Below are 72089 nucleotides of genomic sequence, written 5' to 3' on the forward strand. Positions count from 1 at the left end.
TTGATATTATGAATTTGTATTGATGCAAAGCTCAGTGCATGAACTCAAAAAGTTGAGATAGGGACTCATAATTCATTAAAAATCATCAGGTGCCAGGAAACGTGATGAATAATACACTCCCCAAATAAACATGAATTATCATTTGCAACCCCTATACTGAAACTTCTGTGGAATCCACATAAATATTCCTTAAGAGACTGTCGAGGAAATTTTTGGAAGACTGATATAGTCCAGATATACTCAGACACTAATTAACTTTACACAACATAATTTTTGCATGGATCCAATTATTACGATAATATTTCTATAACACCAAAAGCTGGAAATAGTAGCTAAATTTAGTTTAATAATTCTATATTTTATCCTACCACAAAGTCTATCTGTAATGAATCAAAAAAAAAAAAAAAAATGCTATGAATCTACCTCGATAGGTAGAGGTACTATAATAGATCTCTTCCTGAGTTTCCCAGTGTTTGAGAAAACAACAGTGTAGCTTGCTTGTTCTAGAGGTAACACCTCTAGAAATGAATCAATCTACCAAATATCATATTGTTGGAATTAGAACTTGGCATTTATACATAAATTGTTAAAAGTTTCATGTAGTAAGTGATTACGGTAGATTGATTTTTTTTCTTTTTTTGCACTAGCAGAATCTGGGAGAGAAAAGAAACCTTATAAACAGTAATTTATGGACCACTGATAATAATTAACTTTACACAATTTTTAAATTTTATGTGGACCCAAATATAAAAAATACTTCTATAACAACAATAGCTGGAAATGATCTAAATTTCTAAAATTTGGTGAAATATATATATATATATATATATATATATATATATATATAAAGCTATAGAAGCTATATTTCAAAATATTCATCCATAGAAGATCATGTTCAAAAATATTTAATATTTAGGAAAAAATCAATGTCTATATAGTTTAAAATCAATTATTTCTTGGGGAAACTACATAATTGCAGTTATATGTACTTAGAGAGGTAGAAGATGAGGTATCACTTTTGCTTTCTATGTAATTTTCTAGAGTTCTTTTCATTTTTAAAATAAACGTGTGCATATATATATATATATATATATATATATATATATATATGGTATATATAGCAACAAAATAATAAAATATACCTAAGTTACAAGAGATTTATTAAGTGAAATTTGAAATAAAAATGATTCAATTTAAAATAGATATGTGGCTAGAAATCAATTAAGATAATGTCTAAAATGGCAGTGGGGAAGTATAAAAGTTAAAAACAAAAAATAAATATTTAAAAATAAATTTAGAAAATGAATAATAATAACATGTTTCTTTGTATTAACAGGTAATTCTTAGAGAAGCAGTAATAAAATTTAGAATAAAAACATATGAAATACAATATGTTTAATAAATAATTAAAACATTTTTAAGTAAAACAGAAATAAAACTAAAATTATTAACATATATCACAGAAATAACAATTTGAACATAGCATTGTTATTGTAAACAAGAACCTACAGTGATATCAGGTTCCCGTTAGCAAGCCCATTTACAGGACGTGATAAGCTTATTCTAGTACTAGGTTTACTTATGAAGAATGCAGGACAGGAAACGCAGCATCTACAGTGTTAAGATACAGTGCACAAGCACAATGAGCGTAGACAGTTATATTGTACTGTAATTACGTAATGTGATAAATATCATTACACCAACCATATTGCAATATATATGTATCTAAGTAACAAGTTGTACACTTTAACTTACATGTCAAATTTGTTTTAAAAAGAAAAAGAAAAATCTTCACTGAGTGTCCCAGCCCCAGTTCACTGGAAGCCCAGCTTCCAGTTCACACCCCTGAGAGGTACCCTTGGTTACAAAAAGTGAGGCTCACGTGCAGGGAGGCACGTCAGGATAGGGAAATTGTACCTGTGCCATTACAAGTACTCCCAAATAAATTGTAGATGTGATTTGAATCCACCTGTTAGGAGGGAAGGGGGTTCCTTGACCCTCTCAGGATAGTAATCGATAGTAGGCGGAACAACTTTGCAGAAAGATTTATTAAATCAAATGCTTGATGCACCAAGGGAGCACACACCAAAAGAGAATGTGGATTGGAGTAACAGCATTTTTATGTGGCCTTGAGGTTTGGGGCTACTCTCCGATTTTCCTGGGCGCGCCCCTCCTCACATGTTGAGGTGGGTTTATACGCTTGCGCAGTGCGACTGTATGGTACTTCATCCCTTGCATGTCTTACTAGCATCTTAAATCTCTACCAGGGGTGTGTTTTTTGCTATGATAACGAAGACAGGTCAACTAAAGGACAACATTTTTACCTGGTCTGCACGTGCTATTTCAGGGACTTTCCCTAAATCCGATTAGATCTTAATGAGGTTATTGTTCCAACAGTCCTTCCTATCCTATTGGTGGGGGGAGGTGATTCAAGGTTATTTTTTCCCAGATTCTAGTTCTGGCTATGGTTGGCTGTAGACCACACACTAATGCTTAGGTGAATAAGAAAATATGATGTAAATTAGGGTGTTAAATTTAATTTCATTTATTTAAGCAGACAAAACAAAAAATGATCTTATTGAAGGCAGAGGTTTTCTTGCCTGACCACCACCAAGGCCTCATGCCATTTTTAAAGTTGAGAAGATTGGAGGTGACAGACTAAAGCCCTTAGAGATTACAGGATGTTGAAAAGAACAGGACAACATTTGTTTATGGTCAATACGACAATTTAAGAGTTCTAGCAATACTGTGGTAGCTGGAAGGAGAGTAACCATAAACTGAAAATACTCAAGGGGGAAAGTACTAGAATGATTTGAAGGAATAATTCATGATTAGAAACTCCTCTCATTATTGGCTTATAGCCAAAAACCAGGCTCTTTGTCTAGTTATGTAAGTAACTTTCCAAACCCTCTTCTGCAGTAAATATAAATCAAGTCCCACAAAAATAGCTGGGTCTTCCCTGTGGAAATGGTAGAAGCAAAGGGATTACTTTCCACTAATTCTTCCTTAGAAGTTGCATCAGGCGGTCATAACAAAATGGATGCCCGTTGGAACATGAGTTTGCTTTACTTGTATTTTCACTTAAATAAGTTAGTATACCTCTCACAAGTCAAGTCAGTGTGAGATGGCTCCAGAACACTTGTAATGATAGATATATTTTCCTCAAAATAAACATTATGGGAAAAAAAAGTATACTCCATGCTGTAATGGGTTTGGAAGAGACTGCGATGTTTCAGAGTTTAAAAAAAAAATTGGCGAAGCTGTTATGTGTTATATTTCTTATTCTGTATCCATTTGAAATTCCAAGTATACTTTCTACTTGACTAAAGTACATTGTTTTGGAAATTTAATGTTTAATCTAAACCTGAAGCCAGTTCTTTTGGGTCCCTGGACCCATTTCAGTGTGTGTGTGTGTGTGTGTGTGTGTGTGTGTGTACTTCCCATAGCAACAAGCAATTCGTGGACACCAGCAGGGTGTCCCAGAATTCAACTCAATTCAGACACTATCTACCAGAAGGTAGCATCAATACCACAGGACAACCCTACAATTCTGATGACAGTCACAAGCCCAGGTTGTTACCTACTGGCTATAAATCAGAAGTTCCCATGACTCTCTCCCTGGGTTTGGTTAATTTGTTACAACAGCTCATAGAACCCAGGAAACCAGTTAAATAACTAGATAATCAATTTATTACAAAGGATACTAAAGGATATAAATGGACAGCCAGATGAAGAGATTCATAGGGTGAATTACTGAACAAAGTAGCTTTTGTTGTGGAGCTTGGGGCACACAGAAGCCTTCTGGTTTCCCAAGCCAGCTCTCTGAATTCCCTCCTTTTGGGTTTTGATGAAAGCTTCCTTCCATAGCCATAATTGATTAAATCATTGGCCAGTGGTGACTGACTCAACTTCAAGCCTAGCTCCTCTTCCTGGAAATCAGGGGTGAGAGGAAAGTTCCATTCCTCTATTCAGGTTGGTTCCCCTGGCAACCAGCTTCCATTCTTATGTGCTTTCCAAAAGTCACCTTAATTAACATAAACTCAATTGTGGTGGAAAGGATCTTATTATGAATAACAGGGCACCCACTTCACCTTTAGGGCTCTGAAGAATTTTTAGGACCTGAGGACAGACACCGAATATATGTGCGAAATATATTTTGGTCATCTGAATGACTATATATATATATATCTTATAAACCACAAAATTGTACGAGTATTGGTGGCCATGAATATAATAACACACATAGAATGTGCCCACAATTAATGAAGAAATGGAAAAACTGTATATCCCAACGCTAGACATACAAATAATACACTAATAAAAAATATAGACATACAAATAATATAATAATCTGGTAAAATCCTCATTCTACACTATGCTTTATGAATTAGATAATGGCTATTACTAAAACAAATCTCTTGTACAGTATAAATTTATTCAGTTTTAAAAAAAACATATACTTATTCCTGTGTTCATGTTCCAGTTAAGTCCAAGTCCTTTGGTTCCGTGTATGTGTGTGTGTGCATGTGAGTGTGTGTGTGTGTGTGTGTGTGTTTGTGTGTGTGTGTGTGTGTGTGTGTGTGTGTGAAGACGGTTCTGGGTGCAGCTGGAGGTCAAAGTACCCTCCTTTATGCATGCTTCAGCTGCATGACTTGCCGTTTTGGTCTGTTGACTCTGAAAAGCAACTTGATATTGCGTTAAGCAGGGTAGAACCATTGTGAGCTGGTTCTAGGTTTACAAGCACTGTGCATGCTCACCCAAGAGTAAGGATGCCACTGTGGCTAAAGCAGATGGATCAAAGAAAAATTAGAAGGATGGAAAGTAGGGCTCAACCTTAACGAACAGGAACCCACTAGAAATTTTAAGCAAACAGATGATATGATCCAGCTTACATTAAAATACAATTGATCAAAATATGGGTCTGTATTAGCTATTAGAGGCCCAGGTGGAAGAACAGGGACGAGTTAGGAGGCTACTTAAAAGCTCAGGTGAGACGATGGTGTCTTCAGCAAAAATTAAAGTAATACAGACTGTAAGAAATGATCACATGCTGGTTATATTTGGAAAGTACACTCAATAAGACCAGCACAAAGATACAATGAAGAGTATGAGAAAAATGAGATGAATGTCTTAGGATTCTACCATTGTTTGCGATGGAGAGAAGAGTGGGTGGAAGAGATTTTGAAGGTGCTTTGGAGCTCACATTTTCCAATTTGGACATATTGATCTTGAAATTTTTGTTAGCATCCAAGTGGGAAAGTCAAGTAGGCTGCTGATAGATACGTGAGTCCACTGTTCAGAGGTGATATTCAGGGAGAAGATACAAATTTGGAAGTTTTCAGCATATAAATAGTATTTAAAAGCATAACAATGGATGAGATCACTATACTATAAAAGTAAATGTGGAGAGAGACATAAAGAGATATAAGTATGTGCTCTAGGATACAACATATTTTACAGTGTGAAAAAGAATAATAGCAAAGAAAGCTAGAAAGAGTGGTGGTAGGAAGGAGAAAGAGATAGGAGACAGGCAGTAGGAGGAAAGCCCAGAAAATCTGGCATTTTTTTGGAATCTATATTAAGTATATTTGAAAAAAACTATATTAAGAGAAACTGGTAGCTGTGTTAATTGCTGCTAACATAAAGAGATAATGTGAGGATCTCAAAATATGGAGCATTTCCTGGAACATCTGGTGGGCTCAATGTAATCATAGGGATCTTTAAAAGCAGAAGAGGTAGGTAGATGAGAAGGTCAGAGTGCAGTGATGTGAGGACTCTATCCAGTGTATCTGGCATTGGAGATGGAAAAAGGAGACCGTGAGCCAAAGGATGTGGGTTGCTTCTAGAAGCTGGAAGAATCAAAGAAATGGATTATTCCCTAGAACCTCCAGGAAGGAATGCAGCCCTGCTGTTACTTTGATTTTAGCACACTGAGACGTGTGTAGACTTCTAACCTACACAACTGTAACATAATAAATATGTGTTATTTTTTAAGCCACTAAGTTCGTGGTAATTTGTTACAGCAGCTAAAAAGAAAACTAATATGACACACTAATCAATAATGACCAGCTGAGTTGTTTAGGACTTAGTAGTTAGCTGTGCCTTCTTAGGTTTGAAACTTTTTTTTGATTGGACTTTTTCTAACCCTTTAATAGATTTCCAAGTCATACGAGGCTCTGGTTCACAGAAGAGAGTTTGATTATGTGCATCCCTAGTCATTTTCCAAAAAGGAGGCTTCTTTGTAAGCCCTTGATATTTATATTCTTTTATTTCTATTTTTTATTTGAGCCTTGTCTGGTATGATCTAACTTGAGTTCCCTGGTCAGTTTATTCTACTGCAATTCCATCTTTTTTCTCCCAATAAACATTTAGATCTATGAAAATTACATTGAGTGCGTATTGTTAATTCAAATTTCAGCTCCATTAACAAGACTGCTTCTCTTCTTCTCGGAGACTACATGTGAGTGTAAGGGAAATTTGATGGTCATCATAGTATTTGGATGAAGAGAAACCTAGTACTGTACAGCCTTTGCAGCAGAGCATCTTGGTTTGATACTAAGCTCATGGATCTCCACTGAATTCCTAAGTTTTGATTGGTTCTGCTCAAATATAACATTCTAGTGTCTGCTGCTGTTGTCCAGTGTTAGTTAATGATATGTTCTCTTGACAAGGTCTTCATTGGTTGTTTTTGGTCTCTCCAGGAATTGTAGATTCCCTTCCCATCCCTACACCCAATATCTGCCAATAATTCTCATTTAATCTCTGGATCCAGGGTTGGATTTAGGTTGTATGGCTCTAGAACCTGTGCAATATTAGGTGTTTTTTAGAGAAAAAGAACAAAATAATTTGGAATATAAAAAACAGGGCCTTTAAAGGAGCCTATACAATGAGGAATCCTTCCGTTTCAGCTTTATTAGCTTCATGGTAAATTCACTTCCTCCAGTGCCATTCACATCACCTAGCCCATTCAAAGTTCAAAAATTCTTTATCCTAATGCAACTCTTATATCAAACTAATTAGAAAGTGAGTTCAGTCAGACGAGACTCAACTACCACCTGCATCCTCCATCGGGACATGGAAGAACTTCTAAGTCCCTTCCATATCACATCCAGGTTGTAGGTTCCCAGGAGAACTGCCTTAGGGTATTCTATTTAACCAGACTATGTCACTGCTTACCTGTCGCCACTAATTTCGGTGTGGTTTTCAAACCAATATTCTAAAAGAGAGAAGGCAAAAAGTCCCTCTGAGAACTTTCTCCAGGACTTATCTAACCTCAGCACTGCTAGGATTAGGGCCCACAGAAGGGGAATGAGATCAAACACACATTTAAGAACTTGCCACTTTTCCTGCCAAAAATGTATTTAAGATGGACTTGATAGCATATCCATTTTATTCCTGTGGCACAAGCTTTATTTAATATATATTGCCTCCTTTTCCTTATCAAGGTAGTAATAATTCTTCTTTCATTCCTGTTGCAGTAAAAGTGGAGGAAGTAAGAAAGGGCGCTTAGTCTTCACCCTAATGTTGGAAAACCCCATAAGAGGTATTGCAAAAATATCTCTCTCATTATACATTACAAAAGAAAGAAGTAAAATTATGAGGACTCAGAATTGATTGAAGATATTCTGTGTCTTTTTAATATGTGATAAACTTACATATGTAGAGAGGGGTGGACATGAAGCCAGTGAAGAAACAGCTGTTAAAGATAAAGGAATAAGAAGGAATAATAAAAAAAAAAAAAAAGAAAAAGAACAACAGAGGAAATTGGGCCAAGAAAAGAGATAACAAAATCAGTCTGTGAGCGAAAGAATTCCATCTTCTCCTCTAGATACAGTAATGAGATAAGCATGGGAGATCGTGAGGGTAAATGATGAGAGGGAGGAGAAATTGAGAGATTTCAAGATCAATGGACTATGTTTTCTCTATCTTTCCTAGGAATTAGATGTTATCTTCTGACAGAGTATATTTTTCATGAGGAAAAATGTTCTTTCACTGTGTTCAATTTGATTATAAAAATATAAAAGTTACATTTTTCACATTTTGGCCTTTTCTTGGAAGTTACAACAGCAGGAATGGAAGTCAAGAGAGAATTACTTTGCTTGTTGTACTTGCTCAAGTGATGGTAATAGCATGTAGGTTGGACAAGGGAGAAAGTAAGACCTGAACTGGCCAATACAGATAACATGAATTTTCAAAGAAGTCTAAATATGGTCAAAGATGAGTTTGTGTGGAAGTAACAAAATGGTATAGAGAAAAATTGGTCATTATGGTATTAGACTATTAGTATATTTTATTCTAGTTATCATAACATTTAGATTGTAGTCTGGAAGTATATTGCTCAGGCAAATAAAATTGAAAGTCATTATAATTGAGTCAGTCAATGTATGGAGGTAATTTTAAAGATGTTATCTTTGTAAGTACAAGTATCATATTTATGTTAATATCAAAATGTGGTATTATATTAATTTTGTATTGACACATGACAAATTATCACAAATTTAGTGGCTTAAAAGAAAAAGTCTTTGTAGTAGAATAAATCAGACAGAAAGACAACTACTGTATGATCTCACTTATATACATAATCATAAAAAAATAAACTCACAGATGCAATAGATCTCATTGATATATGAGTGCTAGCTCAGGGCACTCAATAAATATTAAGCTAATGTAAGTGCCTCCATCACAGTAGTGTTAGCCTTATCTGCCAGTGCATTGCTAATTATTTAAAGGGCCAAATATTGAATTATGACAATAATATTTACTATTAAATGGCAGTAGTGACACAATTAAAAGTCCCACCACTGCAGGAAAAAAAAAAGTGATCACAATCATATTTGTTGCATTATATATACTAATTAAAAAGACTATTTTGAATAAATAAATGTTTAATTTTGATGTACAAGTTTATATCACATTGTACTTTTTATCCATTATTTTACTTTGAAATATAACAAGTAAAAGAAGCTGCTATTTATAAGGATGGTTAAACACCAGAGTAGAATTTTTTATATTATCAATTTTGCCTACAAAATTATTTTAGTGACTAATAAGCAAGGCTGTAAATATTGAATAAATGTTCACGGTTAATAAAATGATCCACACTTCTAAGGGATACAAGGAAAATGGAATGTATTCAGACTCTAAAATGTTTCTTTACTTTTAGGTATTTTAATCTTCTTTCTGACAATCTGTTAGCAGAACTGATGTCAAGAAGCAAAATTAAGTGCTGAAACTTCTTTTCATATATGACTTAATGAGCTAAGACAAAATATAGGGTTTTCTTTTCTGCATTCAAACATAATTCATTTCAGATATGAGCCTTAAAAATATAGAAGAATAACAAATTGGTAAATGTTTAGGTGTCTAATGGATAGCATAAATTATGAAGTTGGCCTATGTTTTCTTTAAAAAAGCAGACGACTAGTTATAACAGGAAAAATAGGTTCACTCAAACAAAAAAACAGATGGAAAAACATATGAAGAGTGGGAAAAAAAAACTGATAGGATAGCACAATACCAATTATTTTAACAGAAAGTAATTTTGTTATTCTTAGTTTTGATTATGAAAGCAAAATATAGATTTCCTACATTTTGAGGAAAATTGGCTCTGTGGTTATGCACACAAATAATAATTGGACAGACACATAAGAAGATAATTTAGGGAACCAGCCACTTTAAAAATTATAATGATATTGTTCTTCAAGAAACTGGCTTAATAAGGGTATACAAGTCAAAAACACTGAAGGATGTCACTGAAGTGTTTTATACACAAGGACTTAAGAGTGGTGCTGCGTGGAAGTTTAAAATAGAACCTAATGAAGGTCTAAAGAAGGAGGAAGGTGATTTTAAGAGTCCGTAAAGGCAACCATTGATATTTGAGATTGTGTGTATCACGGTAGCCCCTCCTGATCCACACTTCCGCCCTCCATGGTTTCAGTTACCTGCCATCAACCGAGGTCCAAAAATATTAAATCTCCCCAACCATAAACATTGGCTGCTCCTGACACTCAGCCATTGATATCATCATGGTTTGATGATCCAGGGTCACCCGAGCAGGTGATCTTTCTACTGATCTAATGTCAGGAGGTCAACAGTAGCTTAACACTTGTCACAATGTCTATGAAGTCTGACAATTAAGTTTGCGAACTTGCCACTGTGTGCTTACATTTTCAGCACTCTACAAAAGCTCGATAAGGTTTCATAACCTTGGTGTACCAGTGTCTCACAGCTGTGTTTGTGTCGATGTGTGGCGGTGTCTTGCTGAGTGGCATTCATTATTGTTGTTGTGTGTTTTTGTGTGCCACCACGAGAATATTTGAGCTTGAATTAGAGCAAAAAACACATATTAAATTTCTTGTTAAACTTGGCAAGACTGGAAGTAAAGTCAGGGACATGTTAGTCTAAGTGTATGGGGATAATGCCATGAAGAAAATTACAATGTACAAATGGATAAAACATTTTTCTGAGGGGACAAAACACGTCAGAGCGGCCAATAATGAGCAGAACTGATGACAACATTGCAAAAATTCGTCGAATCGTGCATTAAAATTCTCAGCTGACTGTAGAAGCTTAGCGGACCAAGTAAACATTGATAGAGAAACAGGAAAAGCTTAACTGAAAATCTTGGCATGAGAAATGTGTGTGCAAAAATGGTCCCAAAGGAGCTTACCAATGAACAAACGCAAAGGAGAGTCAAAGTTTGCCAAGAACTTTTGAAGAGGCAAGATGACGTTTTGGGCCATGTTATCACTGGTGATGAAACATGGGTGTACCAATACGACCCTGAAACAACGTGTCAAAATGCTTAATGGAAGTCAGCCAATTCTCCATGACCAAAAACTTTCTGTCAGTCCAAATAAAGAGTCAAAACAATATTGCTAACCTTTTTTGATATCAGAGGGTTTACTCATTATGAATTTGTACCAATAGACAAATAGTTAACCAAGACTACTATTTGGAAGTGCTGAAAAGGATGCGTGAAAAAGTTAGACGAAAACGACCCAAACTTTTCTCCAACAATTCATGGCTCTTGCATCATGACCACGTACCAGCTCACACAACACTGTCTGTGAGGGAGTTTTTAACCAGTAAACAAACAACTATATTGGAATATCCTCTCTACTCACCTGATCTGGCCCCCAATGACTTCTTTCTTTACCTGAAGATAAAGGAAATATTGAAAGGAAGATATTTTGATGATATTCAGGACATCAAGGGTAATACGATGAGAGCTCTGATGGCCATTCCAGAAAAAAAGTTCCAAAATGGCTTTGAAGGATGAACAAGGTATTGGCATCAGTGCATAGCTTCCCAAGGGATTTCCCTTGGGAAGGTGAGTGCACTTTGAAGGTGACTGTAGTGATATTCAGCAATGAGATATGCAGCACTTTCTCTAGGATTAGTTCGCGAACCTAATTTCCAGAACTTGTATGTCATTCACCTCATTTTATCTTATAACATAGGCATTTCATCATCTCACATCATCACAAGAAGGGTGAGTAAAATACAATGGGATATTTTGATAGAGACAACGTTCACATCATTCACATAACTTTTATTACAGTATATCATTATAATTGTCCTATTTTATTATTATTATCAATCTCTTAGAGTGCCTAATTCATACATTAAATTTTATCATAGGTATATGTATAGGAAAAAAAAAAAAAAAACATAGTATGTGTAGGTTTTGGTACCATCTGTGGCTTCAGGCATCCACTGAGGGTCTTGAAATGTATCCCTCACAGATTAGGGCAGATTATTATACTACATTCTTATAGTTCACTGACCAAGTATAAATTATTCAAAGTTACAAGATTGAGTTGCTGTGAATCCTATATTACCAATGGGTATCTCTGCAATGGCTGCTCACTAGCAGAGCTTCTGAGTTAAGTCTGCATTACCTGACAAGGAAAGTTGGAAGTATCTGGTATAGGAGAGAAATAATGATCATCAACAATTACCACTGAGATTAACATAAACCTTCACATTTCACTTCCTCGTTCACAAACTCGATATTTTCTCCCATTGAAAACTAATGTGATTAGAGAATGCAGATTGTTACGTGAGGTAAAAACAAAAGAATGACTGAAAAAATATAATTCAATATTTAGATAAGCATATCTTTCAGTCAGATTTCCTGTCAAACAGAAAAACATTTCCTGTGAAAAATTACTTATAAACTCTCAACATGGAAACATAAAGGCTATGATCTACAAATAAAAAAATAAAATAAAAAATCATACAGAATCTAGATTTTTTTAAAAAATGGTAAATCCTTAAAGAGAGAGAACAATATTAGATTTAGAGGAAGATATTTTTCATGTGCATATTTTATAATTCCTGGTTACATCCCCTTGTCATTTGGTAGTATCAAAGCTAAAGAACCACTTACTACATGTGTAATCAACATAATAAATATAAGATGGTCAAAATATTAGCATAAACCAAAAATAATCAGAAAAAATAAAATGTAATCGTGGACTCCCACTTAAGAAGATATACTCCAAATTAAACAATAAATAATTTTGAATATTTTGATTTAAATTATGTATGTCATTAGCAAAACTATTTGAGATTTAACCATAAAAAGTTGGTCTCACTATGAATGCCAACTTCATTTTTAACCGCACGTTCTGAAAGTGTATAGTTTGATCCTACTTATTATAACTATTAATATTTCAATTTAATTGCATAGTATAGATCATAAGTGCTTAGCTTCCAATTAATCAATAAAAATGGAAACAATCAGTACATAAAACTATAGTCCTACTTAAAATTTTCCTTAAAGCATTTGATGTGTAATAACTATAAATATACAAGTACATGTTCTATGCTCCAAGATGTCTTATTTTAAGTAAACAAAAATACTTCTTCCTATGTTTTATAGTTACAAAAATCAGAAAGACCTCATGTGAGTTTGAACTATTCCAAATTTTGTTGGAATAAACAACCTGCAAAAGCTTCTGTAAACGTGCAGTCACAAGACAGCCATCTGGCTCCATGTAATTATACCCATCTTTCATCCAATTCTGAATTCTAAATGTAAAAGTAGGTCCAGGAATATCATACACATTTGTCATATACACTTGGGGACTGTCAATCCATAAACCAATTAACGGGTTTTATTCATATGGGTATGTTCCTGTCTTTATTTCCATTACACATCCAAGTAGAGTACAGATTCAAAGATCACCGAATGAGTTGCTGCTATTTTGAATTATTTCTGGTGAAGTGTCTCAGAATAAAATGAAACAGAAATTAAGATACAATAGGGTGCAAGACAAGAAGTAGAAGCTGCCTTACTCTCACTCTTTTTTCATATAAAGTCTTTGAATCAAGTTGATAGATGCCTTGCAGGTACATAAAAATATTTGTGGTCATTTGTTGTACAAAACTCTGACTTTTGAAAGCTCACTGAAAAGGATTGGATTTGTTGTTGGCATATTATAACCAGCTTTTCATTTATCAGTTTATATTTTGTCTAGATTACCTTTCTTTTCAATGCTACATTTCTGAGGTAGAGCAAACTGCTAACAAAATTTTAGCCCTAACACAGTAGCATTACAGTCATACATATTCTATTGTACAGATTACAAATTCTATCCTTATATGAATGTTGTCAATTGCTCTATTTGATACCTCTACATGTTGTACTATAACTCCTTTGTCTTTCTAGGTTATGTTTAATATCATCGATTTTAGGTTGATGTCTTGTTTATGTGTCATTAATTTTATTGCCAAATCTTATGGTAATTCATGGGTGCCTTAATAACAACTCCTACTTTCTGGCAAATATAAGATTACTTTTCATAACTTTTGCTTCATATAATCAAACAATTAAGTTAGAATGTTGCACGAGTAACTTGATCAAAGAAAATTATTTCACGATTATATCTTCATTATTTATTTCCTTAGCAGTGCCATAGTTTAAAATGTATATTTATTTATTTACTTACTATAAAAATGCCCTTAGGAAATAATTTGAAACATGTACAAAATGTCTGAATAAAAATATTTGTGTATGAAATCATCCTTTCTTATAGTTAAATATTATATAGACAAATTAAAACTAACTTAAAAGTCTAATAAATTCTGAAACATTAAGTGGATATTAAGATCCATTAAAATCATGAAGACATCACATTTATTGACATTGAAAAATAATAATGTTGAGTAAAATTGCACAATCAAAGTATGCATGGAATGTTCTAATTTCTACTGTACATTCTAATAAACAGATGTATGTGTGTTATTTTGCATGCATGAACATATGAAAAATAGATTATGTGAAAAATGGTGGAAAATAAAAGTTCTTTCAATAGTGAATTACAAAAAAATAAAATATAAAACTCAGAGGCTTTAAAATTTTAATAAAAATTAACAGTTATCTCATAAAATGAATTATTTCCCAAATGATTATCAACAATGAAACATTTTTTTCTGGCAACATAGTAAGGAGATTTTGTTTTATGCCAAAATATTGCAGATTCAGGAGCAGACTAAATGAAGAAAAAGATGAGGAAAGAGGGGAAGGAAAAATTGAGGAAAGGAAGAACTAGAAGCATCAACAGAGTGAAAGAAAAAAATTAAGAATCAGTGGTGAGAAAGACAATATGTGACCTATTTTCTCTCCCAAAAACATATCATAATAAAGGCAATTAAGTGTGTTGTGGGTTCTTGACTGGAGACCGCTCTTTAACCTGATATTTACCTAACGAAGCTATAAGAGTCAGCAAGGCCCTTTCTGGGACTGGGAGGAGAGAGATAATCCTTATGATGCATAGAGTCCATTTGGTTATTTTCCAGTGCAAAATATCTCATTCCTTTTCAAATCTCAGCCTGCCCACAATGAGAAAAAGAAGATCACTAACCTTTTGCTTTCTTAAAACTTTACAAATTACTAGTACTAACTAGAAAATATACCGGGAGGTGCCAAAAAATGTATATATACACGTGGACACTTTGGTCAACATTGCTCAAGCTGTAGTTCACCATAATCAGAGTGTCTGGACATGGATGGTAACCATTTTGAGCATCTCTTGTAATTGAAGAAGTCAAACGTGACTTATATTCATCTTTTGTTATCGGTATCTATTGAATATTATAATTTTAATATAGTTTTCCTTTCTTAAAATGTGTATACATTTTTGGCACTCTCTGTATATTATCTATAGATGATAAGTTAGGAAGAAAAATGGTGGCTTAGAGACTGATAGAGTTCAAGGTGTCAGTGGTCAAGGGTGTGATGATTGAATGTTGATATAGTAAACAAAGACAAGTCTTGAGGCATCCAGGAAGAGAAAATGTAGTATGCTCAATGGACAATTTGGTAAATTTCTTTGGTGAAATACTTATGCTAATATTTGAGCATCCTGGTTTGAAGTTGGAAATTATAGTTTTAGATATTAATGAAACATTACATGTTAGCTTTGTCAAAAACTAATATAATATCAAGACTTCTTATATAAGAATATAATTAGCCAGTTAAAAATAGCATTTAATTGACCCATTTTTTTCTAGTATATTAAATTTAAATTTTAATTATAAAGATATATGCAGCTCTCTATTCCTTACTAGTACTGATAAATTAAATACCTCCAACTTAGTAATGGCAGGCTAGGTTATTTTAATCTACTTACCTAGACAAACAATAATTATTAATAAAAAATATAAAAATCATTCATTCATCCATTCAATAAATATTGATTAAGCACGTATTATATTCCAAGCACTGATGTAGGTATATGGGATACATTTTAATCTAAGATCCATGTCCTTGTTGACTTTACAGTCTAGCAGAATAAAATAGACAGCATTTAATAGACACAGTAAAATAAGTCCAAGTAAATTCTTTAGTATGTTAGAAAAGTGGAAGCTGCCGTTGTCAAAAGGAAAATTTGTGTGGCATAAGATTAATCCAGAGAGCTAGAAATTTAATATGGACCAGCATTTTTTAAGTAAACTGGTCAAGATAGTCTTCTTTATGGAGAAGATGTAGCAATTTATCTTCTAATTTGAAGGACATATTCCCCTATGGTCCTGACCAATGTACCCCCAGAAACTTCACAGAAATAACAGGTCCCTCAATCCCCATAGTTATTTTCTCATCTCATGGCTGCATGAGACCTCCAGTGTACTTATCCCCTCTTGTTGGTTCTGTTCAATCAGCTTGATGTCACCAGTGTGATGTTATGTGGGATGTTCAGCTGACCCACTTCTGACAGAGAGCAAGAAATGTAACTTAATCTGAGAAAAAAATGTAAATGAATATTTTAAACATTCCAATATAAGCACAAGCTGTTCTGATAATTTTTCTAACGGGGATGGAAAATAATAAATTCACCAAATCAATGGCATAATAAGGACGTAAATCCTTATTAATTTGCTCTAGCAACAATATCAAGTCCAGCAAATCTTCTGCAGTCGGAACTGCTACTTACTCATCTGAGTCTGTGAAAGTCATTCTTCAGGCTCCATCTAGCTTCCGCAAATTGCTGACTGGTGAATTAAAACAGTATATGAGGTGTGACAATTAAGTTCGCTAACTTGTTGCAATGATGCTGCTAACCTTTTTTTGATATCAGAGTGATTATTCACTATGAATTTGTACCAACTGGACAAACAGTTAACCAAGCTTACTGTTTGGAAATGCTGAAAAGGCTGTGTGAAAATGTTGGATGACCTGAACATTTCACCAACAATTCATGGCTCTTGTATCACGATAATGCACCAGCTCACACAGCACTGTCTCTGAGGGAATTTTTAGCCAGTAAACAAATCACTGTATTGGAACATCCTCCCTACTCACCTGATCTGGCCCCCAGTGACTTCTTTCTTTACTTGAAAAAAAGGAAATATTGAAAGGAAGACATTTTGATGACATTCAGGACATCCAGCATAATACAAAAACAGCTCTGATGTCCATTCCAGAAAGAGTTCCAAAATTGCTTTTAAGGGTAGACTGGACACTGGCATTGGTGCATAGCTTCCCAAAGGGAGTACTTCAAAGGTGACCGTAGTGATATTCATCAATGAGGTAGGTAGAACTTTTTCTAGGATGAGTTCGATTTCACGAACTTAATTGTCCAACTTCATATACAAGAGACCTCCATGTATATCTTTTAGATTGGTGGCTGTAATCTGTATCATTCACCCATAGGAAGCAACATTATTGTTGATTTACTGTTTTGGCTAGGGTGGTGGGGCAAACAGTCGGAGGTTTTGGGCATTGTATAGAATCTGCACCAGTACCCAAAAAATCAAAATGGTGAGCATAGGTCTGACCAGATCTAATGGGAGGAAACAGAGATGCCACCTCTGGATAGAAAGAACATGCATCATATTGTAAGATCATCATGTAGCATGGGAAATATTGCTCTAGCCATTGTGAAATGTACAATCTTACAAAGTGAGTGGAAAAAAAGAAAAGAAAGAAAGAAAAAACAACTACTATGACCAGGACAGCACTCTGTAAAGATTTTGCTTTCTTTTTCCTATAAGTGATAAATGCCATTTAACTTTTGTCAGCAAAATTTGACATGGAGAGCAGAGGTTGTATTTGAGAAGACCAAAATATTCAATGTTGTCAAATCAAAGGGTGTTATAAGAAGTCATCTCTGTGAGAGTTGATGAGAGCTGTGATCTAGGGTAGTGAGAGCAGAGATGAAACTAATTAGACTTGAGAGATATTTAGGAGATAATGCGTGGGAAGAAATTGAATAGAGGAGGGATAGGAAACATAGACATCAGTGGTAACTCCGAGATCGCTGGCAGTGCAAACTGGTGAAGAATGCTAGTTGGATGAGGAACATGTTCGGATGACAAAGATCATAAGGTTTATTTTGCAGATTTTAAAACTGATGTGTCTTGTAAGCCTTCAACAGAAGACTGGATAGTCAAGTCTTTATTGTCGTAGAGAGGCTAAGATTGGAGATTCAAATACAGAGCATACCAAAATAATGTGTACACATTTTAAGAAAGGAAAAAAAGTGTTTTAAAATTGTAATACTCAATATATACAGATAACAAAAGATGAATACACGTCACGTGTGACTTCTGCAATTGGAATCTTTTGAGCAAATGTCATACTGTACATTGCTATCGTAATTCAATTCAACTTCGAAAAGTAATACATAGATAATCTTTTAAAATGTGCATATATTCTTTTGGCACCCCCAGTATGTTGGGCAGCTAGAGGTGTTTGAAGCTGTGGAGATTAAATCACTTAGGGAGAGATTGTGGAACGACAAGAGAAGGTGTTCCAAAGCAGAAACTTGCTATTTCATATTATTTCATTATCTGATACATTAGAATGAACCTGCAAGGACAGTGATAATGAGAGAACAAACAGGCGAAGAGATTTTGTTTTATTTTGTTTTTCACAGAAGTCTCTTGTTTCGTGTTAGTGTTAATACTATATTAAGCATAATGTAATTACTGAAATGAATTAATACAATGTAGGAAACTTCACCTATCATCTAAAAATCATGAAATAGGTAAATGTGCACTCATGGATACTACTTTTGGAAAGTATTAAAAGAAAATGTCAGTATTGGATTAACTAGAACCTCTAAAGTATTGCTGTAAAATGGGTACTAGATCTTCCCCCAACATTTTAAATCCTGAAGCATACTCTACACAAAAGCTTAACAATATGTAGGCAATATCTAGATAATAATATCTAAACTGTCCTCCATGGCCTAAGTACAAAAACTACTAAATGAGATCCTGGAAAACTTGTAAAAATATATGAGAAATTTGTTTCAATTGGTGCTATTTGGATATTTCTAGAAAACTGGTGGTAAGGCAAACCAAATTTGTTTAAATTGTAAACATTTTCCCCAAAGTCAACATTTTAAGGAGTATCATAAAGAATAATTTTAAAGTATCATAAACTATGTTGTTGTACTGATTTGTCACAAATTAACTGAATTAATAATAATTTTTCTGAAAGTTCCAGTGATTTCTTCTTGGTTGAAACAAAATTGTGTTCTTGTTTAATAACATAATAAGACATTATTATTAGTGTAGGTTTGTTCAGTTTCCCAAATTTTATTTTAGACTTTTATCTGACTATAGTCATTGTGTCATTAAAACTACTAAGATCTTTATGTAATTGGGCAATCAATAACAACGGAAGAGACAATGAAATTTTTTTATTAGGATGACTAGTTCTTTAATCCCATGTATGGCTTACATGGGTACTTTGAATTTTACCTTAAACAATGGTGGATTATTATTATTAATCACAAATTTAAAGAAGTTAGGTTAGTTGAATAAATAGAGGGAAAAAGGAAAAACATGTAAAAAAAGAAATATATACAAGGTACAAGATGAAAGAGAGACAGAGAGGACTAAGAAGGTGAAGTCACATTTTTGTTCATTTAGTGCAAAGATATTTTGGGGGTGATTATCAACAAGGAAATGAAACATCTGAGGTTCTAAATGATTGCTGGCATTTTCTAAAGCTTGCAGAATTAAATAATGGTTATTAATTCTGATATGCTCATGAGTGATGTTGTGGAAAGAAAACAGTCTGGGAGTCAGAAGTTTTGTTTCCTGTCTGGCTGACTCACTGGTTGTGTTTGCGGCCAAAAACTAGCTTCTGAAGATCAGATCCACACAACTAACCACCAAAACAGAACTTACCAGTCACTGCAGTATTTGAAATTTATGTCCAGCTGCAATTCTTTCCATTATTCCCGCAAATTCTAAGCTAGAGTAATGACAAAATTTAGGTTGTTCGAACATTTCAATGTATTGTATGATTTCAAGCTCGCCTGGTAAATGCCAAGCTTCATGAAAGTAAGGAATTTCTGTATCCTAATTAGCATTGTTTAGCCATCACCTAACAAACTCAGCACATACATGGCTCTGCATAGTTATAAGAGATTTGAGGTATATTTACAGTTTATCCTATACCTCATATCTGAGGTTCCAAAAATGTGATTCTTTTCTGTACCCTCATCCTTTCCTCTGAACTCTTTCCTCCCTTTTTCATCTGCTTAATTATATGTATTTTCACGTGTAAGATTCAGTGTCTTTCCCCGATTCTCCAGGCCTTTGCCGTGTGTGTGCGTGTGTGTGTGTGTGTGTGTGTGTGTGTGTCTGCTCATCAGGAATTTTTGTTGCAAGGGGCAGTGAACCAGACTAAATTGAGCCAGGGAGTATAAATGTTTTTGGGTGTTTTTTTTCTTTCTATTAATATAACTAAAATTTCAGAGCCAGAAATGGCTTAAAGCACAGCTGGATCCAATCCTTCTATAATGCTTCCAAGATCTAGTCTCTCTGTCCCTGTTATGCTCATCTTTCTTCTATGCTGTCCGATCACTCTCCACTGCCGATCTCTCAGTATTAAGGACTCTAGCAGTTCCAGCTTAGTATCCTCTTAATTTCTGGTCCAAAGGAAAAAAAATGAACTTTCCTTTCCTCCTGATTTTAGCAAAATCCAAAGATTATGTCTTGTTGGCTGACATGGCTTATACATCTGAACCAATCACTGAGACCAGAAAGATCAAGGTTCTAATTGGCCATGCATAGTTTATATGTTTATCCCTGATATTGGAGGGTAGGTGTGTTTGCTTTCAAACCATGTAGACTGAAAGTACCAAAGGGGTGATTCTCTTAAACAAAATAAGATATTGTTACTAAAAGAATGGAAATAGACACACTGAGTCAACAAAAACAAATGATTTCCCGTACAGTACATAGGTTAGTTTCTTGTTGGGTACATATACAATATTCTCTATTCCTGCTATCACACTATATTATAATTTCCTTACTATATAAGAACAATAGAACCCAAGTCAAATTTGCCCATATTTTTATCTGAGCTTACATCAAAGTAGCTGGAGTACACAATCTGTGAAACAAATTTAAGTGCTTGCTGAATGAGTGAATAATTAGATAGGGCAAATAATTGTACCTCTTTTCCAGTTGCTATTTCCTCTTAAAATTTAATAAAAGGAGTATACTAATTAGGATAATTGTATTAATGGTCTAAATTAGTATAATTAGAATAATCAATGTAATGATAATACTGGTATTAAAACTTTGTTATATTCTTACATGAGTTGATATCTATATATTGTTAGAATATACTTGACCCATAATGGGCCCTCAATAAATGTTAGCGGTTACCATTATCTATTATCAGACCTCTGGGACAGTACATCTCCATGTAGCTCTAAGGTTGTATAAGTCCCTGTTAGCAGTTTGTTGATTGATACTAAGATACGAGTAAACACTTTGAAATGTCTGGGGTTTTGTTTCTGCTTCTAATGAAATTACTTTCTAATATTGTTTTCAGAGCATTTCTCCAGAGAACATAACATGATGTTTTGCTCTCAACCCATGCAGGATGAATGATCTGGAGTCATTAGAATATGGTATTATGCACAAACAACTAGGCAGGAATTCTATTACAGATGATTAGTCGACCGTGAATACAGCACCCAACAGATGGACAGCTCCAATGTACCACATGAATTATGTGCATTACAGCTGTAGCTCTGGTAAAAATCTAAAATATTCTTGATGAAAAGCTGCACTTTTCTTAAGATTCCTGACAGGAGATACCAGTTAAGTTTTTTACTGCCATAGCACATGGCACAGGAAGAACTGATTACCTCGAAGAAAGTATAGAAAAGTCTGCTGTGTTAATTTTATATTTAAGGAATTTTCCATATTTACATTTTGAACACCTGTACTATATTTTCTGATGTGTAGTTTATGCACCTACCACTCAAAATGAACAGTGGTAAAATTGTTCAGGCTATTAGCTAATGGTAGGAGAATGTGTTTTACGTGGGTCTATAAAAAGACAAAAAATTAAAATACTGAGATATTGAGATTTTAAATGGTCAATTGCTTATGTTCACTAGCTGAATAAAACCAGTTTGCAGATTTACTCGATTATGGGTGTTTATTTCAAAGGTAATTTCAAGGACCATTGTTGCACATTTACCTACCATTGCTGTAACAAGTTCTCCAAGTTCTGTTACATCTGAGTACTGAATTAACTGAGACCTGAAGAATAAGAAAGTCCATATTAGAATTAGTTTAAACATTCATTACTAGGATGAAACATATATTTTATGCTAATATCAAAATGTCTGTCTTTGAAGATTATAATGATTTCATTGAGTGCAACTTCCTTGAGTACATGAAACTTAACAGCTTTATTTTTATATATGGTACTATGTTATTTCATTCATTTTAAAAAAGGATTTTCTTTGTTTGTTTGGAGTGGTTGTTTTCTTTTTTCCCCCACTGATCCATCTGTGTATCTAAAGCTTCTGATAAGTATAATCTCATCTTTATTTATTTATTTTTTCACAGAGAGAGTTTTTTTATTTAAAGTTAATGAAGTAGTAATTAAGAAAAGTACAAGCTGAAAAGTTTCAAAGAGTATTTTCTGACTGAAATATATTCACATCTTTAACAGTTATGTTCATAATGTTTGATGAAGAACATTCTTCCTTATTTTACATAATTTTGAAGTCCATCATGTAATAAGAAATCAGCACCTACATATTTAATTTTATTAAGATAAACACCATTTATTTGATGGAAGAACAGAATAAAAGTATTTCCTTCAGAATATAGTCTAGTAAAATCTTATTTGTACTATAGTAAATCTCATAAATAATATGAAAATGTTTCAAAGATTGTGTCATAAAATGGAAAACAGTACAATTTAAATATATTTAACTATTTTCAGGAGTCATATTTTTAATATTTTGTCCTTTATCCTAAATTAGTGATGTTTTGTGAAACTAAAATCCAAATATATATTTTGTAAGTATGCATGCTGAATATATGCATATATATTATTCACTTGAATATTGACTATATATCTATATCTATATCTATATCTATATCTATATCTATATCTATATCTATATCTATATCAAACACTGACACTTTCCAACTTTGTCAACTTTAGGTGTTGGATGTACACAAATGAAAAAAGGAAATGCTATACTACCTCAATTAATTTATTATTTAAATATGGAAAGGCAATCATTAATATACCAGGTCTGACAATTAAGTTTGTGAACTCATCCTAGAAAAACTGCCACATACCTCACTGCTGAATATTACTATGGTCACCTTCGAAGTACTCCCCATGGGAAGCTATGAACCGATGTGAGTGCTTAGTCCACCCTTCAAAGTAATTTTGGAACTCTTTTTCTGGAATGGCCATCAGAGATGTTGTCATGTTACTCTTGAGGTCTTGAATGTCACCAAAATGTCTTCTTTTCAATATTTCCTTTATCTTTGGGTAAAGAAAAAAGTCATTGGGTGCCAGATCAGGTGAGTAGGGAGGGTGTTACAATACAGTTATTTATTTACTGGCTAAAAATTCCCTCACAGACAGTGCCGTGTGAACTGGAGCATTATTGTGATACAAGAGCCATGAATTGTTGGTGAAAAGTTCAGGTTATTTTTGTCTAACTTTTTAACTCAGCCTTTCAGCACTTATAAATGGTAAACTTGGTTAACTATTTGTCCAGTTGGTACAAATTCATAATGAATACTCCCTCTGATACAAAAAAAAAAGCAATATTGTTGCAACAAGTTTGCAAACTTAATTGTCAGACCTCGCATAGTACAGAATAAAAACTATTATACTAAGTATATTGTTAAAATATAGGGGTACAAAAACAGGGTAATTAATTCTGCCGAGAAATGCCTATAGGGATATTTGATCAGTGACTGGTAAAATAAGAAACTTTACAATTCTTTCTCTGGAAGCCACCCTCATATCTCATGCATAGAATATACTAATCCCCCTTCATTTGTACCACCACTGAACCCTGGATATAGCCTTATTATTTCTTCACAATTCTATATTTGTAAATTATTTATTTACTTGTATATTTCCTTACCTGGACTATGATTTTCTTGGACTCCAAGAAGTAATTATTTTCATTGTTATGTTCTCAGGAAATAATTTCTGAGAAATTTATAAGTTGCTCCATATTTCCAAAATGATTTAATTGGCATAAAATACACACATAACTCTACAAACTTTAGTATTGCTATAATATCATTTTTTTTTCCTTCAGAGTTGCAATAGACTTCAACTGAAGGATGAATTGAAATTAATCCAAAGAGTAACCTTCCAAAATATAGAGGCATTATCATACTTGTAACGAATTGGTATTTTAGCTATGCTTTACATTTAATTATAAATGAATATTTGTGCATACATATGAATACATGTATGTCAATAAACAATTAGTCAAATAATTGTTATAGCAGGGCATTTTTCTTATGCTTTTAAAATATTTGTTTTAGGTTACATTTGTATTTTTTGATATCCCAAGAACACTTAAGATTGTATTTTAAAAATTAATATTTACATTAATGTTTGCCTTAATGCTATTATGACACCTTTTTCTCACTTTTTGTTTTAATTAATTGACTGTTAAAGTTCTTTTTCTCACTTTTTGTTTTAATTCACTGAATGTTAAAGTTCTCATTTTATAGCACAGATGTAGAATATTTTCATCAATATGTTCTATTGGTGAATGATGATATGGACAAGAATTTAGTGTTATAATATCTATTCATATCTAGTTTAGATACTATAATGATTTAAGGTGGATGCTTGTTATGGAATGAATATTTGTGTCCCCAAAAATTCACATGTTAAAACCCTAACCCCCAGCATTTAGAGATGGGGTTTTTGGGAGGTAATTAGGATCAGATGAATTCATGAGAATAAAGCCCTTTGACGGAATTAGTGCCCTTATAAAAAGAAAAGATGCTAGAGACCTTACTTGTTCTCTTTCTCAGCCATGTAAAAACACAGTGACAAAGTGGCTATCTGCAAGCCAGGAAGACTGCCCTTACCCAAATCTGTCCATGCTGACACTCTCATCTCAGATTTCCAGCCTCCTGAACTGTAAGAAAATAAATGTCTGTTGTTTAAGTTGCCCAGTCTGTGGTACTTTGTTATGGCAGCCAGAGCCAACTAACACAGTTCTGAAGAACAACATGCTAGGTGGTAAAGTAACTTCTCATGTTAGAAGACAGAGAGGATTTTCATAGATTATTTCCACAATTTAGTTTAAAGATATCAAATAAGAAAGCAGTTGCAAGTGTATGTATGTATGTGTTTGTATACGTATTTGTGTGTGTGATTCTACTAATCCTGGATTTAAAAAATAAATGTACTTCTTTGAGATGGGTGTGAAAAATCAGGAAGCAAGGTTTCTGTGAAGCTCATTAGCTGTGGAGATAATAAAATCTCCTAAGTTACATCAAGCCATTCTGAACTTTCCCTTCATCAATTAACTTGTCAACTCCAGTGACCATAAATAGTGAGTTGTCCTAGTAACAGTAACAAATATCAGGCAGTCTTTCAAAATGTTATAATGTTTTTGTCCATCTAACAGCAATCACCAAGTTGAGGATGTTATTCAATTCATATTTTGGCACAGCAAATTTTCCAACTAATATTTAATCAAATTGTTTTTTCTCAGGGGTGAATTTTATATTTTCATTAAATATTAATGCATGCCTTTAGGTTCAAAATATGAACATATATTTTGTTTCGTCTAACCATTCCTCAAAAAAGAATATATTACGTTCAGTGAAACATGATGAAGAAATTACAGAAAAATAACAGAAATGCAAGTATTATGACAAATGAAAAGTTAGTATCTTCAATAAAAGTAATACTCTAAAATAGAAAGCATTCCCTTTCTTCATTTCTCATTAATACGTCCATGGTAATATCTAAATTAAAAACATACACAAAAAATTATAGATAGTTATAAGAATTTTGTAGATTTTGGCACCCAAACGAGGATTTTACAAAGTTTTTCAAGAATAGAAAAATATTTAGAACTAGAGCAAAGAAAGGCCCACGAGATTTGTATCTTACAGCAAAACTATATAACTAATGTGTGAACAATTTGGTCTCAGTTAAAACCAATGGACTTCTCTAATTTGGAGACATTTGCCAATCAGGATGATGTGGGCCTTACCTGTAGGAGAAGCAGAAGCCTTAAGAACATGAAAATTATTTCAGGATTAGTCAGTGGAGCTACTGTTAAATCTAGTTAACTTAGTAAAACCAATTATCCAAAGCCAATTCATAGAAACCCAATTGTCAAATAGCCACTTCAATGAACTTGCTTGTTACTTTTAATTATTTATAAGGTTCCTTTTAATTCATATTAATTACAAAGTGTAGTGTCATTCATATTAATTAACAAAGCAATTCAACAGGATCCTGAACGTTTTTATGACATTTTGGTTGACCTTACTTCTTTTCTCTTGAAACATCTGGGTACTAATTCCAAAAAATGGGAGAACAATGGGCAAGAGTGAAAGTGCTGACATTATTCAAATTGCCTTATAAATAGCTCATGATGTAATGTTGGTAAATCTATAAGTTGGTTAAAATTTGAAAAACGGTTTTATCAAAAGATGAAGCAGCCATTCAGGATTTTGACTTTTAGGAGATAAATTTTGAGGAATCCATCTCCTTCTGGCTACTATCTTTGATAACTCATTGCCAAGGGCCCTTAGAGGGCCATTTTCTAGCTTTGTCAGGATACAAGACCAGGTTCCTAAGACCTAACACTGACCTAAAAAGGGAGGGAAATCCTCAACAGAAGATAAGAAGTGCTTGAAGTTTGCAAAAATATTTAGCTTCCCTTGATCTTTGTAACAGAAAGTAAATCACAAGGTCTTTCCCTCAAATTTTAACCCAAGTCTGTCATTTAATTTGCTTGGGAGATTTAGACCTTTTATCTGTACAAAAGGGAATTGATTTTTTTTTTCTCCAACTACTACTGCTAAAAACTTAGATGGACACATCATCTATCATTCTTGTCAGAGATTCTAAGGGAATCTACAAGTATTTATGTTTAATAGAAAGGAGAGAAAGAAAATGCACATACCTCCAAGATTGGACTTGTAAATATTCTTTATTCAAATATGAGTTTTTAATAAAACAGAATGGCTTAGATCATCTGAAGTACTAAAAAAGATGAAAAATTGCCTGAATTTAAAAGGAAAAGCATGGTGCTGAAATAAATTAACTGCATACACATGAAAAAAGGTTTGTTTTCTTAGTAAAATACAAAATAATAGTCCTGTTATTAAAAAAAAAAAAAAACAACAGATAAAAGGTATCAAAAGGTAAAATAGACAAAACAAAGCCTATATTTTAGGCAATTTATGATTGAAAAACAAAACAAATGAATAAACAGAATTAAAGAAAAATAAACTAATAGAAACTGATATCAAACTGATATTTTCCAGAGGGAAGGGAATTGGGGAGATGGGTGAAAAGGGGGAAGGAGAATATCGTCAATAATATTATGATATGTTCACATGGTGACATATGATGACTTGGCTTAGTGAGGTGATCACATTGCAAAGCATAAATGTTGAATCATTATATTGCACACATGAAATTAATATAAATTATATACCAACTATAGTTAAATAAATGATTATAAAAATAGAATATAGAAAAATAATTAGATTTAGATTTTGCTGCACCATATATCTCTAGATAGGATATGCAGATATTCCAATAATTGATAATTAAGTAGCCTTCTTTTATCCATAAATACTCTACTCTGAGATGTCTAAAGACTTTTTCTTTCCTCCCCATTGTCAGCTGAACCTTCTAATTTAATTTGTATCCAGAGACTACAATTCTCAATAGCAACATAGGGTAAAGGAGAGATGGTTAGAAAGTCATTGCATACTAAGATGTAAAATTGCATATGCTGGGGCAAAGGAAAAAATAAGAGTACTGAAAAAAGTTCACGTTGAGTATGGACTTGTGTGAGGATACTGCTTTTTATAAGTTGTTCCTGGACATGAATAAATGAAGATAGCAGCATATTTCCCACTAAACACAAATAACTGATGATTGTACCTTAGTTAATAGTGCCACACAAGATAGTTGGAAAAAAACGAGTGTGTATAACTATAAATTTACCCTCCAGCTTTATATCCTAGTAGGCAAATCCAAATATACTAGGTAAATGCTAAGATAGTAAATGACTTTCCATTGACTCTATCTGTTGGCAGAAGAGTCTAAAAGGATTGTTTTCCATTGATTTAAAAAAAAAAAGGGGGAGCAGAATGAGAACTATGGGGAAAAACAACAACAAAATTGAGCTGATACCAGAAATAAAAAAATAAAATAAAAACAATTCTAAATTTTATAGGGAAAATCATAACTCTGAGTATAAATTAGTAGAGATGAAAATAAACGTTAATATTTCCCCCCATATTTTCAATAAAATTTCAGCAGTAATGGCTTCATGGCTTCTATGCAATGACAAGTGGAAGGATGTAATGTGCAAATTGACTGAAATAAGAAAATCCAAAAAATAAAAATCACAATAGCAAAATTGAAATCTGCTTGGAGGCATTTTCCAGTCAAGATGAACTAAACAAAATGGAAACAAGCAATTTACCAGAGGCAGAGTTCCAAACACCGGTTATAAGGATGCTCAATGATTTCAGGGAGAACTTCAACAAAGAGATAGGAAACATAAAAATGGAGATGGAAAACATAAAAATGAACCAGTCAAAAATGAATAATACAATATTTAAAATAAAGAATACACTAAAGGAAATCAACAGTAGATTAGATAAAGCAGAGGATCAAATCAGTAATTTAGCAAATAAGGTAGCAGGAAATACCCAGCTATCAGAACAGCAAAAAAACAAAACAAAACAAACAAAAAAATCCTACAGAAACAGAACAGCAAAAAATCAGAAGAGCAAAAAGAAAACAAAAACAATAACAAAAACAATCCAAACAAAAAGCCCCATTAAGGGGCCTCTTGGACAACATCAAGCATATGAACATTTGCATCATAGAGTACCAGAAGGAGAAGAGAGAGAAAGAAATTGAAAATGTATTTGAAGAATTAATGACAGAAAATGTCCCTAACCTAGTGAAGGAGAGAGACATACAAGCCCAGGAAGCACAGACAGTCTCAAAAGAGATGAGCCCAAAGAGGCCCACACCAAGACACCTCATAAATAAAATGCCAACAATAAAATTAGCCATGGGGATGTAGGGTATAGCATGAGGAATATAGTCAATAATATTTTAATAACTGTGTATGGTGTCTGATGGGTGCTATGTTTGTTGGGTTGATCACCTCATAAGTGACATAAATGTCTAATCACAGTTGAACACCTCAAACTAAAATAATATTGTATGTCAACTGTAACTGAAAAAATAAAGAAATACTTTAAAAATCTGCTTTGAGAAAATGTTGGGAAATGAAAACTTACTCACGGATTGAAAAATTTTCAAATACAAGATTGAGAACATTTGAGAGAGTAATGTTGAGCGAAACAAGTCAGACAGAAAAAGCAGAGAACCATGTGATTTCACTGATATGTGGTATATAAACCAAAAACAACAAAAGAACAAGACAAACAAATGAGAAACAGAAACTCATAGACACAGACAATAGTTTAGTGGTTGCCAGAGGGTAAGGGGGTGGGGGTGGGGGTGGGAGATGAGGGTAAGGGGGATCGAATATATGGTGATGGAAGGAGAACTGACTCTGGGTGATGAACACACAATGGGATTTATAGATGATGTAATACAGAATTGTACACCTGAAATCTATGTAATTTTACTAACAATTGTCACCCCAATAAATTTAATAAAATAAAATTAAAAAAAAAAAAAAAAAAAGATTGAGAACATTTCTCACGATATGAGGAAATACCAAGGAGTGGTAAAAATGTTATGAGGGATAAAGACAGACTAGAGAAAAAAATGCTCAAGTTGAAAGAGTTTTTCCAAAGAAAAGGACAATAAATTAATCAAAACTGTTAATTAAAGCTTTTAAGTTGGTGCAAAAGTAATTGCAGTGTTTGCAATTATGTTTAACCTTTTAAACCGCAATTACTTTTGCACCAAAATAGAAGAAAATCTTCCACACTGGATAATTATGATTTCAGGGATAAACAACAAAATCTTACATCTAAACCCCAAAAGTTATGTACAACACAAAAGCAAAAGCAAAACAGCTTCAGAATTTTTACCTGTATCATCGAATTCCAGGAGATATTCAAAGTGTCATTAGCATTTATAATGTTTAGAACAGAAAGGGTAATATCCCAAGGATTCTACACCTAAATAAATTATTGTCTCTGTGAGAAGACAAAGGGAAAACATTGACAGATATACAAGATTCTCAAAAATACACTGTTATTTCTCCCAAAATGAAAGATTAAACAATTATTAATATTCTTTAGTGAAAAACATAATTAATCAGACCAAAATTGGGATTGGAAACACATGACAGATATAGTGAATGAGAGCCCTTGTGTGGTTTGCAATTAGAACACTGGAATAATGTTCTGTGCAGATTATACTGAAACATCTTTGCTGATGTTATCTAACGGATCTGAGGAGAAAATGTGTCTCAATATTCCGTCACTTAAGGCTCACAACCAAGTGTGTCTCCAGGATCCCTTTAGCAAAGGCACAGCTATGAAGGATGTGTACACATATTGCACAGAAACAACATTCTGGTAACTGGACTCCAGCTCCACTCAGCAACCATCTATATCTGTACACGTGTTCCTTTGATGTCAAAATTATACTCTGGAACTATATAGATGACATCCTGATAAATTCCATGCCTTCTTTGCTCTTGCCTATTACAAGCTATGGGAGACTGTATTTCAGTGGGTCATATAAATGGCAAGTATCATAATTGGGGGAATTTTTATTCTGATAAAAAGCACATATAAACATGTTTACGTTGACACCATGATATGGTCATGGAACTGTCTTTTTCAGCACCAGGCAACAAGTGGCCATCATAAATTTGTACACAGAGTGTGGCAAAAGTCTACAGAGCAAGTTTATCTCCCATTTAGGAGATACTAATGACCACCTGTTCATCGTACCTGTGGAGATTGTTTCTATACCTTACTCTGACAGTGGAAGATCGGGATATCTTTAATAGTTTTATAATTTAGCCAACTATCAAAACTTTGTTAATAAACAATGTATCTGTCACCTGTAAGTTTATTCCCTCTAGAGTGAAAAAATCGTTATATGCAATAAAGATATATAGGAAAATACATCTATTTGATTTTATTTCTTTAATCTTCCTTTGATCAGAGCCCATCTTGCCTACGCACCTCATTATTTCCCCTGGAATGTTACAGTTATATCTTAGTTTCTTTGTCTTCAGGCTCACTACAAGTCTGTCAATCCTCAAAACTATCTTGTGAGCTATCAAAAAATGTAAATCTGACCTTGTAAGTGCCACTTCTGTTTTCAAACTCTTCAGTAAAATGCCATTTGCCAAAACAAACAAACAAACAAGATAAAGATAAAGATAAAACTTTAAAACAAGTAGCACAGAATCCCAGGCCCTTCATGATCTTCTCTAGTTTCTTCTCTGAAATAGTTTTCTACCACTTCTTTTATACCATCCTACGTACAAATCTTATTAATCACTTTCACTTGCAAAATATTCCTTCACTGTAAAACAGATATTATACCTAAGTTTTTCAGAAATATGGTAAAAGAATACTCAACTGTACTAAGAAATTATATTTATTCCATATTTACTGGTAAAGGTTTTCATCTCTAATCTTCAACAAAGCTGTTTCAATTATTTCTTTGTTTTTTCATGCCTTTGATGTGTATGGTATCCCAACAAAGAAGGTAAGTATTGATAGTATCTAACATCATGCAAAATAATTTCAACCACAAATAATCAGTCTATTCCCAGTGCACATCTATGCAGATTTTAGAAGTATGTTTTCACATAGTGTTTGTCCATACAGACACAGAAATAGTTGCTGTTATTTCATAGTGTGTGCACACATAGCTTGTGGAATACAGTATTTGTTGTTGTTGTTCTTTGTTTGCTTGTCATTTATATATCAAGCAATGTATTTTACACACAGCAAAATTAATTTTATAAAATGTCCTTTAATTTCATAGACAATATGAAACATACTGCATAAGAAAATCTCAGCTTTGCAGTACAATTTCAAAGTTTATATAAATTGAAATACAGAGGTTAAACACTGGTGTACTGATAGCATTTTTGAACTTTGGATAAAATGTTTGTTAATTCTTGTATATGGTGTAAGAAGGTGATCTAATTTCATGTATCTGTCCAGTTTTCCCAGCACCATTTATTAAATAGACTGTCTTTGCCCCAACGTAAATTCTTGCTTCCATTGTCATAAATTAAATGACCGTATAGGTATGGATTTATTTCTGGCCTGTCTATTCTGTTCTATTGATCTATGTGTCTGTTTTTATGCCAAAACCATGCTTTTTTGATTACTGTAAACTTGTAGTATGATTTTATGTCAGGTAGCGTGATATCTCCCGCTTTGTTCTTATTTCTCAAGATTGTCATGGATATTCGGGGTCTTTTATGGTTCCATATAAATTTTAGAATAATTTTTCTAGTTCTATGAAAAATGTCATTGGTAATTTGATAGGGATTGTATTGAATCTATATATTGCATTAGGTGGTATGGACATTTTAATTATATTAATTCTTCCTATCCATGAGCATGGTATATTAAAGACTTAAATGTAAGACCTGAAACCATAAAACTCCTAGAAGAAAATATAGGAAGTTTATATTTGCAGACACTACCCTTAATGATATTTTTACTGATATATCCCCTCAGGCAAGAGAAGTAAAATAAAAAAAACATGGGATTACATCAAACTAAAACTTTTTTTCACAGCAAAAGAAACTATCAATAAAACAAAAAGACATCCTAATGAATGGGAGAAGATATTTGCCAAAGAACATCTGACAAGGGGTTAATTTCAAATATTTATAAAAAACTCATACAGCTCAACACCACAAAAACAAACAATCTAATTAAAAAATGGGCAGAGAACATGAAAAGACATTTCTCTCAAAATCCCAAATGACAGCAGAAACTCCAATCTGCTTTCATTAAAGCAGATTGGTGCAATCACTATGGAAAACAATACGGAGGTACCTCAGAAAAATGAAAATGGAACTACCTTATGTCCCAGCAATTTCACTCCCGGGTATCTATACAAAGAAATCCAAAACACTAATTCAAAAAAATATATGCACCCATATGTTTATGGCAGCACTATTCACAATAACCAAGATATGGAAACCATTGAAATGCCCATCAATAGACAATTGGATAAAGAAACAGTGGTACATTTATACAATGGAATATTACTTGGCCATAAAAAAGAATGAAATCTTACCATTTGTAACAACATGAATGGACCTAGAGAATTTTATGCTATGTGAAATAAGTCAGACTGTGAAAGACAAATACAATATGATCTCACTTGTATGTGGAATCCAAAGAACAGGATAAATGAGCAGACAAAACAGAAATAAACTCAGAGATATAGAGGGAAAAAAAACTGATGGTTGCTAGATGGGAGGGGGGAGGTGATAGGGGAGAAGGTGAAGGAATTAGAAAGTGCACATTGGTAGTTACAAAATAGTCACAGGCATGTGAAATACAGTTTGAGGAGTATAATCAATAATGCTGTAAAGATTATGTAGGGTGCCAGATGGTCACTGGACTTATTAGGGAGACCAATTCATAGACTGTGTAGATGCCTGAGCACTGTGCTATACACCTGATGCTGAAGTAGAATAATATTGAATGTCAAGTATAATTAAAAACAAACAAAACAAACAAACAAAATATATATATACATATGTATGTATGTATGTATATATATACGTATATACATACATATATATACATATACATACACATACACATATACATATACATATATATATGAGTATATAGTCACGGGATGTGGATACAGGACAGGGAAAATAGTCAATTGTTTTGTAATAGCTATATACGATGTCAGAGGGTTAGTAGATTGGGGGAGAGGGGTTATCACTTTGTGAGGGATGTAAATGTCTAACTATTACATTGTTTTGTACACCTGAAACTAACTAACTAACTAACTAACTAACTAAATAAATAAATAAATAAATAAATAAATAAATAAAACATAAAAGAACAAAAAATGAATATTAGCCAATCTGGAAACCTTACTCCCCATAATATAAAAATGATACTTTGAGATCTAAAATATTTTTTTCACTAAACAAACTATATAAACACTTAAAGTAATTATTAAAAATTCAACTTTAGAATTTATAAAGATTAGTTATAAAAATACATTGGCAGTCACTTTTATAAATGTACCATTCACTACATTACAAAATGGTCTCTAATATAAAATTGGTTTAATAACTAATATTTTAGAATCTGAGAAACCTCACATTAAATCAGTTATAAAATCCTCTTGGAAAACTTTGGTGTGCATCTTTGGAAGGTTTATAAAAAATATTCTAATATCACCTCAAAGGCCTGTAAACATTCCATTCTATTAAAGCACAACAGAATAAGTGATGTATAGTCAACTGCATACCGAATATGGAATAAAAAACCAAAACAAAACAAAAACTATATCTTTGTAGAAAATCACCATTCCCAGAATAACCAAAAAACAAACTTTAAAAGTATCAATTTTTAAACAGTTCTCTTTCCATTGTGATAACAAAAAGTTACAAAATCACCACACTGCTTTCATGTACCTTAGATGCCCTTTCAGACAAGGCCTCAAAAACAATTTAACCCAGTCTGAAAAAACCCTCTCAAATCCAATGACAAACTTATAAATTAATTTAAAAGACTTGACAATAGAACAAGTATATGTAATCAGAACACCTAATTTACATAAGAGGGTGCCAAAAAAAAACTGTATAAACTGTATAAACTGTTTTCCTTTTAAGGAAGGAAAAAAACTGTATTAAAATTGTAATACTCGTTGTATACTGATAACAAAAGGAGAATACAAGTCATATGTATACATTTTTTTTGGCACCCCCGGTATTTAGCTGTGTATTCATGTGTCTTTTATATTTATAATTTAGAATTTATTAGCAGAAATAAAATACACATGCACACAGTTTTAATATATAAATTTTAGGAAATAGTAAGAAATGCAAACCTATAGGGTAATTTGATTTATTTTAAAAATTTCAGTTTACCAAATTTTATCTACCACATTTGGATTATTGACAACAATTGTTATTTAGAAAATTCAAATTGGTGAAAATTCATTTCCTGTTTCTTGAGTATGTTTAATTTTTACAGAGCTTCCAGTAGTGCTGGTAACTTCTTTGAGGTCATTTTCCACTTTATCGTCTGTCACTAGATCTCTTGCATAACATATTTATCTTTGCGTTGCAAAAGCCTAAATAGAAGCTTCATTTTTGACCTTTTAATTTATAAAACTTCACTAAAATGAAAAAAAAAAAAAATCCATCCAATTTTTACACAAGTCCACAAAATATTTTCTTTCTTAAGAATCACTTTTATGGGAATAAAGATCATTCAAAGTTTTTAACTCTTCTGTTAGAGTTTTATTTGGATTTTCCAGGACTGCAACTTGATTTTCCAGGCGTTTCACATATTCTTTCTTCTTTCTGCAACATTTTGAGCAGCTTATTTGTTTTTCATCAACGTTATTTCTCTTTTCAATTGGGGGTCTCTGTCTTAGTTTTCTGAGATGTAAGAATCATAGGAGAGAGAAGTCATTGCCAGTTTGTGGCCGTGAAGTTGCTGAAGGAGTGGTTTGGATCTCATATGTCTGCATATCTCCCGATGCAGTTTGTACAACCACCTATTGCTGGGCACAAGTATCTGCTGACCATCAGAAGTCTGTGCATACTGGAGCATTGCTGTACCTTGCTGAGTACTGCCTGAATGTGTCATGGTTAATGTCGAAGTCCCTGGACTCCATCTGTGCCTGGACTGGCCAGATGCAAGGCTCCATTTGGGGTAACGGCAATGCACCCCTCCGGTGCTAGTCTGATAGATGGGAGTTGAAAGAGACATCGAAGTGACAGCAGAAACTCCAGGGTTTTTTCTGTTTCCTTTTCTGTCCCATGTATATTCATTCAGAAGATAGGTCTATCAAAAAAAAAAAAAAAAATTCTATAAGATGGGCGCTGTGCTAGGATCTCGTGGGCATCCTGTGAGAAGCCTGTACTATCAGATGAGTCCTGAGATTCCTCACTTTCTGATAAAAATGATACCTGTTGAGCAATATGAGAAATATCACCTCCCTGAACTGTTGAACGTGGTTGAGGTGCTGTCTGTGAAGTGTCACTCCTGTGGGAATCTTCCATAGTCAACTCTATCTTTCTGCCTTGCCACAGGATGGGAAGGAACTTCCACTCCCCGCTCCCGGGTAGATCTGAATTCACTACCTATTTCTCCACCCCTTTACACAACAGGAAGGCGCCTCTCTCTCAAGCGGCTTGCTTGCACTTGTAGTGCTGGGAGAATCAGTGTCACTTAGCCAACTGCTATTTCCTAGGCACTCCGGACCCCCACTGGTGGCAGGATCTACAGCAGACAGGGGCAGGGTGAAATAGTGTTTTGAAAGGAGACTCCACTGGTATCTGATCCATGGAATTAATTTAAACTGACAAAATATTTTTTAAGTGAATTATTCAAGTTGTGCTCAAATTGAAAAAAAAAAAAATAGGACAAGTAGTTTATGTACGTGCCTCACGCTGAAGAAATAGCTCCCCATTTCCATGTGTGTCACAACAGGGCATTTCAATGGATGAATGGCTTTGAGATCACTTCAAATGCCTTACAGCTTATCCAGAATAAAAATGTGGAAAACAAATATACCCTTGTAGAAATCAGCCCCCAAAAAATCTAGGTGCAAAAACCCATTGCAGGGTATTAAGAAACAAAACAAAACAAAAAATATCAGGGCCACTAGATCAAGCAATGATGCCTCACTCTTCTTAATTATAATTTCAATCATCCTAAGAGTAGGATAAAGCCAGAATTCAGAAAACAGTAAAGGGAAGTAAATAAATGTACTTGATCATTTCTTAATCTTCTCAATTCTGACACATAGTTGAGATAAATGCAATTCTTACTTTTCCACACACATTAACAGGGAAAGTAAGTGATTGTATTTATTTTACCTATGATGAAAAATACAAGAAATATTTAAAACTTCCTAAAGGGAGGTTCTGTTTTGTTATATACCTTATATTAAGTTTTAAATACTATCTTTTCAAATATGTGAAGCTAAATTTATCTGGTTTCCAACATTTCCTGGATATATATTTCAGGTGAAAATATTTTATACTTGACTTACATAATGATTTGAAGCATAATGATATTTATTTTTACTCTCTATCATTACTGAACCTATGCCCAGTTTACACGAATTACTTTTATATAAATCTAGGAAAATCATACTATGGAAAGGAACTGTTTCATTGAGCAATATCATTGATACGTGCCAAAAGCAAGAAAACTATTTTTCTTAACTGCATTATTGCTTCCCCTCCATTCAGTTGAATAATTGAGTTTATGGTGCAATACCTCAATGTCACTTAAGATTACCTCAACTCTGAATCCCCAGAGAACTTTGAGTATGCTAATAGTGAATAGAGCAAGTAAGAAAGAGAGAAGGAAAGGCAATCAAACAAAGAACAAACAAAAAGGAAAAAAAGCTTGTATAGATCATGTAGATAGGAGTGGGAAGGAAAGATAAAACCTATATGATCAAGCTTGGGAAAGAGTGTTTTGTACTAATTTCTCTCGGGTTCCTTTTTCTCCAATTCATTCAACCATCCACTAAAATCTGATTTTTCTCCTCACCCAATTTCTAATTTTATTTTTTTTTAAATGTAATGATTGAGTATGAAATTCCTCAGATATCTCACCCCTTCCTAGAAACTTACTTACATTCACATCGGGTATAAATGCAATTGTGTCCATCTACATTTATTATTTATATCTTTGCTTGCTCATTCAGTATTTTTGTGGCCTCCTGTAGCTTTCAATAGCTCAGCCTCTCAGTCTCAATTAGTCCTTCTTTTAAAACTAGTAATACATGTTTGTGTCTCGTAATAAAAAGTAAATTAAAAAGCGTAAGTCTCAGAATTTCCTTCCCCCAAGATGGAACAAAGTGCATTAAAAAAAAAAAAAAAAAAAAGATTAAAATGAAATGAAAAATGCCTATACCAACAGTTTCCAAAGCAAAAAAAAACACAAAAAAAGTGTAAAGTATAATTTATTTAACTTCAAAAACCAGAGGTGGAAGAAATGAGAAAACTATTTTGGATTGGCACAGAGAACCAGAAAAATTTCATCCCTACATGCATCAACTCCCCAGAATCCACACTGTTGAGATAACTAACTCTGTGAAGTTACAGAACTATGCAAATTTTTCAGCTAAACCAATTACATAGAAGTCTCTATATGTTTGGACTATTGAAATTGGCTGTTGGGGAGACAACAGTGAAGTCAGGAAAGTAGATAGCTTGATTCTCTAAGAAGGAAATTAAATCTTCTTGGTAAAACAATCCAGATATAAGGGTGTGGTATATAACACATAAGTTTGTGGCATACACTCATGTGTAAAAAAATTAACCTATTAAGAGAGACATAAGATTCCAGATATTGGTACAAAGCCAGAACACATTTTTCACTAGATAAATTTCTCCTACCTTACCTTGTCCTTTAGCTACAGAAATGTCAGAGAACACAAAATTCCTGGCTCTCCCTGTATTTGAGAGGGAAATCAAACTGGTATGAGATATAAATAGAAAGAGAATCAAACATTATGAAAAATTATATATGGACAGAAATACCTAAGCACAGACAAGATGAAAAGATATAAAGTAGAAAATATTTAAAATACTACAGCATGAGAGAAAAGAAGACAGAAACAAAAGATATATATGGCAAAAAAAACCCCACCATAACAGGAAAAGTTAAAGAACCCAAGAAAATGCTATAGATCAACGTAATAAAATAAAAATAAAATTTAAAACTTAAGAAAACATATTGAGGACCAACAAAAACACAGAAAACTAAATTCAATAAATTCATAAATTAATAAAACAGCAAGGATTAGTACAATAGTACAGAAAATTAAAATTAAATTAGTGTAAAAGGGCTTTAAAAACTATAGTGAATACCAATGTAAAATGATAAAATTATTTAGCAGTTATACATAAAGATATATATATATGTGTGTGTGTATATATATATATATATATATATATATATATATATACCGTGTTTCTCCAAAAATAAGACCTAGCCAGACTATCAGCTCTAATGTGTCTTTTGGAGCAAAAATTAATATAAGACCCCGTCTTATTTTACTATAAGACGGGGTCTTATATAATATATTTTACTATAAGACCAGGTCTAATATAATATAATATAATATAATATATATATATATATAATATAATATATATATATATATATATATATATATATATATATATATATATATATATATAATATAATGCGTCCAAAAGACACGTTAGAGCTGAGTGTCTTGTTAGATCTTATTTTCGGGGAAACATGGTATATATATGTATATATATGAGTATATGAGGTCGGACAATTAAGTTGGTGAACTTGTTGCAATGATGTTAACTTTTTTTTGATATCAGAAGGATTATTCATTATGAATTTGTACCAACTGGACAAACAATTAACCAAGTTTACTATTTGGAAATGCTGTAAGGCTGCTTGAAAAAGTTAGACGACCTGAACTTTTCACCAACAATTCATGGCTCTTGCATCACGACAATGCGCCAGCTCACAAGGCACTGTCTGTGAGGGAATTTTAGCCAGTAAACTAATCACTGTATTGAAACACCCTCCCTACTCACCTGATCTGGCCCCCAAGATAAAGGAAATATTGAAAGGAAGACATTTTGATGACATTCAGAACATGAAGGATAACATGACAGCTCTGATGGCCATTCCAGTAAAAAGTTCCAAAATTGCTTTGAAGGGTGGACTAGGCATTGGTGCATAGCTTCCCAAGGGGAGTACTTTAAAGGTGACCATGGTGATATTCAGCAATGAAGTATGTAGGAGTTTTTCTAGGATGAGTTCACTGACTTAGTTGTCAGACCTCCGTGTGTGTGTGTGTGTGTGTGTGTGTGTGTGTGTGTGTGTGTGTATGACGAAGAAAATTCAACATAAGATATAATCCATATTTCTGAAGCAGAGAAGTCAACAGGTGGTAAAAAGATTCATTCAACAATATACTCTAAGGAATTTCCATTATATTGGGAACATTAAAAAATGAACTTTTGATGATATGAAGTGCTCTGCTTCAAGGAGATTTGATACAGAATGTTCAGTACATGATATATTGTACTTAGGTTATTGTTCCTCAACTATAAAGGAATCAGTGAGCAAAACAGAAAAAAAGTCCTGTATTGCCCAGAGATTTAATTCTTTTGGAAACATGGCATAAAACACGCAAAATCAGTGACAAAATTAGTTCTACATGATTTGATCAAGGTATTTTTTATGTTCTTCAAACTTCTCCGTATTTCTAACATTTCGGGGGGGGGGGGGAAGGGGAGAAATCCGTAATCCGTAAGCTGTCATTCACTTTTAATACTGAGTTATCAACCAATCTTTTATTTCTCCCAAGACTATCTTTCTATTTACTGTAAATATGCTGGAGGAAGTTATTAAATATTTGCATTGAATTCCCAAAATCCTATAGGGAGAATAGAATAACACTTCAAAAACTGTATACTTTTAAAAAATACAAGAATAAATTTTAGAATAAAGTGATTATCTGGCTTTAGGTATAGTAGAGAGGCAATTTCTGCATGTGGAATGTGGAGTCAGACAGTTTCTGGTTCAAGTCCAGTCTGAGTTGTTGAATATTTGGATGACCTTGAGAAATTCACTTCAACATCCCATACTTCGGTTTCTCTAACTACACAATTTGGATAATAAAATCTACCTAATAAGATTAATATGATATAAAGCATGCACAGGGCTTTACATTCTTTCTATTGTTAATATAACCACAGAATACAAGTTGCTTCTTAATGCTATTTTCCTTTCCCATTTACCCTTCTTTTGTTTTATAAGTCAAGAACACATCTGGAAAATGATTTAAACCACAGTGGTGCTCAATACTGCATACACATTAGAATCATTAGGGATGCTTTTTAAAAATACAGATGCGTGAATCCCATCACTAGGGATTCTTACATAATTGGTCTCCAAAGGGACTGAAGCCTCAAATTTTATTTTAATCTCCCTGGTGACTCTTATTTGCAGCCAAGTTTGAGACCCACTTATTTAGAAACAATTTAAATGTTATTGTCTCACTAGGTTATTTTCAATTCCTGTAAATCCTGTCATTTGCATGTTATTGAGCTGTGTTTGCCCTATTAAAACATCCACTATGAATCAAATGCAAATTCTTGTCAGCCTCACCTTCTAAGAATTTCTCAAGCTCATCTACTCACTTTCCCTCATTTTGGCCATTTGGCCTTCATCGTCTTCCACCTGGGTTATTAAATAGTTTCCCTACTGCTATCTCTCTTTCCATGATGGCTCTTCTCAAATTTCTTTTTCAGGCCAGCAGTAGATTCTTACTATTCTACTAAATCTTTTCAATGCTTATAGCTCTGCGCCTTGTCCTTCAATGTCCTCCACCACTTTCTCCTGCTTGACAATAAAACATTATCTCTTACCATTGACGCTACACAATCTGTGTTCAAGTACCATCAAATTGTCATGTCATAACACTACATGAAATATAGTATATCTTTGCTTATGCCCATGCTGTTTCTTGTCCTTGAAATGTACTTTCTTTCTTTTCTGGGATCCTCCTTCTAGATTTATCTCAGAAATCCAATCCTCCTGAAAAACCCTTAAGCTCCTTGTTCCAGGAAAAGAATACCTCCCCTATGCTCATGAAGCTCACATTGCATGAACCACTCTATTAAAATTATTCTATTAGACTTTAAGTTCCTTAATGAAGCTATAGTGTATATCCTATTTTTTGTCCCTAAAGTTAGCATCTTACCTGTGGCGATCAATATATATGAATTAATTAAATTGGTCCAAGGTTCAAAAAAATATAGTAGCAGTAGAGACTTTGTGCTTTCTAGAATAGAAAAATCCTTTATTGTCAACGGCAATTAAGAACACTTTTACTGAGCTTTTAATCATCTTTTAGTCATACTTATAGCTAAAAATAACTTTAGGATTACCACATGCAGTGATGGAAACATTGTACTCTGCATTTTATGGGGTCATGATTTGTGTCTTGGAATAAATGGAGTATATAAATGGGATCCCGACCCCTCAAATTGTGCAGGTCATCCATGGTGGTCTAGGCTAACTCTAATCAAATATGCTAACATATTGAAGCAGTAACTTTCAAAACTTGTGGAATTTCATTATGCTTATAAGTTAATCGGAAAATATTCATCTCAAATTGAGCCATTTTTGCAAAATTAGTGGAATTGAAAGTAACATTTAAAAAATACATTTCTCAAATTGTTTTTAAATAATGGTATTTCACCAAGGAGACCTCGTTTAACAACTCACCACTTTAAAAAAAATTTTAAAAAGTGGATCTTTTCTGTTCAAAATATTTTTGTTTAATTATTTTAATCGTGAGAAATAAATTTGTAAAATGACAAATTATCAGAAAGCAGAAATTTAAAATGAGCAGACTTTTATTTTTAAGATTTAAATAGTCAACTAGAAAAACTAGTTCTGAGACCATTCTTTCATAATTGATTTTACTGTTATGACAGATGTATACATTCTGTTCATTTTTTTTCTTAAAAAGATCTTTTGACTTTGCCCTACCCAGCAGCCTTCTGCCCCACCCATAGCTTGAGTTTACCTCATATAATGAGTAGCAAAGTATCACAAGGAAGAGAGTCTTAGAAGTATTCTAAGATCGTGAACTTAATAGGATCTTCTCAGAAATGGCAAATTAACAGATTTTAAGATCTGGAGGCTATTTTCTAGACCTTGTTAAGATGATACTTAATCCTCAACTTCAGTCTGGTACATTTTTAAGCAACAGAAACAATCTGAGATCCCACACAGATGCCAAGCCTAAAATATGGCTTGGATAGTTCCGTTTAATGACCTGTTGTCAACAGTCACCTTGTTCAGGGAGATGATGCATTCTTAACACTGAAGCCCCATAATTACCTGGAACAATCCCAAATGCTGTTACAATTTTTTCAGGCTATAAAAATGTTGTTAATGCTGGGTCTGATTAGTCGACAGTTTTGTGACATCTTCTAAGGTTATAAAATGGGGGATTTATTTTGATAGTAGAATCAGATATTTTGCTTCTTGTGTATACAAGAAAGTATTGTAAATACAACTGCCAATTTTCTTAGAATCCACTTTTAAATTCAACAACCGAGTCTGAACAGTCAGTTTTAAAGCATCATGGTTATGACAAGGTTCTGTTTTTTTTTTTAGTTAGGATACATAGTACTTTCTGTTCCCAAATTACCACAAAGATATCAATAGAGACTAATTTAATTTTGGACTTCAGTTCATCCAACAACCAAGCACATTTAAGAAACCACTTTGTCATTTCACTAGCTTTCTTCTCAAGTTTCATCATTATCTTGGTGAATCTTAGAATTTCCACTACATTTGTAGACCAGAAGAACAGTAAAAGTGGAGCTACCTCAGTGCAAGTACACTTATGACTAAGATATTGAGTGAGGAAAGACCACTGGAATCTGTATTTGACTCATGAGCTATTCTAATGGAATAATTTGATATCTGAACTAAATATAGGCATGAAACTTTTATTACATGGAATAGAGTGAAATAAAATTATGTATGTACCAAATAGAAATAATCAAGTAAATCATGATGCATTCCTATTACAAAATATATTTTCATAAACATGTTTTTTATCAAGATAAAAAATATTTAAAACAATGTTAAATGCCTTTCATATAGCACTAAGTATAAAAGAGAACACAAAATTATATATAATCAATTATCTAAAATATGTAATAATATATGCATAAAATAGAAAAATAACACGAAATGTTATAGAATGACTATCTTTATCAGGGAATTATGAATGATTTATTCTGCCTTTACCTGGAATTGCTCTGCATTTTTTGTTGTTGTTGCTATAAATCACTTTTATAATAAAGAAAAAAAATAATTCAGATCACATTAGATAATGCAAACAGAAATAAACTCAAATTTTTATGTTTTAAATTATTTCATGGTGTATTTAGGTTGAAAGGAGAGATTAAATATATGAATAATATAAGTAAATAATACATTGAAAAATATTAACTCATTTAATCCTCATAACAACCTTACTGAGGCAGGTTCTATTCCATACCTGTTTTATAGATGGGGAAACTAAGGCATGGGACACAACATAACTAAGTAACCTATCCAAAGACACACATTCTTGGTGATGGAGCTGGGATTCTAGAGTATATGCTATTAACTAGCATGTTATACTCCCATTTATAATGACTATATAAATTTTATCTGTTTTTTAATATTGGTTGCTTGTCATTTGTTGAATATAAAGTAGGCTTTGTTCAAAAGCCAAATTAGCATTTATAAAATCAACAACCAAGAATAAAATCATTGTTAGTTTCATTTATAGTATCCAAATCTAATAAGCCATTTGTTTTAATAAACTTGATGCCTCTCAAGGAGCACTTTCTCAAAATGTATGACCATGTCATTTGGCCTTGAAATATTTACAGGCCTATTTAATTTTTCAGATGTCTTTCAAATGTTGTAGAATATTAATTACTATAGCCAGCATTTTGTAGAGTCTATGAAAATAATTTCTGTTATATTGGCCTCATAAGCATTTTTTGAATGAAGACACATTTTTTAGAAAGACTGCTGAGCTTGAGTTGTAAATAATAAGTCCTTTTTTTCTTTGTTGTTGTTGTTTTTTTTTCATAGTTGATTCAGTTTAATCACTTGGCGTGGATAACTACATGGTGAAATGTACCTCTCTGTGCATATTACTAAGCATTATTGTTGGGGACATATTTGGATTTGTTACTTTGCAGCTGCCAGATATGCCTTATTACATACTGCTTAAACATGAATTTCCAAGAACATGAATAAACAGAGTTTTTGATTACAATAGCTATCAGTCTCACAAGGAAGTGGGTTGTAATTTAGCAAGTTTTCAATTGAAAATGTAAAGAAACTATGCTAACTAAGACCCATGCAAGAGCAGATGTTCTCCTGCTTGGTTTTCAAAAAAAGTTTACATAATTTGAGTGATGTACAGTTTTCAATAAACATATTTCCATAAACATAGATTATTTTCATTCTTGACAGCAAACATTTACTATGCCTTGATATGTGCTGCAAATTCTGCCAGATATTATTCTGCAAATATACAGTCCCTGTCCTCAAAATGCATATGGGACAGGATAAATTAGGGGAAAAAATAAAATGGCTGGATAGCTGGATGAATAGGTAGGAAAATGAATAATAGCTAGATAAACAGATAGATGGCATAGGAATTTGGAGTCTGAAATCTTAAGTGAATACTCTCTTGACAAAGGTAACTTTCTTAATTTTGTAAATTTGGTAATTGCACATCTGTAAAATTAAGCTAAATGGGAATAAAATAACATACGTAAAGCATGCCACAATAAATAATAATAATGGTAGATATCATTATTGTACAAGGAGAAGGGCAATAGATTTGGGATCCACTGTTGTGTTCATTGAGCCTTAGTTAATTACTGGCCTTTTATGGGTTTATAATAAATATGGGTTTTTAGAAGAAAGGTAACATAAAACAATTGCTTCAAGAAATAAAGAGCATTGATAAGGGCAAAAGCTTTAAGGAAGAGTTTTCCCAACAGGACTTAACTTGTGTACATACACAAACATTTTAGGAATTATATAATTATAGAGAGAGTGAAAAGCCAATCCAGGAAAAGCCAATTTTGGAAGCAGACATGTAAAGGTTGAAATTGTAACTACTGAATATATAAGCTTGTTTGTATAGAAAATGCATACATAAATCAAATTTGAGAAATAGCTAGAGTGATCAAATTATGAAGATTCATATAAATTAAGAATGCTCCAAGTTCATCCATGTCATTGTTAAATGGCAGGATTTCATTCATTTTTGGCTGAATTTTATTCTGTTGTGTATGTACACCATATTTTCTTTATCCATTTATCCATTGATGGACACTTAGGTTGTTTTCTTTTCCTAGTTACTGTGAATAATGACACAATAAACATGGAAGTGTAGATGTTTCTTTGAGATGCTGATTTCACTTCCTTCATAAATATTCTCAAAAGTGGAAATATTGGATCATATGGTAATTCTATTTTTAATTTTTTGAGGAAACCCCATACTGTTTCAACAATAGCTATATTTATTTACATTTCAACCAACAGATTACAAAGGTTCCCTTTTCTCCACACCCTCCTCAACAATTGTTATCTCTTTTCTTTTTCATTATAACCATCCTAAAAGGTGATATCTCATAGTGGTTTTGATTAGTCCCTGATGATTAGTGGCATTGAGCACCTTTTCATGTACCAGTTGGCCATTTATATGTCTTCTTTAGAGACATGTCTATTCTGGTCCTTTGCCTTTTTTTTAGTCAGTTTGTTTGTTTTTTTTTTTTGTTTGTTTGTTTGTTTGCTACTGAGTTGTATGAGTTTCTTATATATTTTAGATATTTACTCCTTTTCAGATATATGTTTTGCAAATATTTTCTCTCATTATATAAACCTTCATTTTGTTGATTATTTCCTTTGTTGTACAAAAGCTTTTTAGTTTATAGATGAACTTAGAGAGAATTATGCTAAGTGAAATAAGTCAGGCACAGAAAAATAAATGCTGTATGATATTACTTACATGTGGAATCTAAAAAAAAACCAACCAAACAAACAAACAAAAATAGTTTGAACTAATACCAACTGAATAAAATGATAGTTACCAGGGGTTGGGGTTGGGAAAAATAGATATTGGTCCAAGAATACAAATTTTTATTTACAACACAAGTAAGTTTTGAGGAACTAATGTACAACATGAATGACTATAGTTAATAATACTGTTGTGTATATTTGAAATTTGTTAACACAGTAGATCTTAAAAGTTCTCATCTAAAAAATTTTTTTAAAGATAATTTTATGAGATGATTGATATGTCAATTAACTTATTATAATAATTTCACAATGTAAAGATATATCAAATCACCACATTGTATACCTTAAATATATACAATCTTATTTGTCAATTATACCTTAATAAAAAGAAGTTAATATAAAAAAGAAAATCATACTGTGTACTAAAAATAAGAAGACATTAAAGTTCTGTGAATGGGAGGATAATGTGTATAAAACAGTATTTGAGAAATACAGAATAAGTGAACAGAAAAAATGGAATCCATGAGAAAATACTAAAGCAAAAGGAAAGAAATAACTAACCTAAACATGCAGAGAACAGCTGTAACTTTATAAGTCACTCATTTTGTGTCAATCATAATGCAATTGTTAAAAATGTCACTTTCTCATGGGACAGAGAAGCAGTTTAAACATTGGAGGGAATTCTTAGTGAAATTTAAAAGACATTTTTTTCAAAATATAGCTAAAAATTAGAAATTAGGATAATATGAAATGAAAACAAAAATGGCAAGGTAAATGGGGAAGAATCAAAGTAAGAACTACAAAAAACTATAATTCACTAGAATAATTAAAACAGCATTAAATTCAATATATTAAATAGCTGATTAATAAAATGACATAAATATGATAAGTGCTCACAGAATTAGGAAAAGCAAACAGAGATGAAAACAATGAATAAAGATTTTCACTAAGGACAGAGAAGAATGAACTAAAATGAGAAATAGTTATATATTGTAAGATTCTAAAAAAAAATTAAAAAGAAAAAGAAAAGAAACAATAACCAAGACTTAGGAACAAAAGTTACTAAAATTAACATTTATAGAGCTAATAATACGCAGGAAATAATGCAAGTAATTGAAGAGATGTGTGATTTAAAAATTGAAGAAAAATTTAAAAGTCGGGAATAAAAAATTATACAGTTAAATAAATAAAGAGGTTTTATTGAATAAAATCAAGGTTTTATTGGATAAAAGCCCCATGCATTCTCTCTCTATTGTCTGCTTTCATGTTACAATGCTAGATTGGAATAGTTGTACAAGGACCATCTGATCCATAAAGCCTTAAAGATTTTCTATCTAGCCCTTTAAAGAAAATGTTTGTAATCTCTGATGTGTACCAAACCATGCCTGATAAATAGTGGCTGCTTATCATTAGTATTACTTATTCTTTTTTTTTTTTTTTTTGAAAACATAGTATTATTTTACTAATTTAACTAAAAATTTCAAGAGTGAATCAAGACATTATTTTCCCATGAAAAAGTATTTCCATTTTAAGTTTGGGGAAACAGCAGGATTGTCTTGCTACACGATAAGTGATTCTTACAGTTATAGCCATTAGAAATTACCCCATCATTCCTGAGTGGGTAATTATTACTTAAAATAACTCTTTCAGAGTGATTATTATGAAATGCACCTATCTTCTGTTGGCCTACTGCTTTATTTATTTCATGTTAAAAGATATTTAGAAACTTTTCTGTCATTAATGGACAAATTCCATTTCACAGATACATCCATTAGTTGCCAAGAATAATTCTGATCTGATAAAAGGATAACCATTTAAGACCACTAATTTACATATTAAGTGCTTATGATGGTACATTGTTAAAGACCTTACATCTCCAGGTATCACTTATTCTTATTTGAAGTATTTTTCAACTGTGTCCAGCTCATTTAAAATATATAACAGCATCACAAATAAATGAGGAAGAAATAAATACTTCAATAAAGTCATGAAGAAAATGCAGTGCTTTATAAAATTTAGAAATTTACTATTTGCAACACATCATAATGATGGTGAAAGTTTATATTAGTGAAAACATTTTTTAAAGCAACTGGAGAGTGGACAATAAGAAATGATTATCCTTTCGACAAAGAAATGTCAATTTCTGAAATCTACATTATAATTTTGGAAATAAGAGAAACAAAGATTTACTCTAATTGTGAACATTTTTAAACAATGGAAGACAGCAATGTAGAAGGAGCTCATTTATTACACAGAGTATTATGAACACATTTAATACTTTAGATTTTTAATAAAAATACTCAATATGTTATCTATCCCATTTATTCAGTTGTAGGAGCCTGACTCAGAGAAACTATGCTATCCGGCAGCACATGACCTAATTCCTGGAACCGTCAGTTTGCCCTTAGAAGGTCACGTCTCTGATAAGTAAAGCCCCTTCCTCATTCCGCTCTCTCCTTCCTCATTCACTCCCCGCCTAGTTTACCCTAACCCATATAATCTTGTAGCTGCAATAAAAAATTTGAGGCTTGATCAGAACTTTGTCTTGCCTCCATTTCTTCGCGCCTCCTATTTTCTCTTTTCAGGGTGTCTCCCTTCGGTCCCTGTTGAATGCCCCGCTGGTCGGGGCATTTCTGGCGCCCAACGTGGGGCCTGAAGATCCCAGACCCCTTGAAAAACTGTCTGCCTTAAGTCCGGCCAGACGCGTCGCTGAGTCTCCGCGCGGTTTTACCGCGCGAGCCTGACTCGTTTCCTGATCTCCGCGGATAAAAGCCGATCCGTGAGCCTGATCTGATAGAGGTAAGCAGACAGACGAAAATAGATGTTTTGGGATGATTTTAGATTTAATATTACCCCTCGGTCGAATGAATGTGTGAATGAGTGATAGTTCCACGACTTCTCGTCACGGAGCTTGCTTGGGCCCTAATCTGAGGTTCCGGTTCTGTCATACGGCATAACGGCGACTGGACTCCGGTCCACCAGTTTGGGGGTTTATACCGAAGCGCCTTAGCTAAGACAGATTTAGCCCCGCGAGGGTCACGGCCAGATGGGCATCTGATTGTTTCGCTTGTTGATTGAAGGGCCGAGAAGGGGACCATGGGTCAGACATTAAGTTCTCATGAACTGTTCATTTCTGGGTTAAAGAGTTCCCTCAAGGTGCGTGGAATTAAGGCTAGAAAAAAGGATCTCCGTGAATTTTTCGAGTTTCTGACAGATATTTGTCCCTGGTTCCCCCAAGAAGGAACGATTGATATTAGGATTTGGAAGCGCGTCGGCGATGCGTTCCAAGATTTTTATAAAGCCTTTGGGCCTGAAAAGGTCCCCGTTTCTACTTTTACTTACTGGAATCTCATAAATGACGTCCTCAGGGTTCACTCCCATGACCCGGATGTTAGAGAAGTTATAAAAAAGGGGGAGAGCCTCTTAAAGGAATCGTCCCGTCCCCCGTCAGAAAATGACTCCGTGTCTATAGATATCCCTATTACTGACCCTAAGCCCAAGCCCTGTCTCGAGGAAGGCCCTACCCAAAATTCGGCTGAACCCCCTAGTCATCCCTCATTAAGACTTTATCCCTGCCTTAAAAACCTTCCCCAAGATTCAGACACAACCCTCCCTCCCGAGGACCAGGCTACCCTTGAGGATGTGGCCGCTCATTACCATCAGAAGGACCCCTCTGTATCGTCTCCTCCACCCTTCCGGCCACCTCCTTATATCATCCCTCAACACCCTCCATTCCTCGCTCCCATCGTCCGCGGTCCCACTTCTACTATTCCTCACTCCAATCCCCCTACTCTAACAGCCGCTTCCCTAACACAACAGATTGCCTCTCTTCGAGAGGCCCTCCAGGAAAAACGCCAACACATTAGTCTTCTCAAAGAACTCCGTGCCCTCGAGGCTGAACTCGCTGCACTCTCTGGGCTGCCCTTTTCCCCCCGTCTACCCCTAAAACGAGCTCCTAAACAAAAACCTGTCCTCGCTTTTCCGGTCACTCGCAGACAGGCTGCAGAGGTAGGCCCCGATACTCAGACCCCTGAGGACCCCCAAGAGGAGGATACCGTGGAGGAGTCCGATAATGAGGCTGAGGAACAAGATAACCCCCCCTCAGAGGAAGAAACGGAACCCCCAAGAGACAGACAGCGCTACCGCCCTTTAAACATTAAATATTTAAAAGACTTAAAGGCTGCGGTCCACGCTTATGGCCCTGTGGCTCCCTTCACGGTAGCCTTGCTGGAAAGCCTCACTGACCGTTGGCTAACGCCAAATGATTGGTTCACTTTAGCTCACGCCGCCCTGTCTGGTGGTGATTTTGTTTTATGGCGCACAGAGTATGCGGAGAACGCACGAAAAATGGCTGAACGAAATACTCAGAGCCAGTCCTCCCGCTCCTGGACTAGAGATCGCCTTCTCGGCCGACCGCCCTATAACACCAATGAGACTCAGGCCACCTTCCCCCCAGGCTTATTAGCTCAAGTCCAAAATGCCGGCCTCAAGGCCTGGCGTAAACTCCCACCCAAAGGGCCCGCCAGCACCTCCTTGGCCAAAATCCATCAAGGGCCTGACGAATCCTATTGCGATTTCATCAGCCGCCTAACTGAGGCTGCCGAGCGCTTAATTGGAAAAGAAGAGTCAGATAGCGCCTTTATTAAACATCTTGCATTTGAAAATGCCAATGCCACATGCCAAAACGCCATCCGCCCCCATCGCAATGGCTCCCTCTCAGACTATATTAAACTTTGTTCTGGTGTCGGGGCGTCTCACGCCATCGGTCTAGCCATTGGAGCCGCACTAAAAAGCTTCACACAGGACAATCAAAAATCCTGTTACAATTGTAAACAGCCTGGTCATTTTGTCCGGGAATGCCCTTGATGTAGGCTTCTTCCCCTTAAACTGCACCGCTATTGTTAATTCCACTGCTCCTGCCTGCCCCGCTCCTAATCATGTTTTCATCTGCGGCAATGGCCTGGCCTTCACGGCCCTCCCCACCAATTGGACTGGCCTCTGTGCACTGGCTTTTCTCTTGCCAGATATAGATATTCTACCTGGAGATCAGTCACTTCCTATACCAGCCCTTGATCTTTTCCCTGGACGACAAAAACGGGCCCTCGCATTTATTCCCCTCATGGCAGGACTAGGTATAACCGCCGCTATGGCCACAGGTGCTGCCGGGGTAGGAGTGTCCGTAGACACTTATCAACGGCTTTCTCTCCAACTTATTGATGATGTTACCACACTATCAGATACTATTAATGACCTTCAAGACCAGGTCGATTCCTTAGCAGAAGTAGTACTCCAAAACAGACGAGGGCTTGATCTTCTAACAGCGGAACAAGGGGGGATCTGTTTAGCTTTACAGGAACGATGCTGCTTCTATGCCAACAAATCCGGCATAGTGCGAGACAAGGTCAAGAGACTCCAAGAAGATCTTCAACGCAAAAAACAACTTCTTGACAACCCCTTTCTAACCAGTTTTCATGGTCTCTTGCCTGTCCTCCTCCCCATCCTTGGCCCCATTCTAGGATTACTCCTACTTGTCTCCCTCGGACCTTGGGCATTTAATAAACTGACAGGATTCATCAAACAACAAATAGATAACATTCTGGCCAAACCTATCCATATTCATTATCAACGCCTGGCCACGATGGACCATCCGGAAGGTAATTACAACCAGTTACAAACAGGCTCCAGCTATATAAACATATAGCAGACACGGTGGCTGAAAACGTGTCGGCCCGATCTAAAGGGCTTGAGCACCAGACGGCTGCAGCGACTGGGTACTGCAAGGGAGGGTCCCGATTGACCCAATTTCAGCTCTCCCTGAACTCATGTCCAGACTACATAGGGGTTGGTGCCTAAGTCAAAACAATTGCCTCACCCCTGGTCCAAAAAAGACACCAGAAGCTACGCCTTGCTGCTACTCGGGCCGTCTGAGACCCCTGAGTTCCCGTCTTGGTTAAGGCTCACTCTCTTAAAAAGATAAAGAGAGAGGAGATGTAGGAGCCTGACTCAGAGAAACTATGCTATCCGGCAGCACATGACCTAATTCCTGGAACCGTCAGTTTGCCCTTAGAAGGTCACGTCTCTGATAAGTAAAGCCCCTTCCTCATTCCGCTCTCTCCTTCCTCATTCACTCCCCGCCTAGTTTACCCTAACCCATATAATCTTGTAGCTGCAATAAAAAATTTGAGGCTTGATCAGAACTTTGTCTTGCCTCCATTTCTTCGCGCCTCCTATTTTCTCTTTTCAGGGTGTCTCCCTTCGGTCCCTGTTGAATGCCCCGCTGGTCGGGGCATTCAGTCATCCACTCACCCTTACCCCAAAAATAAATATTTATTGAGCATCTTCTTTGTCTAGGCACAGTGTAAATAGGAAGTATAATGTATAATGGTAAACAAACACTGTATCTGCCTTCTTGTAGCTTATAATCTATCTATCAAAAAAGAAACAATCATCAATCAAATAGTCATGCAAATGTAAAAACATGCTAAGGAATGTGAATAAAAAGTGCTAAGAAATATAGCATTTAATAATGAACATATTTATTGTTCTGCTATTGAACTAAGGGAATAGTAAGAGGGGGACAGGAAAAGAGCACAAGTTAACTTATTTACATCTGTCACTAGGGATAAAGTGCACCTCCTGAGGCATGTTCTTTGTAGCCCTGTGAAGAAAATTAATCTGGCCATGATAGATAGTATAGAAGAGACCAGAGGGAAAAGATTGGTAAGAAAAAACATTTATGAACTGTGAGTTGATAAATGTCTGAAAGAATATCACACTATAAAACGAAACGAATGTATGGAGGAAAGCTCAAGCGAATCTGAAGACTGATTAGCGGTTAAGATAAAAGTAAAATGAGTCAAGGATTCTAGGAAAGTTGGTACCTAGGTTTAATAAGGCTGTCACTGACAAAAAAAAAAAAAAAAACAAGCATGAAAAGAAACTGGTTTTCGAAGACAGAAAGAGTTTTATTTTAGATATATTGAATTTGGGATGATGCGATCAATCAAACAGCCAAACAATATTTACTTAATGCTTACTAAAGTCTTAAGGAAAAAATGACTTTTTACATGAAATAAGCAAAACCATTATAATTCTGTTTTCAAGAACCAGAAAATGGTCTATTTCTTATTAGAAAGTTGATCTCATAAAATACATGGCATATATTATTTACTAACAAAATGTTTAAATAAAAACATTTAATTTACCCAATTACCTTACTTTTGCTTCAGCTATTAGTTGTAACTATGACAACTCCATGCAAAAAGACATATGTAATATATAAATACATAATGTAGAAAGCGAACCCATAGAAGTGTACATATATAGAGAATAATATGCTTGTGTCTTATTTGTTAAAACAGAATTTTAAAAATTCTATTCTAGAACCTTTGTAATAGACTTTCCCCATATCTAATGATATTATGATCTTGATACCCGATCATATGACAGAGCTTTGATAGATGAAAATTCTGTGCAGCCAGTTTCTTATGACATAATGAACATTAAATTCTCTTTCTGTGGAGCAAGAGAGTAACACCGATACTGCAGAGAACGCTCAATGATCTTCTATATCAGGCCTATGTGTAATTTATTATTGAGGTTTTGTATGATTTAGAAAACCTTCCTTATGGAATAGAGGGTTATGCAAAATTAACATATCAATATATTTATTAATCTAAAAGGATACTCAATTATCTTGAGGATCAAAGAAGAGTTTGTACTCTAAAGCAGCATTAGGTAAACATTTGGGGGGGCATTTTTGCTCACGTATAGACTAATTCATTACAAATAAAATATAGAGTTCAGCTCTGTGTGTTTTGAAAGATGCCTGCAGTCATGTGGCCACCATCACAATCAAGATACAGATTGTTTCATAACCCCCCAAAAATTCCCTCATGCTCTTCTCTTATTAAACCCACTACCACATCCAGCCCCTAGCAAGCACAAATTTGATTTTTTTTTCCCCTATTGCTTTTCATTTTCCAGAATATTATATAAATTAACTCATTATGTAGCATGTTGAGTCTGGCTCCTCTCACTAAAGTGCTCAAATGCATTGGACGTTAGGGAAATGCAAACTATATCTCACTACTATACATACCACAGTAGATAAAATAAAAAAAAATTATAGAAAATATCGGTTTTCAGGGAGGATATGGTGTAACCACAACCCTAACCACCCACAGGAGGGAGGATAAACTTACAAAATTGCTTCGGAAATCTATTCAGTAGTGTCCAATACTTGGTTGTGAGATTATGTACCATCTGGCTTGGCAGTTCCATCATTAGCTAAATGCCCCATAGAAATGCATATGCTTGTTCAGCAAAAGGCATATACTAGAATTTTATAGCCCTATGTGTAATAGTACAAGTAATAAATTATAAGTGTCTGTCAACAATAGAATTGATAAATTAGTTGTATTTTCAGGGATAAATTTTACAAACATAATATGTTGAGAGAATGTAGACAGGCATAAAAGAATACACAACTTCCAGCTTCTCCTTAGAATAGTGGTTATTGAGTGGGGTTAATGTAGCCCCCTAAGGGACATTCAGAAATGTTTAGAGACAATTTTGGTTGTCATAATTGAGTTATTACTACTGGAATATAGTGGACAGTAGTCAGGGATGCTGCTAAATATCCTATAATACACAAAACAGCACCCCCCACACACACACAAAAAGATAGGATTATCCAGCCAAAATGACAACGGTATTGATGTTGACAAACCCTGCTTAGAAATCCAAAAGGTAGAGTGTTATTCCCATCTTTACAACAAGAAGAATGCTAGATAATCTTCAAAATCATAATATTATGGAACCAAGAAGACAATCAAGGTCACAGGGCAACTGGGTAATCTGAAATGTAAGGAAAGATAAGATCCTTCAAGAAAAATGGGACGTGAAAAGTTGCTACTCTGGGTATTAGTTTCCTATGGGTACTGTAACAAATTACCCCAAACTATTACCAGAAAATGGGTACTTGGTAAATGTCACAGGAAAGAATTCAAGGACATCCCAAATAAATCGTTCAAACAAAGCCCAACAAGCAGTGGATTTATTGAAAGAAAGAAAGAAGGAATACACTCCCAAAATAGTGAGAGTGGGCAGGCCAGGAGGAGGGCAACTGTTTGGAAAAACATAGAGGCTTAGGATTTTATTCGAATGAGGATGTGAAATATTCAAGTATTAGGGGTGGTGTCATAGGTATTCCCAGGTGGGTACTTGTTGTCCTCACTGACCACTCCTTCCCATCAAGAGGTGAGATCCCTGTGTCCTTACTTGGCCCTTGTCAGAACTGCCATGGTGACACAGAAGGTGGAGATTTTTCCCTGCCCACAGTCCTAATAGTATAATACATTACAATTAGCTGTAGCTGCACCTTTTCTTAAGCATGACTGTCATGCGGGATGTCATGCAGGGTCTCTGCTCCCACTCCCCACATAAGAACACAGGACATGGTGAAGCCAAAATGGAACACCCACGGAGCCATAAGTAGGGGAGTCATATCACTATATTCTCGCTGGCGGCATCTGCCTCTCTGCAATCCGCTCTTGCTAACTCAGCCACCATCTTCTTGCTAGCCCACATTTTTTCTGCTAGCGTAGCCACAGCAATTATATTAGTGGCCAATGGCTCACTGGTTACAGCTGACGGCCAACTAGCCATAGCTGATGGCCATCCAATCACAGTTGATGGCCATTTACTACCTGAGCCAGCAGCTTTCTATGTGAGGCCAAGAGCCTGGAAACTGCTTTCTGGGGCTCTGTCCCCACAATGACCTCATACCCTCCTTCCTTTGTTTTCTGCACTTCCTCCTTCCCTTCCTGCCCCCTCTCTCCCCACAGCCCTGTGTTTCTGTTGACAGTAACAAAACGTTATGCCTTAAAACAATAACGATGCATTCTGTCACAATTCTGGAGGCCAAAAGTCTGAAGTCAGTTTCAATGGGTCAAACTCAAGATGCTGGCAGGGCAACACTGCTCTAGAGGCTCTAAGGAAGAATTTTCCTCTTCCAGCAGCTGGAAAGGCATTCCTTGGCTTGTGGCCACATCACTCCAATCTCTGTTTCTGTGATCCCATCACGTTCTCCTCTTGCATCTGTTGTAAGCCTCCCTATACTTTCTTCTGACAATGGTACATAGAATTACATTTAGTGCATACCCAGATAACTGAGGATAATCTCCACATCTCAAAATCCTTTATCATCTTCATTTTCTGCTAAATAAAGTAACACACAGATTCCAGAGATTAGGAAGTAGATATTTGGGGGGTGAGGGAATTATTCAGCTTGCCACAATGGAGTAGACACCAGATGCAACACAAACTGGTAAAATGTCATTTAAAATTTGTAACAAATTACTGAAAAATGAGACTGGGCTACCATGAAGATTTAGAAACCTGGGGACCCCCAGACCCAAAGGGAATCTTTAGAACTCTCAGTACCTTTCCACCCTCTTGTGCTCACGGAAGAGAATGGGAGAAGGCGAGAGTCCTGAGAACACTTGTGTCGGTGGGGGGCAGAGGGGAGGAATTGCCATTCTTCAGGGAAGACACAAAGCACCATTCTCATCCTTCTCTATCTCTCCCATGGAAAAGAGTCTTAATCCACTGGGGGAAGGGCAACAAACAATATTGTTTTTAGGGCACAGGTGAAGACTCCTTACAGCTAAGAAAAGAGAGCAGAAACAAGAAAGAAACCTCAGTGCATGGTAGGGACAGGTATGTATCCTGTAGAATCTTGTACATCTGAGGTAGTTGCATAATTCCTGAAAGGACCCCCAGTCCTGACAACCCATAGACACTGCATCTGCTTAAGTCTTAGTGTGAACAAGAACAACAAAGAATGTTTCTCAACCCGCCAGCAGTCTACAGCTAAATGAGAACCAAAAGAACAGAAAGAACTGTGCTCTGAGGCACAAGTACAAAGGGAAGACCCAAAACTGAGGATAGAGTACACATTGAGAGAATCTTCTGTCACAGCAACCACCACTTGAAACACAAACTGGCACTCACAGAATGTGAAGTCTATGGTACACAAGAGTAACCATAGCAACATTCCCCAAACCAGCTCAAGTCCTGATCAGATTGACTCAGTACCTGCCCATACTAGAAACCTAGCAAACGAGAAATAAGTTTACCATTTTCTTAACAAACATAAATTAATGTTACTAACAAAGTTATTTTTGCTGTAATATACTAGTGATTATGTTCTGATTCAGAAATAATTAAAAGTAGAATATAGCAAGGATTCAGATTCATCTATAAAATATATCATCATTAATTGAAATACGGTGAAGGGTATTTGTAGCTTAATACATCACAATACTGGTGCCTAATAAGTTAAGGCAAAATAAAATCTTGTACTTAATTATAGAGATGGCCTAATTTCACATCCTGTAGATTTGCTACTTGCTCAAAAATTATTGGATAAAATAACAAACATAAAATTTATTTTGTCACTTATTAAGTGAAAAGTTTAGAATGTGAATATAAGCATATGCATATAATATTCTAGCATTTTCATGAAAGCATAACATTCATCTTACAAACAAAAAAGAAAGCTCTGATTAATCACATCACAGTGCCGGAAAAGACATCATTTTAGGAGAAAGGTTGCGTTTCATTCTCACATTGCAAAAGATCGATAAATGTCTTTGTGAAATGTAGTAAAAGCTTATCGGAAGCAACAGATTATTCACACAGAACCAAAGAACTGGCGTTGAAACCAATTGCAGAATACTGTGGGAAACCTCTAATTAATGTCAGCCAAGAATGAACCGAAATGAAATGAGCTAGGAGGCTGGCACTCAAGAGTTGAATAGCTGACTTAAGGAAACGTTTCCGAGTAATTTGAAACTAATTCTAGGAGAAGAACATAAAATAGAAGTTCACATAGCTTTTGAATAGCATTATGTCACCAATAACCCATACTTGAGAGAGAATTAATATAAAAGCTCAATAAATTAATATATACTGTTTAAAAGAAATCTGAAGTGTGTATACCAGGAAAGAACTCAATTAATGATTACAAGTATCCCCATGGATATCTTGACAAAGGCATTTTCAAGGCTGAAATTAATCCTATATGAAAAAAAGTGATAATTAGTTCTTATAGTAAATTTTGTTTGAAAAACTGGTTTTAAATTATACTAGAGCAAAATTAACTGATCTCTAAAGTGAATCCTCGTGTAATTCACTAAAAATCAATGAAGTAGGTAGGTAAAAGTATTTCTAGTGTTTTGGAAAGGAACTAATAAATGTCTTTTTTTCCCCATCAAATCTTTCTAGTATCACAAACCCTAAAATAGTTTTGATATCTAGACCACATTAAAAAATAACAACAACAAAACCAAACACAAAAACTTACTCTTGGAAGTAAATTTTCCAAAAGTGTTTAATATGCTGGCAATTACTCATGTTTCACAATTAGTAAGAGAACTTCAAATACCTAGAATTTAAATATGACCAACACTTTATATTAAAACATTGATTTAAAGTGTCATCTTGAGCATTTTATGGAATGGTTAGCTGTTGTAGTACCTGTCTGACTTAAGGTTCTGTGATGTCCAAACTAGTTAACTGAATAAAATTGAAATTTCAAATAATCATTTCAACATTTCACTTTGATAATGATACCATGTTATAATTTTTTTTCTTAAATCATTACAAGATTTAGCATTTCTTTGAAATTATTTTGTATAATCCTTTATCTTAAGATGCATTAAGTGAAACAGAAAATCTTGGTATTTTGCCTAATGATATAAAGCCAGTCTTAAATACCATGAAAACTACATTATGCCAGTTTTAGTGAAGAATAACAAAACTCATATCAAAATTTTCCAGCATAGAAATATTTTCTTTCTTTGGAAAAATATTTAATTAAAAGGAATCTTTGTGAAACATTTTATGTCTCTATTGGGAGCTCTCTGAGGGCAGAGATTTCTGCTTACTTTTTCTGCTCCTTATTTTTTTTTTTTGATATTTTTGGTTTTGTTGCTCAACACCAAGAACAGTGGCTAGCATTAAAAAAATAAAATAAAAAAGTTTTGAAAGGAGGTTATTGAATACATGAATATAAAAACAACCTTTGAATTTCATTGATGAGGCCTCTGGAAGATTTAAAAGCAGAAAAGGGGATGAGTTCAAATGTAATATACAAGTTAGACATTCAAGAGTTGGAGATATTCTGTACAGTGTTTAAACCTTAATTTGATAAATAAACATGTGAATCCAGAATTGTCTTCCCAAAGCTCAGAGGTAGTCATGTGCCTTCCTTATTTGTTTTTGAATAATTATACATTTACTATTCCAGTCAGTAATCCTTTAGGTGTGAAGAACAGAAACCCAAGTTTCTATTAAAATAAAGAGCATATGGGGATAGAGATATTGTAACTTTCCAGAAAGAACTGATCTTTGGTGTCTTGGGAAGTGCAGAAATCAAGATATCTCCTGGGATTTCAACAGCAGAAGCTGATCAAAGACACTCTGACACTCTCTACACATCCCAGTTAGTTTTCTTCAGCTGCATTCTGTAATTTGCTTCTTCTATCTTATCACAACCAGTTCAGCCTTTTAATGTCCTGATTCTATACGTCTCAGAAATATTTACTTCAGCACAGTGTACGGATTTCTATCCCGTTCATTTACCCAGATCAAACTTTGAGCTGTTTGGGTCATAGACATGCCCATTGTAGCCTCTCCCTCCACACCCAACCATTTTTAATACAAGAAGGGAGAGGTTAGTAGTGACAGTCAAGTTGACTATCACCTAAAATTAAAATCCTCACAATAAATTCTGAACTTCTTAGAATGTCTTCTAATCTACCCCTTATTTTTCATCTTTGACCGCTTCCCCCCACACTCCACAGATAGTTTTTTTTTTTGCTTTTGAAGCTTAATTCTATGTCTTGACTTTTTATTTCCCTCTGCCTAAAATGCTTATCCTACCACCTAGAAACATCTTACTCATTTTTAAAGCCTTATGTGAACTGTAATCACTTTCGAATCAGCAAAAAGTCACTTGCACCTCCGCTGGAATCCCTCGGCACTTACTTGTACTGCACATGAAGCTGTTTAGGTAGTGGCTGCTGGTGATTTTGGTCTTTTGGTGCTTTTACCATGGTCCTCATGATAGATCTCCCCACAGAGGTGTCACTAGAAGTAAATCCAGGGGCTGGCATCCATTTTTGCATCTTTACTGTTATTGCTCAAAACTTCATTTTAAAAGCCGGTTCTATATGACTTCCACCTGTTTTTTTCTTTATTTTGTCCACCTAATCAACATAACTCTTCCCTTGTCAAAATTAATTTCTAACATGATTATAAGGAACTGACACTATTGGGTGTCTTAGGCAATTTGTGCTGCTATAGCAAAATACCATAGACTGGGTGGCTTATAAAAACCAGAAATTTATTTCTCATATTTCTGGAGGCTGGAAGTCCAAGATCAAGGTGCTGGCAGATTCGGTGTCTGGTGGAGCTGGCTTCCTCATTGACAGTCATCTTCTCACTGCAACCATACATGGCAGCAAGGGGCAAGGGAGCTTCCTTGCATGACTTTTCTAAGGTCACTTATTCTATTCATGATGGCTGTGCCTCCTAATGCCATCACATTAAGGGTTAGAAACTCAATATATGACTTTGAGGGGGCACAGATACTCAATCTCTAGCTTTGAGGTTGTTGAAAATACAAGCAGAACACATCTGGTACCTATAAAACATCACAAAAGAAGAATCATTGACTGGAAATAAATAATTGTGCACTCAGTAATAAAATTAAAAATCATCAGCTCCAATTACATGATCTTCTCCAAACAGTCACAACCCAGATTAAATTAGATGGTTTAACTAAATGAACAGTTTTCTGTCCTTAATATTCAAAAGGTCATTTAAATAAATTTTACTATTAATATTTTCTGTCATGAAATGTAATGTTCCAGATATTAACTTTCAAGATCACTTATTAGTAAAAGAATCATAATAACCCCAAACTCCAAAATCTAAAATAAAATCTTTCCTTTCTTCTTAAATTTTAATATGTATTTGGTAAATGCCACAGATATGGATTTTAAAATGCTCTATTGGTTATTCTTTCAGATTTGGAGCTAAAAGTATATGACATTAAGATTTCTACTTGTATCTCAAATAAACAAAAAGTAACAGAACATACTGTACCAGTCAGCATGACAAAAGTGGTATTCATGACAAATGCAGGACTCAAAGTCTTCTCCCTTCAATTTCCTGTTCAATTTTTGGGGGTCAGATGTTAAAATGAGGAATAACACATGACTAGTTCATTAATACTGCATCCCATACATTTTTGAAAATGAGATTTTTTTAATTTAACTGAATTCATTATAATAATTGACAAAATATTATTCCATAATGACAGGGAAAGACCACCTACTAAGATACTTTTAATTCTTCAGATACATTAATCATTATTTAATAATTATGGACTTTGTGAAGATAGATAAATTGTTTGAAAGAATGAGAATTTTAATTTCTGTTCCTGGCTAGACATGAAGATAACTTCTCATACTCAATAAAACCATATTCTATTTTACCAAAGAAAAACCACTTTTCATAAGTTATTAGGATCACTAATAAGTATAACAAGGGAGAAATGGGAAATAAATCAGTACAAAGTTCAGCGATCGATAAGAAAAAAATGGGGTTGAACTGGGTACAGACACCAATAGCTCATTGAAATCAAGAAACTTAAGTCCTCCACTCAAGTTCATGGGAGAGATGAACTTGATATTCTAACGTTAAGCTAGGAGTCTTCCATGAGGGATAATTGTTTCAAAGTTTTGAAAATTGTTGTGTTTTAACAGAAGTGAACAATATCCTCTCTTGAAACAAGCATCCACAATTTGGGATATATGGTTTCCCAGAGATTGCATCACCAAAATGAAAATTTACCAATACATAAGGACAAAAATCTTTGTTTAATCAAGGTAAGATAAAGAAGAAGCAACAGATTTAATACTATCTCCAGATGTTTAATATATTGGAATTTTTAGAAACAATGTGCAATAATTATGTAAAAACATAAAAGATGAAACAAAAATGAACAAAAAAGATGAGATCACAAGTGTTGGTCTCATAGATTAAGAAAATAAACAAATAGAACACTAAAATTTTAAAATACAAAAATTGAAAATAACAGGCTAAGGAATCTAATGTTCACTTAAAAAATGATTTAAAAAATAAAATAATTTTGATCACTACTGCTAAGGATAGAGATGCTAGAAAAAATATAAGAACAAACAAATGCTTAAGGATATCAGAATGGCAACGCAGTAGTTCCTGAGCCAATCTTGGCAAAAAAGATAGTTGATCTTAACATTTGGGGTGACATTGGGCTTATCTGGACTAGTTTATAAGGAAGAGGAAACTAGGAGGTTGAACAACATGTAGGCTAAGATGTCATATGTTGGAAATCGCTGGGTCTCCTATGTTTTAGGTAGTGACACCAAAAAGCTGAAAAACATGATTGGAAATAAATTAGGACTAAAGCAGCCATAGCATATATTGTTTAAGATATAAATATGACTTAGGATATTGTAATCCTTCAAGTTGGATAGAAAATAATTTTGATTCTTACTAAATATTCCATTCCCCACAAATGAAAATGAGTGAATTAGAGACTTAAGTTTGGAAGCAAATTTCTTAAAACTCTAGAAGTAAAAGAGAATGCCTTCATAATCTGAGGATAAGAAATGATTTATTATTGTTATTTTAAAATTGTACTGATAGTAATAGAAGGAATAATATGTTTTTAAGGATATACCATAATGAAGCAAAAATGCAAGCCACAACAGAAATTACTGGCAATAATTGATATCCAAATTATATACAGAAATCTGAAAATCTGCAGGTAAAATACATAATCTAATAGAAAAAGATAAAAAGACACATTTTGTGGAAGAAAACAAAATATTTAAAAATGGCAAAAACATGAAAAAGGATGTTCAGCCTCATTAATAATAAGAGAAAGCAAGTTAAAACCTTCTGTGTGAATGAACCCACACATACATTTGACAAAAATTTAGAATACTGACAATACCTACAGTTGGTGAGGACTTTGAACAAACTGGGATTCTGATTCTTATCTGAGTGTCAAATGGAACTACAATTTGGAAAGTATAGACTACTGTCATGTAAAACTGCATGACATTGCATTGTATTTCAAAGTATGGGCACTATAAAACCTCTTCCACAAGTGAACTAAGAGATATGCACAAGAATATCCTTAGCAGCACAGTTCTTTAAAGTAAAAAAAAAAACCAAAAAACTAGACACTATCCAAATGTTTATAGATAAGGTAACTAATAAATAAATTATCACGTACTTAAATGACATATTATTAAACAATAGTGAGAATGAATATATGAGATGCAGCTGAAAAATTATGGAAGTGAGGAATACAAATAAAGTCAAACACAAGCAAGAAAAGTTTACATTTAGAATAGACTCAAAATTCTTTCCTCTGGCTTTCAATTTCGACACATTCTGGTCCCATCTGATACTATTATTCTTATACCGTGTTTCTATACCATATTTCCCTGAAAATAAGACTGTCTTATATTAATTTTTCCTCCAAAAAATGCATTAGGGGATGTCTTATTTTTTCATGTACAACAATCTACATTTATTGAAAAAAATCATGTCATCTTCTTCTGGAACATCATCATAATGTACTAAATGTGTCTGTCTAGCTGAGGATCTTTACTGGGGCTTATTTTCAGGGTAGGCCTTATTTTTGGGGAAACATTAATCAATTTATTGATTAATTAATTTACTTTCTGTCTTCTCTGAGTGAAACTGACATTCCATGAAAATGAAGATTTTTATCTATCTTGTTTAGTAGAAGAGTGACTGACATTGAATGAGTCAATACACTATTACACTTAAGTTAATTATAGCTCATTTTTGCATTACAGGTAACCGCCATATAACAGGACATTTCTATAACATGGTTTCACTCTAACACGGTTCAAGAATTGCGGGAAACCATCATATAACACGGCATCCTAGAACACGGTTTCACTCTAGCACGGTTTGAGAATTAGAGAAATCCCGGAGTATAATTAAGAGCTTTTAAGAGCAAAAGATATCTCATTTTAAGTTAGGGAAATCCCCAAATAACACAGAATGTAATAAAAGCTTTTAAGAACAAAAGATATCTCATTTGAAATTTTTCATTCGAGCGTGGCTGTATCAGATTTGACTGTAGAATTTTAAAATTTATTAGACTTTTAAAACCATTTTATTCATAGAGTATTAAATTCAGAGGATGAAGATATCTTGTCAATAAGAAAACGCCCTCGGTTAACGGTGCTTTGTAGTGATGACGAAGAAAACTTTATTTAATACATATTAATATGTTATACTTTTGGTGAAAACTGCTTTAATAAAGATATTTCTCTCAATTATAAAAACATAATAGTATGTTTTCTTAATTTTTGGAAACTAACCCTGTTTTTTCCCCTAGTTCTTTGTTTCGTATGTCACAGACTCTCATAACACGGCATTTCTAGGAACCTAACAACCGTGTTATCCGGGGTTACTTGCAATGCAATTTACCTACCGGCCCTGCCACCTTTGAATTTCTGATGGTGATTACAGCTTCTTTGAGTAAAAAATAAACTTCACTGTGGCATACAGTGTTGATGATTTACTTTGTATCCATTTTCTCTTTCTTCCATATTAAGAGAAAAATAATTTACTTAAGGCTCTAATGTATGCAGAAAAATATCTAAATATCTCAGTTCCCTTGCAGCACTATGAACAAATGTCACCCTTTTGGCCAATGATGTGAGCAGAATTACAGATAAATATCTTAAGGAGGAGCAGACCCTATAGAACATCACATGCCTTTTTTTCCTGTTCTCTATGTTTTCCTGCTTGGAATGCAGTAGGAGAAGGACCAACTACATAGAAACTGTGAGAGGTAAGCCTGAGGATAACAGCCACTCACTAAGGATATGTGAACTAGAATGAGAGTGGTTTTGTCCCTGCTGCTAAGCCAGAACTGGGCTTTCGATCTTTTTGCAATATAAGAAAATTTAGCTCCTAAGATCAGAGGGGAAATGTACCTTAGAAAAGAAAAATATGTGTCAAAATTGAAAAGTTTCAACAAAAGGATTGAAAGGTAAATTGATAAAATCTCCAGGAAAATAGAACAAAAAGACACAAAGATCAGAAACGAAAAAATAAAATAGAAATGGAGGCTATTTCTAAGAAGTTCAATATGAGACTATGAAGATTTCCAGAATAAAACCTAGATTTACAGTGTGAGAATAATCAGAAGGAAAATAAATTAGATTTGAAGGACTTACATTTTCTTGTAATCAACTAATGGAAACCTATATATACCATTGTGCATTTCTTTTAAACTCCAGAAGATTGAAGTTTAAAAGAATATGAGTTTCGACATGTGAGCTCACATTCAGTCATTCTCTTCATCCACTCACATCTTCACTCTAGTAGCTTGTCTTTCCTTTCTTTGATCAGGTCTGAACCTAATGCTTTACAGCACAAATCAATATAAAAGCTGTATATTTTTTGTAATTATGAAGTATGGAGCACATTTCAAGTGTTTCCTCTGTTTCTAAACTATGTTTTTGTTAGCCAAATATTTGAAAAAGCATAAGGTCAATATATATAACAAACACAAAACCAAAGATTCTATCTGACCTTGTTTGACATTGTTTGACACTTTTTATAGGAAGACAGTCTTTTACAACTGAAGATCTGAAGAGATTTAAAATCATTTGGTACACAGCCCTTTTTCCTGATATCTGCATAGAAATTACAGCTGTTACCATCTTCGGAAAACTCTTCTTAGGTTCCATTTATATATTTTTTCCTATTAAATATTTTAACAAGCACTCAGCGTCATTCCAGAAAATTATAAACTGCTTAAAGTTTCTTCAATTTCATTCTTATCATAGTTTCACCATATCCTACAAACCCATATTAACCTCTGGGAATCCACATTCACTATCATCTACCAAAGTTATCACCATTGTCACAATCATCAACTTGCTCTAATTCTAGGAGGAGTAAGTAGATTTTAGTGCAAAAATGCCCTCACAGAAATTCATATAAGCATCAAATAAGACTGAAATAAATTAAGATAGTGTGTCTCACTGCCTTGGAACCCTTAGAATAATCCAAATTTTTTCATTTACCCTCTCTCTCCCCCCCACCCCCCCCACACACCAATTCAAATATAACACAAACTAGCACCATACCTATGAAATCTCATAGGAAATAGTCAATGCTAAGTAGTTCCATGAAAACTCTTGGCTCATGTTATGTATTCAAAGCAGATGAAAAAGAAGACTATCATGACAAAGAGTTTTTCTCTAACCTGTACAAGCAGTTACATCATTAATATGTATTAAACGTATTCTGGTCATTATACACCACTTTAAGAAGATGGAAAAAAGATTGGATATTAAAGACACAGGTCATAATTTCCAGGAGCCAAAATTAAACAGTAAACATAAATAAGTGAAAAACAACATCTACAAGGTGAGTTTGAACTGTTATCATCACAGTTCTGATATTTGTATATGAAATTTGATTGATCTAAACTGAACTCTGTCCAATAACAGTGTCTTATTTTCTGAATAAGGATGAACTTGCTCATCCGTTGTAACCTGATCACTACCAGTTTAAACTTAGTCTTTCTCACAGTAATTTAGTTTTTTTCTGGATCAGTACTCCAATTTTCATTGTTTTTCCTCACAACCCTTCTCCTTGCTCTGGAATCCATCTCTGAACTTGATCAGTGGCCACACCTCCCATGGACCATTCCCAGACAATTACTGAGCACAGCAGGTTTTTTCCCTGGGAGACAAGGGGCTCCCCTTAATTCCAGCTTTGGCTTGAGGAATCCTGGTGGCCTTGGCATGCATACCTTGTTCTGTACAGTAGTCTAGGGACTTTTCTACCCAAACTTCCTTTCCTTTCTCCTTTACTTGGGGTCAGATTCACATAGCAACCAGATGACTTTCCCAGTGTCCCAACTTCTTTCTCATTTTCTCTCATGGGTATTTTCCCTGATAAAATTCTTGCACATTGAATCCTGTCTTGATTCTTTCTTCTCTGAGGACTAACACAAAGCTAAATGGAGACCTGTATTGTCAAAAACAACAGTTAAACATAATCAACAAAGGAAGAACTATTGGATAAGCAATTTGAGGGAGTAAATGTCATAGGTCAACTATTTTCATTATTATGTTTCCTTGTTTCTTAAATTCATGTGATAGTGTTTTTCTAGGGCGGTATATATGACAAAGATTCAGATTAGTATTTCAGTATAAGAGACTAAGAAAAGAATTAAACTGATCACTCACTGTTTGGAGAGGTGATCCACTATTTGCCCTGGGTGTCTCTGCACCTTTTTGCTGAGGGTGCCCTACTGTAAGTCTTATTTTTCTGCTAACATGAAGTTGTTCCCATAGTTATTCACCCAGGCAACTAAGCAGGCAAGGACAAAGGGAAAATAAATGTTCTCTCCCTGCTGGGAGGAGCATTGGGTTGTTTTCTGCTTGCAAGAATGTTTATGCTGGCTCAAAACCGTGGATGAACCTCGAGGGCATTATGCTAAGTGAAATAAACCAGGCACAGAAAGATAAATACTGCATGATCTCACTTATATGTGAAATCTAAAAATATCAAATGCACAGAAGTGGAGAGTGGAACAGTGGTTGCCGGAGGCCAGGTGGTGGGGGAAATGAGGAGAAGTTGATCAAAGAATACAAAGTTTTGGTTATGCAGGATGAATAATATACAGCATGATGGTTGTATTTACTAATTCTATATTATATACTTGAAATTGCATAAGAGATAGATACTAAATTGTCTCACCACATACACATGCACACACATACACTCCCTCAAAAAACTTTGTGAGGTGATGGGTTAATTAACTTGATTGAGTAATCATTTCACAGTGTATTTGTATTTCAAAACATCACATTATACACCAAAAATATATACAATTTTTATTTGTCAATTATTCCTCAAAAAAGCTGGACAACATGACTGAGCCCTTGACCCTGAGTTCCTCTCCTGTAAGACAGCCCACTCTATGTATATTAGTTGTCATCTATTCCTCCGTGTCACCCAGTTGGAATTGGGGGTCAGAAAGGAAAGACAATTTACTGACACTGGTTACTGCTCTTGCTGTGGGTAATAATGCCCTTTGTCTCTGCTTCAGGAATGTCATGTCTTCTCTCACCATTTACACACTGTGACAGGCTTAATTGTTACCTTACAATTGGAGTAAAATTCATACCGTTCTCAGTTAGTGACACTCACTACTCTCTTCACAACCTGTTTCTTTATTAGTAAACGGGCGTAGTAGTCATTCTACAAAGAAGAAAATTTCTCTGATATCCAAAAACAATTGAAGTACAGCGTAGTATATAAAGGAAATCAATTAAACATTTTTTTTCTTCAGTCAGAAAACATTGTTTTAATTAACTCAACGGGCTATATTCGCTGAGGACTCATCCTATAGAATTTAGTAAGACACCATTAATGTTCAGGTTACGGTTAGGAGAATAATAATCACGCATTTGAAAAAATTATATTGTCTTGAGTATAACTTCAGTTAATGAGCTGCCTTTTTTATTCTAGTGGTTTCATTCCAATCTTGTAATTTACCTTAATGGAGAATTTGGGACAAATTATAATTTAAAGTGTTTGCACAAATCCAATTTAACTGTTCCACCCTTGAGTATGTTTTGTTTGAGTATAAAATCCTGGATATGTGTACATAAATTCCTATGTAATAACTTCATAAAACAAAGGGCATTGTATAATTATAATCTTCCTACTGGCTTTAAGCCCATCTTGGTTATGCCTCAAAGTGTCCATATGTTTCAGGAAATGCTCAGATAACTAGAGATTACATATAAAAATATCTGTGCCAGATGAAAAAATTAACGTTTTTTCCCAATATCAAAGAAATTTTGTTAATGGCTCACAATAGAACTAAACTCTGGATTGGAAATAGAAATATCAGGACTATAGAATTGTAATTCTACAAAACCCCACTGTTTAAAGTATACGTTTTTTAAAAGCATGAAAGTTTTATATCATGTTGAGGAATTATTCTATTTTCCTTTTATATCACCTCCAGTTAAACATATCATGAAACAACAAAAGACTTGTGTGACCGAGATGTACCACTCATACATGATTAATGATTTAATAGCAGCATTTAGATATGCACATTGCATGACACTCATATTCTGAAGAAATGATTCAGATATTTTAAAACTCAACATTTATTATGGGGGGAGAACATAAAACTAACTGTCATATTTTATATTTCCTTTCATGTATTGTCCTTTATCTGTAAATATTTGATTCCTAAAATGTCAGAGAAAAGTATGAACCTTAAGAAGTGCTGTTTTTAAATGCTCTTTTTAATAAATATAATCTGTTAATGGATTATTAGCAAAAGCTCCATTATCATCAATAACAAAACCACTGTCAAAAATAAAAATGAAAGAATAAGTAAATTTCCTTTTGTATGACATGATCAGAATATTTGCTAATTGTTTTAAAATTTTCAAAATGGAAATCATGGGTTTTATAGCTAATACTTGTCAGGTTTTGGGGCTGTGCTTCATCTCATAAATAGCACACTCGTTTTGCTGAAATCAGTTAACAGGTATCTGATTTCTGCTTTTTACTATTCATAGTCCTGATAGTGCTTTTTGGTATGGAGATACTTCACATTACATAAAATGTGAATCTACAATTACAATGAAAATGTACTGAATGTCGCTACATATTAAAATGAAGAGGTAATGGAGAAATAAAAAGACTCTGAGGTTTGAAATTAGGTAAATCTAAATTTAAACCTATGATGTACCATGTAAGAACTACTATGTTAATTTAGGCAAATTACATGGCTTCACTCATTTTTACACCCTCCTTAGGTGTAAATTAGGCTACCGCCCGAATACTTCCTTGAGTTGTAGTGAGTATTAGAGATACCATGAGTAATGTATCTATAATATGCACGGTTCATAATACATTCTCCATAAAAGATCACTATTGCTACATCCTCTCTATATTATTTGTTAAACTATACCCGCTGTATATTATTTAAATTTTTTCATAGATTAATTTGTCAATTTCTTGAAAAACTTCAAAGTCAATTTGGTTATACAAATAATTACCTCCTAAAATCATTGCATTGAGTTTGTCTTCATTGTTCTTTTTTATCATAACTACATCTATATGTATCCGTAAATTATTCTCTTTATTCTTCTAATCCATAAAATATGATCTATATAAATACAATTGTGTATTTGGACAGAAATTTCAACTTTGATTTTACAGATTATATTCATATGAATTGGATTATTTAAGATTATAGTTCAGAAAAACTAAAATACAATTATTTTGTTGCTTGCACACATACATATATATCTATTTATGTATCACTGATTTTTTAAAAACATAATCACATTGTGTGACTCAGGCTTGAAACAGGTTAAGTCACTGATACTTTCGACAGATTTTTAAACTCTATTCTAAATTTGTTTCTGAAATGTTTTATTATTTTCATTTTCATTCCAAATTGGGTGAGACAACAATATCTAGGTAAAAACCCTAAAGAGATTGAAGGAGAAACCCAAGTATAGCCAGGAAGGTACAATACCTTCATTGGAAAGATGTATTTTTTTGGTGGTGAACCTTAGATAAATTGCCTAGAGCAAGAGGGCATGCCAAAGTTTCTTGGGGAATTGTGGCCTCAAAGAAGTACTAAGACTATAGTGCTCTTTATCGTCAAGTTTCATGCTCGTTTTATTTGAAGCACAGAAAAATCCCCATTCTTCTGGGCACTACTCCCCAAAATGAGACCAGATCAGAGAAACTTCAGTTGATGCCAAGATACTAAGAAAGTAAGGGTAAGATGAGAGAAGCAATAGTAGTGTGGATGACCTGACACCCAGAGAATAGTCCAGGAGCAAATGACTCCCCCTGCTGCCATAAAAATATGTAAACTGCATGTTGTATACAGATGTCAATGAGAGAGCAATTAAGGAGATTAAAGATGGAGAAAGTTTATCATTCCATGAATATCAGTACGCAATTTTCAAGTAACTATTTATATACTGAAATAGAAAAATAAAGTATTCATTGTCATCACTTAAGTTCACAAATTCATCCTAGAAAAAGTACTACAAACATCATTGCTGAATATCACTACTATCACCTTCGAAGTACTCCCCTGTACACCA

At 34.1% G+C, this 72089-nt stretch overlaps 1 pseudogene; it reads right to left on the minus strand.

Moving 5' to 3' along the window:
• Nucleotides 1-35398: 35398 nt before the first annotated feature.
• On the minus strand, nt 35399-36227 carry LOC109458477 (cyclic AMP-dependent transcription factor ATF-1; annotated as a pseudogene).
• Nucleotides 36228-72089: the final 35862 nt, after the last annotated feature.

The sequence above is a fragment of the Rhinolophus sinicus genome, linkage group LG03 (genome assembly GCF_036562045.2).
Source record: "Rhinolophus sinicus isolate RSC01 linkage group LG03, ASM3656204v1, whole genome shotgun sequence".
Classification (NCBI taxonomy): Eukaryota; Metazoa; Chordata; class Mammalia; order Chiroptera; family Rhinolophidae; genus Rhinolophus; species Rhinolophus sinicus.